At 44.6% G+C, this 72,089-nt stretch overlaps 1 protein-coding gene across 1 annotated transcript; it reads left to right on the plus strand.

The window, feature by feature from the left end:
* Positions 1 to 29,315: 29,315 nt before the first annotated feature.
* On the plus strand, positions 29,316 to 46,906 carry HAS1 (hyaluronan synthase 1). The gene is made up of 5 exons (XM_026684584.2): positions 29,316 to 29,367; positions 37,860 to 38,557; positions 41,084 to 41,309; positions 42,261 to 42,393; positions 45,156 to 46,906. Exons 2-5 carry the CDS (start codon positions 37,862 to 37,864, stop codon positions 45,829 to 45,831), a joined length of 1,731 nt encoding a protein of 576 aa, XP_026540369.1. The 5' UTR covers positions 29,316 to 29,367; positions 37,860 to 37,861; the 3' UTR covers positions 45,832 to 46,906.
* Positions 46,907 to 72,089: the final 25,183 nt, after the last annotated feature.

Genomic DNA, 72,089 nt, shown 5'->3' on the forward strand with positions numbered 1-72,089 from the left:
AGTCTCTGAGAATGTTGTGCAACTTCCTCAAACAGCAAGATGCGAAGATGTCATCCAGGGCTGGTAGCTGGAGCCCAGTGATATTCTGGGCAGTTTTAATGATTCTCTGTAGAGCGTTTTGTCTACTACAGAACTGCTCCCATACCATGCAAGAATGCCGTATGTCAGGACATTCTCAATGATGCTGTGGTAGCAGGATAGAAGTAGATGCTGAGATTGATGTATCTTCCTGAGCATTGTCAGGAAGTACAGCCTCTTCTGTGCCTTCTTTACAAGCATGTTAGCATGTTAGATAAGTCACGGTCAAAAAGTTAGTGTCCTCCTAAGTATACTGACGGGCTGATTAGGCGGGAATTAACTTTTTGACCGTGACTTATCTATGATTCCTGGTAAAATATATGGAGAAATCGCATTGGGGAACAATTCCACTTAGGGTTAGCTCTCCATGAATGGAAAATGGACATTGCCAGTTGGATTAGTAGCCCATTTGTATGCTTAGAAGTGGTATCCTTTTGAGCCCACCTTCTCTGTGTGTCCTTCCAGAATACATGGGAAAATGGGAGCGCAATTCCACTTAAGATTAGGGTTAGATCTCCATGAATGTGGACAGCAAAATGGATGTCACTAATGGACTTGTAGCCCATTGGTATTCTTAGGAGGGCAGTAACCTATTTAGGCTACCTTATTTACATTTCCTTGTAAAATACTTGGAAAAATCCTACTGGGTCCCACATCCATTTCCAGTTATGGTTAGATGATCTCCCTGAATTCTTCGAGAAAGAAGGACATCGCCCACAGATTCCTAGAGCGTTGCTATGCTTCGGAAGTCACATTTCGCGTGTGCCTTATCTACTTTTCCTGGTAAAATACCTACTTGTAACTCTACATCAGTTGTTGTTATATAAATAAATTAGTTTTCCTTCATTTGCCATCATAGAATTATTGAACCTGAAAATACAATTCATACCCATATCGTGGTTTCATACAGCATTTAGAAAGTGTCTTTATTGCTACTTATATGACAATCCGTTTTCACTGCAATCAAAATAATAAGAGATTTTTTTCTCATGTTTTAGCAGCCATACTCTGAAGATCCACAAGAAGTATACTAGTAAGATATAGAGTGTTTATTTTGCCAGATTTATAGCTTGGCATGACGTACGAACTGCCAACTGTGGTTTCATTTTTTTCAACCAATGTTTAAATTGTGGCTTAATGTAATATCTGAATTTAAGCTATATATGCCACATGGGGTTAACAAACCTCTCTCCCATTATGTCATCTGAGCTTGTAAACAACCCAAATAGATTTGCTAGGAGTGGTAACTTAAAAAAAAGACAATCCAGTTTTCTTATTGTTATCTTTGTAAAAAGGTAAAGTTGAGCAATCCATCGAAAAGGACATGGGATTAAGGAATTGATGGAAATTCCCGAAACCACGAGAAAAGACAATCCTAATGTTGACTCAGGTGACGCAGTGGCTCAGTGGCTAAGACACTGAGCTTGCCAATCAGAAAGGTCGTCAGGTCGGCAGTTCGAATCCCTAGTGCACCGTAATGGAGTGAGCTCCCATTACTTGTCCCAGCTTCTGCCAACCTAGCAGTTCGAGAGCATGTAAAAAAAATGCAAGTAGAAAAATAGGGACCACTTTGGTGGGAAGGTAACAGTGTTCTGTGCGCCTTCAGCATTTAGTCATGCCAGCCACATGACCATGGAGACGTCTTCAGACAGCATTGGTTCTTTGGCTTTGTAGCGGAGATGAGCATCGCCCCCTAGAGCTGGAAACGACTAGCACGTATGTGCGAGGGGAACCTCTACCTTTACCTAATGCTGACTCACATGGTCTGAATTGCCAAACGCTCAACTTTTATCCCTGTAACCCCCTTCTCTCTTTCTCCAAACTTTACATACTCTTCAGTTTTACAAGGAAGGAGCACCAACACGGTTACACCCAAGGGGATTCCTTTTTCTAGGAACTGGATGCTCAGAGGGTTTCCACTGATGGTGGAAGGGTCTTCTTCTGCATTTACATGCCATCTGGACATTTAACGGGGCAAAATATTCTCCTTTGCTGAGGGGAAATACATCATCGGGTGTATTTGGGATTCAAAACAGGTAGAGAAGTCATATCAGAAAGAGGATGAACATGAAAGCAAACGAAAGTACAACTTCTTAATCAGAAGTGGCATTCAGCCAGTTCAGACTGGTTCTGGCGTACCAGTAGCAGAAATTTTGACCAGTTTGGAGAACTGGCAAATACCACCACTGGCTGGCCCTGCCCACCTGCCCCTGCTCTTTCCCGTCCTTTATTCCATTGACTTTTAGCTCAGCGGATTCGCGTGGCAGAGCGGATTGCCACACCTCAGCTGAGGTAAAAAGAAACAGCTCAACTCACCAAGGGCTATCTTTGAGTGCTTGCACGCTTGCGCGAAGTACATGTTAGGCGTGTGCGTCCTTTGTTCCATTGATTTTTACCTCAGCTGATTCACGCAGCAGAGTGGATTTCCATGCTTCAGCTGAGCTAAAAAAAAAAAACCAGTTCAGGTAATCTTTGAGTGCTGTGCGCGGTAGTGCCCAATTTGGAATCCCACAATCTTAATCTGTGTTTCTCCATCTCAGAAGCTTTCAGAGGTGTGGACTTCAATTGCCAGAATCCTGAAGTCCGAACCTGCTTAACTGGGGGATTCTGGGAGTTGTAGTTCACATTTCTTAAAAGTTGTCGAGATTCAGAAGACCTGCACTACATCCTATAACAGAAGTTAACAGCAATCCCCAAAGCAAGCCAGCATGTTAAGACACAGTTTTGGCTTCACGTGTTCTGTGAGCGCAGGTGTTGTGGTTTACAAACCATGATTTATAACTCAACAACACTGTATGAACACCTCCCCTTGCGAGAAGCCAGCCACGAACATTTTAGGCTGTAATGTCCTCTTTGCTCTTTGTCAGAAATGCTTCCATTCTGAGGCTGAAGGATGCATTCAGGTCACCACTTGACACAAGTATCAATATTTTGGGAATAACGAAATATTCCTGAACCTTAATATCCCAGTCTTTATCTCAGTTCATGATATTTGCTGTAATGTGAACTGGAAGGCAATTAACACCAACTGATTCTTATCCCATGGAAGCGCAATTTTTTTCCTTCCTCTCCCCGAGAAGACCTCTGAGGGGGAAAAAGAGGAATAAATATTTTATTTTAAATTTATTTAAAACAGTCCCTTTTAATAATTTAAACAGTACAGTCAAAAGATGAACAGAGGTAGATGCAAGCATTTCATATTGACTCATCAGTACCTACATTACAAAAATATTATATTATTAATTATTATTATTAACAATAGTAATATTAATATTGTAATGTAGGTACTGATGAGTCAATACAAAATACTTGCATCTACCTATGTCCATCCTTTGACTGTATTGTTTAATTTATTTATCAAATTATCACTATCAAGCGACCTGTTTTGGGAAGGGAAAAACATACACACACTATTACACCCTATTGGTATAAAGTATATACACATTCCAGATTTTAATATGATGGTTGCATCAATTCATAATGAGTCCCAACAGTTTAGCTTAGCATTCCCTCCCTCAAAATATATGCAATAACTCTTAACTCAGAGTCACATTTTACCTATCGTTTAATTCTAGAAGTTACTTCCCAGAACATATTCTGACAGAATGATGGAACTTTTTTACACACACACACACACACACACACACACACACACACACACACACACAAAACCTAAGCTTCTGTTTGCATATCCAAGCTTCGTATTGCTAGATATATACATTGTTTGCACTGGGCTTAAAAGCCATCTACATTTTATCTTCAACTTCAGTTCTCGCATAGAGAATGATAAACATCTCTCTGCTTTACAGAACAAATTATATTCTTATTCTTAGTTGCCAAATCTATACTACCAAGTCAACAATGGAAATTTTTAGACAACAATTGAGAAACAGCATTCAAAAATACGGTCCAAACCTACAACTTGAAAAAAGCTGAAGATAAAATTCAAATCTTAAATGCACTCTTAAATTCCTCAGCCAGCAGGAATTCTGGGAGTTGAAGTCCACACCTCTCAAAGTTGCCAAGGTTAGAGATCCCTGCTCCAGACGAACCCAGAGACTGATTTGCAAATGGGTATGCATTTAAACCACCAGGATTAGCAACAAGCTCCCCCTCCCCACCCACCCACCCACCCAAAAAAACAAAACCATTGGAGGTCTGCCTCCAGATCCTTTTCAAAGATTGCAAAGTTTTCAAGTGACCCGAAAGAAAAGTTATCAAGTAACGGAAGAATTGCACTCACTCCATTTAATTCATTTGAACAAATATTAAACGGAAGTTAAAATGAATGTTGGTTTTCCTACGGGTCTGACCACTTCTTTATCCTAGCCTCTGTTTATTTTTGAGTGGGTGGTCCTATTCAAAAACGGTTTAACTGCATCTGATAAGACAATCAATTAACTACCTCCCCACCAAAAACCAAAAGAAAAAAATGATTATGTTCTTTCCCAGAAAAAAAAAAAATAGCGTGCCTGATCTTATCTTGAGAGGGTGAAGTCAGAGATATATTTTTTCTATGCCTCCAGTAGATAAACCGGAATGTGTGAAGTTAAAATTTCCCACCCAACCTATTGCAAGAGCGCACAACAGCTCAGCCACCACAAATTCAAACAGGATGTTGGGTTGGGATTGGATCCAGAGAGGAAGAGTTTCAAAGGGGATTAAGAGGGATGAAGCACGGAGGAAGATTAAAGGAGAAATCTGATGCAGGCTATTGACGGCTTAAGGGATCTCCAGGACAATGAAACAATGGCTGATCTGGTCCATGAAAGAAGCAGCTAGACAGAGCAGCAGTTATTTCCAAGCAGGAGGAAAGTTGATTTAGATAAAAGGTTATTCAGCCATGAAGCAAAGCAAGCTGGAGAAGAATCTGGGAAATACTCCTAAAGAAAAGGTTTTGCACTAAGAGAGTAAAAAAAAAATTAGTGCTAGGATTTAGGGAGAGGTTTTTAATCTGAGAATCAACATTAGGAGGATGGATCTGTGATTGGGAACAGAGCAAATCGTTATTCAGAGGAATAGAATAGAAAGCATGGCAAGGCTAGCATGGCCAATTACACAGGAGAAAGAAACGCCTTATTTGTTGTTGTTTTTGTTTTAAAAAAGGATTAAAGAGCAGACCAGATTTGCACAGGTGAATTTGCCTAACACAAAAATGCAACTTTAGAAATGGTTCTAGGTTAATAGGACAACTTTAGAAAACATTTTCTTTTTTTATTAGGCATTTTTAATGTAAGAAAATACGCAAAAGAAACAAGGACAATGGTTCAAAAAAAAAAAGACAGAAGGAAGAGGAAATAAATTTTTAAAAGTGTACAATGGTGCCTTCCGCCCTTCTAATTGTCATCTTAAACTTTTCCCCAAATACTTTGTCTAATTTTTAATCCCTAAATTCTGTAATTGTCAACTCATTTTTTTTCATTCTTTCAGCAAAAAGTCCATATAAAGTTTCCAAACTTTAAAAAAAAGTCTTTTATCATTTTTTTTCCTCTGACCAAACTGTTCAGCTTTACCATTTCTACAGGTTCAATTAATGTTATGATCCAATTTTCCACAAACATTTCATTGCTTTCCTTCCTTTTGGCAGACATAGTCCTCGAGTTACAACTGTTCTTTTGCTGACCATTCAAATGGCATTACAACATCACTGAAAAAAGTGACTTATGACCGTTTTGCACAATTACGACCGTTGTAGAGTCCCTGGGATCATGTGATCAAAATTCGGATGCTTGGCAACTGACTCAGTGGTGGGATTCAAATTTTTTTTACTACCAATTCCGTGGGCATGGCTTGGTGGGCATGGCAAGGGAAAGATACTGTAAAATCCCCATTCCCTCCCCACCTCACTAACCTGCTTTCCAGCTCCATTCTCCTGTGCAGGGCAACCAATGAAGACCCAGCCAATCAGCTGGGACTCGGGAGGCAGAGAATAGATGGGGGCAGGGCCAGTCAGAGGTGGTATTTGCCGGTTTTCCAAACTACTCAAAATTTCCGCTACCGGTTCTCCAGAACTGGTCAGAACCTGCTGAATACAACTTCTGAACTAACTCATATTTATGACAGCTGCAGTGTCCCAGTGTCCCCTTTTGAGACCGTCTGATGAGTAAAGTCAACAGGGAAGCCAGATTCACTTAATAACTGTGTCACTAACTTAACAATTACAATGATTCATTTAACAACTGGGGCAAGAAATAGCAAAATAGGACAACATTCATTTAACAAATGTCCCACTTAAGAACAGAAATTTTTGACTCAGTTGTGATCGTAAGTCAAGGACTACCAATATAATCTTTCTACAGTTATCATACTAATTTCCAATATTTCTTTTCCAATTCCTCGTCCATAAAGCCAGTAAAAATAATTCTCATTTCATTTTATTAGTTCCTAATATCTTTCGCATCATTGCACGATTTCGTACCCCTTTATTTTTGGCTTTTTCAGAAGTTCACTGTATATGATAAAAAGTCTCCTCTTCTTTTTCACACTTCGGAAACTGAGTTGATATTCATTTAAATATTTTAGCAACAATTTCCAAAGTAAATTCATTTGGATGTCTTTAACCCGAAGACCATCTTCAAAAACTTTTCGAAGAGAGGAAATGATTGTTTCATGTCTATGGAGATTCTCATTCATCCAGGTCATGGTTGTCCCAAAGGTGCTTTTTCCAAAAGGCAACTGGACTTCGTTTCGCCTTGAAGATGTTTTGCTTCTCATCCAAGATTAATAGAGTTAAAGGGACCTTGGAGGTCTTCTAGTCCATCCCTCTGCTCAGGAAGGAAACCCTATACCAGGGGTCCCCAACCACCGGTCCGCGGAACAAGTCCTACTGGGCCGCTGGCTTGCTGGGCGCCGCCATCTTTTTTTGATGAAAAAGTGCTTCCGGTGAGCTTTTCCGGGTAGAAAGCTCACCGGAAGCACGTTTCATCAAAAAGATGGCGGCGCCAGCGCTTCGTGAGCTTTTCCGGTAGAAAGCTCACCGGAAGCACGTTTTCATCAAAAAGATGGCGGCGCCAGCGCTTCGGTGAGCTTTTCCGGGTAGAAAGCCATTTCTACCGGAAAAGCTCACGAGCACTGGTGCCGCCATCTTGATGAAAGTGCTTCCGGTGAGGTCACCGGAAGCACTTTTTCATCAAAAAGATGGCAGCGCCCAGCTGATGCCAGTACCGGGCGCGGCGCCCAGCTGATGCCGGTACCGGGCCGCGGCGTAAAAAAGGTTGGGGATCACTGCCCTATACCATTTCAGACAAATGACTGTCCAATCTCTTCTTATAAACCTCCTGTGTAGGAGCACCTTCTGGAAGTAAGCAATTCCACTGATTAATAGGAAATTTCTCCTTAGTTACAGGTTGCTTCTGTCCTTTATTAGTTTCCATCCATTGCTTCTTGTCCTGCTTTCAGTCCCAACTGAAGAAGCTTCTCGGATGAGAAGCAAAAGACATTCAATGAAGTCCAGTTGCCTTTGGAAAAAGCACTTTGGGGATTGTTTCACGTAAAGAGTAAAGGGAAGAGATTTGGAGAGGCATATTGTGTTGAAGGCAGCAGAGTGTCTATAAAAGCAAAAGAAGGAAAGAGGAACAGGAAGAAGAGCCATAACCAAACTGACACTCAAATAACAGAAATTTTAAGTCCGGGCCAGAAATGTAATTTGGGAAAACGTCTCAAGGCAGGACTCTCTAATTCTCAAACGAAGGGAGAGTGGGAACCGCATTCAGACAACCACAATTCTGTTCCTATAATCTTATAATCAAAGTAATATTAGCTTATTGGGTCTACCTCAAGGGCTTACAGCACCTTGCTAGAAAAAGGAAAATCTCCCTCTCTTGAGGGAGATGAAACAAGATAGATCTAGTTCAAAAGAAAGACTACAAAAATCCGCTGCCCTTAAATCTTAGCACCGGAGTGCCTGTGAGGATGAGAAAACTATGGTGACAAAAGTGGTGTAATTTGAGAGCATCTGCATAAGTCCCAATAGACTTAAGCTGGGGGCAGGGGGGGATTGCAAAGTCAATTATCTTACATTTCCACCTTTGTTTGATTTTTTTTTAGCCCAGAAGCCTTTGGGGTGGCAGGGGGCGGGGGGGGACGACACAGATCTATCCTGCTAGGTTAAAAATAACACTCTCAGTGGGATGCCAGAATGTGTATCTGGAAATCTACTGCCAATTGGGCTAGGCACTTTTTCAAGGGGGGGGGGAGAGGAGGAAACCTCCTTCAGTGAAGGCTCAAGAAGCTCCTCCTTCTATTCCTGCTTCTGCAGAGCCTTATTTATTTGTTTGTTTGTTTGTTTGCATTTTATCTGCCCCCCCTGTTCCTTCCTTCCATCCAAGCAGATTCCAGGCAAGCCGGTTCTAGCACCCATCAGTCCTGGCCGAAGGGTTTTGAGATGATGCAAAAAAAAAATATCTTTGTTTTGCAAAGTAAAGCTCTCTCTCACACAGGCCTCCCACCGTTCCTAGATGAGCTCTGGGGGGAACCTGGCTTTCTAAACAGCAATGAGAAGGTTGTCATTTTGGCTGCATTAAAACATCCCTCTAGGAAAATAGTTATCAAGCTGGGAAGGGAATACGTATCCGTGAAGGGTGTGTGCCCTTTCTCGTCTTCAATCTCCTGCTGAATCTCAACATTTGCGGTTTCCTTATTCGCGCCGTTTGTTTTGCTTTCCTTTTTTATCTGTTTTTAAAATCTCACCTCATGCACAGACACACGGCAGATGCCATAAAAAGCATGATTTTGAGAGGGGGGGGTGTCCTTGGTGCTGTCATAGCTTGGTGGTTTTCTCCCAGATGTTTCATGACCAAACTAGGTGATGTCATCAGGGCATAGGCGATTTTCTTTGGCTTCCTTTAAACCGGGTTGCCTTTTTTTGCAATGTTCCTTGGAAACAGAACTGGGACGTCTATGGTCTCTTCTCAAGTGCCATCGGACAAGCCAAGGAATCATACTTGGCATATTACATCCCATTCATAAAAAAATATAAGCCACAATATTAAAAAAAAGATGTTGAGACTCTAGAAAGAAAAGCAACAAAGACGATTAGGGGACTGGAGGCTAAAACATTTAGTGAATGGTTGCAGCCCCTCAAATATTGAAGAGGCTAATATTTGGAATAGATTCTCCTGCTCGAGCAGGGGGCTGGACTAGATGACCTCCAAGGTCCTTTCCAACTCTGTTGTTCTATGTTCTAAGGCAGGGGTCCCCAACCACCAGGCCGTGGACCGGTACCGGTCCGTGGAACATTTCGTATCGGGCCGCCGGTTTGCTGGGCGCCGCCATCTTGTTTGACGAGAAAGTGCTTCCGGGTGAGCTTTTCCGGTTGGAAAGCGGCGTTTGGGTCCTGAAGGAATCCTCGCGCCTTAGTTTCATCGAAGGGGGGGTGGCTTCGAACGAAACTAAGGCGCGAGGATTCTTTCAGCACCCAAGGCAAGTCGAGCCGAGCGGCCGTCCCGAAGCCGTCCCAAAGCGAAGCCCATCGACAAAGGTACAAAGGAGGAGTTGAAGGTGGCGGGGAGAAGCGGGGGACGGCTGGCTGGCCGGTCGCTCGGCTCGCCTTGCCTTGTCATGCATGCTGATGCCGGTACCGGGCCGCGGATCATTTTGTGATGCCGGTACCGGGCCGTGGCACAAAAAAGGTTGGGGGCCACTGTTCTAAGGGGATCGTGTCTCCCTTGGTCCTTCTCTTCACTAGATTAGCCATGCCCAGTTCCTGTAACCAGGGGTGGGATTCAGCCGGTTTGGGCAAACTGGATGTTAAATTTATACCTGGTTCGCTGAACCGGTAGTTGAACCAACCGGCTGGCCCCACCCACCCCACCCCGCCCCTCCCAAGAGTCTCTACATGTCCCATTTTGGATGCAGGTAAGTGCAGGGGCTGCGCGGAGGCTCTGGGAGGGTGAAAAATTGCCCTCCCGGAAGTTCCGGAAGTCTGGAAATGCGTCTGTTTCCGGCTTCCAGGGGGCCTCCAGAGCCTGGAGAAGGCAGTTTTCGCCTTCCCAGAGGCCCGAGGGCAGCCTCCGGACTCTGGGGAAGGTGAAAAACGGCCCTCCTTGAAGTTCTGGAAGGCCACGCCCACCCAGCAACTGGGCAGAAAACTGGTTGTTGGGATTTTTGAATCCCATCCCTGCCTGTAACCGTTCTTCATATGTTTTAGCCTCCAGCCCCCTAATCATCCTAGTTGCTCTTCTCTGCACCCTTTCTAGAGTCTCGACATCTTTTTTATAATGTGGTGACCAAAATTGGATACAGTACTCTAGGTGTGGTCTTACTAAGGCTTTATAGAGTGGTGTTAGTACTTCCCTTGGTCTTGACTGTATCCCTCTGTTAATACAATTTAGGATTGCATTAGCTTTTTTGGCTGCTGCTGCACACGGCTGGCTCCTATTTAGCTGATTGTGCACTAAAACTCCAAGATCCCTCTCACAGTTACTGCTCTTAAGCCTGGTTTCACCCAATCTATATGTGTCCTTTTGGTTTTTCTTGCCTAAGTGTAAGACTTCACTTTTCTCAACATTGAATTTCATTTTGTTAGATAGGGCCTAGTATTCAAGCCAGAGGTGGTATTCAGCAGGCTCTGACCAGTTCTAGCGGAAATTTTGAGTAGTTCAGAGCACCCACAAATCCCACCTCTGACTGGAGATTTTACAGTATCCTTCCCCTACCACGGCCACCAAGCCACGTCCACAGAACCGGGTAGGTAAAAAAAAATTGAATCCCACCACTGATTCAAGTTGTTTTGCAAGGCTGTGAAGATTTGATTCTGGGGCCCTGAGCGTGTTGAGGGCCCCATTTGCTGGTGGTATCAACGTCCACAGTAAGTTTTATCTGGTGCCATATTCATTTATTTCATACCATTCGGTTTCAATATTTAAAATTGCTTTATGTATTATGTTGTATGCCAGAGTTACCCAGAAACTTCAAATCAAATCCATCAATCCATCATTTGGCTGCAAAATGTCACCAGGGTAATGCGTGGGTTGGGGACAATAAAATCTACAGAAATCTTGGGCTTAGGACCTTCTGAATTTTTGGCCAAAATATCCCAAGGACCTCTGAAAGTTACAACCTCCCGTCCTTCTCCCAGGAGAGCTACCCACATTTCCCTCCCAAACTGAAAAAAACTTTCTAAATTATTCCCAGATCCGAAAGCTGCAGGCTAAAAAAATATAAAGTTTAAGCCAATGGATTGTCTGAGGCACTTCAGAAATTTTATGGCAAAGGCACAATTCCAGCCAAAAATATTCTGATGTTTAGTTTCAGTCGTGAGAAAAAGAGTGGGGGGAAATCTGTCCGTAACTGTCCATTTACTAATATGCGCTGTTTGAGACGCCAACAAAAAGCAGGCTACAGCAAAAGAAATATACAAAGTACAATTTTAGCCATGTATAATGGGAGGTGTGCGGTCATTCTTTTCACAAAGACTAGGTAGAGATATGCTATTTTCACCGAGAAAAAGGTTGGAAGGCACGTTCCAGCTTCAATTGACAGTCAGGATCTTTTGTTGACTTGCTTGCCAGTCTCATGCCTCAGAATTTGGACTTGTATCAGCTAATACAGGTAATTCTCGACTTACAACCATTTAGTGGCCATGCGAAGTTACAACGGCACTGAAAAAAGTGACTTATGACCATTGCAGCATGCCCATGTGAACAAAATTCAGATAACAATAGCACTAGCACTTAGATTTATATACCACTTCACAGTGCTTTGTAGCCCTCTCTAAGCGGTTTACAGAGTCACCGTCTTGCCCCCAACAATCTGGGTCCCCATTTTACTGACCTCGGAAGGACGGTAGGCTGAGTCAACCTTGAGCCGGTCAGGATCAAACTCCCGGCAGAAGGCATAATTACCCCGCAATACCGCATTCTAACCACTGCGCCACCACGGCTCTTATAATAGCAATAGTGCTTAGACTTATATATCGCTTCACAACATTTTATGTCCCTCTCTAAGCAGTTTAACGGAGTCAGCCTGTTGCCCCCAACAATCTGGGTCCTCATTTTATCGACCTTGGAAGGATGGAAGGCCGAGTCAACCTTGAGCCTGGTGAGATTCAATCTACCAAATTGCAGGCAGTCAGCAGAAGTGGCCTGCAGTACTGCACTCCAACCACTGCACCACCGTGGCTCAGTTGCTTGACAAGTGGCATGTAGTTATGACGATTGCAGTATCCTGAGGTCATGCAATCTCCTTTTGCGACTTTCTGACAAGCCTAGTCAATGGAGAAGCCAGATTCACTTAATGACTGTACTACTCACTTAACAACAGCAGTGATTCACTTAACAACTGGGGCAAGAAAAGTCGTAAAATGAGACAAAGCTCACTTAACAACTGTCTAACAGAAATGTGGGGCTCAATTGTAGTTGTAAGTCGATGAGTATTTGTAAAAACCAGGTTAAGAATCATCTCCTCTCTGTCAAGCAACTGAGTTCTTCCCCCCAAAAAAAAACTGGAAAAAAAGAGTTTCCAGGCCACTGGACAATGAAAGGAGAGGCTCTTAATGTCTTGAAGCTGAGTGTATCCTGGAACTCAATGGATGTAATGGAAACTCCCATCATAGACTCAAAAGCTGATGGGCAGCTTGTCGAGGAAGGGCTGGCAACGGAGCAGAAAAGCTGAAAGGAAACGTGTCAAGGAGAGTTTGCACAACGTCTCTCACCAAGAGATAAGAATTATTTGCAAAGCTGGGATGTGTTGCCCTGGCCCCCAGGGGAAAGGAGAGCAGGAAAGCTACCTGTGGCCCAGGAGCAACCTCTGGAAGAGAGCCACTTCCTTGCCGTTGCTCTTTTGACCCTTAGAAAATAAAATAAATAAATCACACCTGACGCCACCTTGATAGCCCTTCGGGTGGCCTCGGAGTCCTGCTATGGCATCCATTCATACAGGCATCTGGGCCACCTTGGTTGGGTGGAGAAAAGCAAGACGTGCATACAGGCATTTTTGTGGTCATGTCAATGTTTGGGAATTCCTGCCAGCCAGCCAGGGAACACCTTGCTTTTCCCCCTCCTTTTGAACCTTCCCCCCCCCCCCGAGAGTTAGAGTGACAGCGGGGAAAATAAGCAAGAGAAATCTGGCTTGGAGCCCAAGTCATCCAGAGCCCCCAAACAATTGCAATCATCCGTCAAATGTGCTGCGTTCCGCCAAATCTCCTTACAGATCAGAATTTGGCCAAGGGTACCTGGGCATTCACTGCTTGTGTGACTTTCCTTCTGTGGACCCCTCCCGGTTCAACTCACCCCCACCCACCCCCGCCTCTTTCCAGGAGGCCGCTCCCAGAACTAGGGGAATGCTTTTACAGTCTTGCCTTCCGATTTCTGCCTTTCATCATTGACCTGCCCAATGATGGATTGGGTTTAGACAGCATACGTGAAATGAAAACCAGAAATAATAAGTTTTAGAAGTAGGAGGTAGATCAGTTGCCCTCAATACCCAATAGCACTTAGACTTATACAGGGGTGGGGCTGCTGAGGGTTCGCGGGGGTTCGGGAGAGCCTCTAGCTAAGATTCTGTGCAGTTTGGAAAACCCCCAAATCCCACTCCTGGCTGGCTCTGCCCACCCCGCCTCGCCCCTCCCAGGAGTCCCCATGTGGCCTGTTTTGGATGGCGGTGTACAGAGGTTCGGGGACGGCGAAAAACGGGCATCCTGGAAGTTCGAGAAGGCCGGAAATGGGCCCATTTCTGGCTTCCAGAAAAGCCTCTGGAGCCTGGGGAGAGCAAAAATGCCACTCCCCACCGGTGCAGGAGGCCAACTAGGCCTCGCCCACCATGGCCACATCCACCCAGCATCCAGGCAGAGAACCCATTGCTCAAATTTTTGAAACGCACCCTTGCTTACATACCACTCCACAATGCTTTTCAGTCCTCTTTAAGCGATTTACAGAGTCCGCCTATTGCCCCCAACAATCAAGAGTCCTCATTTTACCAACCTTGGAAGGATGAAAGGCTGAGTCAACCTTGAGCCCCTGGCAGTCAGCAGAATTAGCCTGCAATGCTGCAACGCTCTAACCACTGCGTCACCATGGCTCTTCAAGTTGGGGTTCCCCGAATTTCTTGGAGCTACAACTCTCCAAAGTCTTTTGTCAATGTAGGCCAAAACTCAACACTCCTAGAAAGACCACAGGTTGAAGAGCGCTTGAGAGTCTCCAGATAAAAGGATGTAATAGTTGGGGGTGGTTTTTTTTAGCATGCGAGTTTTGAGAAGGGAATGGCTTCCTTCCCACCTTTCTTAAGGTATCTTCCAGCCTAAGACAAAGAATAAAATACTCGTTGTGTAGTCCGTGATGGGTGGAATATAAATTTAATCAGCAAATAAATAAACAAGATGGCAGACTTTCCATTTTGTATCTTCTGAGCTGTCAGTGGAACCTTTCCTCAACATTGGCAACAGATCCCTTTTCCTTGGCTCCTGAAATAGGCCACAAGCCAATTTAAAGGTATAAAATAGGCTACCTACTATGTGGCTCTTGTACTCCAACTTTGCTGCTCCTAATCATTACTCACAAATTGTGCTGCCTAAGGAAACCACTTCACTCTGCCTAATGGTAGGGCTGGTCTAATGGTTCTATGAAGCCGCGTCTAAGGCTGATGTGAACCACTAACATTACAAAACCAATTTGGTCTAGTGGTTAAGGTGCTGGCCTAGGAACCAGGAGAGGGTGAGTTCTAGTCCAACCTTCGGCATGAAAACCAGATGGGTGATTTTGGGGCCAATCGCCAGGAGACAATGAGTTCTACTCCCACCTTAGGCATGAAATGCTGAAGGAGGGACTTAGGGCAAAGCACCAGGAGGCTGTGAGTTCTAGTTCCGCCTTAGAGATAAGACCTGGCTGGGTGACTTTGGGACCATCCCTCTCTTTCAATCCAACCCACCTCACAGGATTGTTATGGTGGGCAAAGGAAGGAAAATTTGGTGTCTTCGTAACCTTGAGTTCTTTATAAACAAAAATAAAGGCAGAATAAAAATCAAATAAAGAAATAAAATGAACGAAGAAAATAGCAGGATAGAATTGATTTTTTAAAAAAATTACTCTGTGTGTGTGTGTGTGTGTGTGTGTCCAACAGTGGTGTGATTAAAAAAAATTTCTACCAGTTCTGTGGCTGTGGCTTGGTGGGCGTGGCATGGCGTGGCTTGGTGGGCATGGCAGGGGAAGGATACTGCAAAATCCCATTCCCTCCCTATCCCACTAACCTGCTTTCCAGCTCCGTTCTCCTGTGCAGGACAACAAAACAAGACCCAGCCGATCAGCTGGGACTTGGGAGGCAGCGAATAGGATGGAGGTGAGGCCAATCAGAGGTGATATTTCTCCAAACTACTCAAACTTTCTGCTACCGGTTCTCCAGAACTGGTCAGAACCTGCTGAATACCACCTCTGGTCCCCAATATGCCACGTATGACTCTCACGGGCCAATTTTGGCTAGCTCTTGAATGACAGAGGCTGGTTTACTTATTCTTTTATCGATTGCTAAGGGGCCATCCCATCGAAGGTGCTTGCTTGCCATTCAAGATACCCTGATCTGGAGTCATCCTGTCCACATGTGGTGGTCATCCTCCTGATGGAAAAGACAGAGGCCCCCCCAAAAAAAAATCCCTTGAGGCAGACCACTTAATCCTTGGAGATAACAGGAGAAGCGTAGGCAGTTCAGAAGCTGGCCGTGGCTGACTCCTGGCCTTTTGCTATCACTTGAACAAGATCGGAGCACACCCATTTCAGGGAAATATCCTTTGAACTGGAAGTTGCAGGCTGGCCTGGCCTGAGATGGCAGGGTTGGGGAGTTGGGGGGAGTCGGATGGGGAAGTGGCTGGGAGCTTTTAACCACTTCTGAAGTGAGTAATCCCAGCAGCATCTGGGCGGACATTCCACGTGTCAGTCAGGGAGGAGTGACATAAACCAGAAAAGGCCAGCTTGTGTGAAGGCATCTCAGAGACGTCCAGCAGGAGAAAGGCACAGATGCAATCACTCCTTCGTAATGGACATCCTGGTGTCTGTTTCAAGTCCGCCCCCACCCCCCATTCAAATATCTGGCTTGTTTGGAAACACCAGAGTTGGCTGTTCCTTTTAAGTGAGAGTTTATGAAAGGAAGAAGCACTGGAGAAAAAGTTTGCCCAGGATCCTAAAAGCTCTTTAAAAAAATACCCTGTGCCTATCAACAGATATCAAACAGACTAGACTAGACTAGACTAGACTAGAATAGACTAGACTAGAATAGACTAGACTAGACTAGACTAGACTAGAATAGAATAGAATAGAATAGAATAGAATAGAATAGAATAGAATAGAATAGAATAGAATAGAATAGAATAGAATAGAATAGAATAAAAATAGTATATAGAGCAGAGTACAGTAGAGTAACGTAGAGTAGAGTAGAGTAGAGTAGAGTAGAGTAGAGTAGAATAGAATAGAACAGAATAAAAATAGAACAGAACAGAACAGAATTCTTAATGGGCCAAGTGTGATTGGACACAGAAGGAATTTGTCTTTGGTGCATAGGCGCTCATGTACATAAAAAGAAAAAACTACATTCCTCAAGAATCATAAGATTCAACACTTAGTGATAGTCATAGGTTACTAAATAAGCAATCAAAATCATGCTAGTCAACTAAATAAAACAATATAAATCATAAAGATGCAAGCAACAAGGTTATAATCATAAGTAGAAGAAGACAGGTAATAGGAAGGATGAGAAGAAGAATAGTAATTCAGTCTTACTAAGTAATTTGACAGTGTTGTGGGACTTAATAAGAGTGACCCCGCTGAAACAACCATATACAGCCAGTCCTTGACTTACAGCAATTCATTTAGTGACCGCTTGGAGTTACCACGGCACCGGAAAAAGGGACTCAGGTCCATTTTTTCACACTTAACGACCATTACAGCATCTTTAGAGTCACATGTGATCAAAATTCAAGCTCTTGGCCTCGAGCCCATGTTTACTATGGTTGTGGTGTTCCAAAGTCATGCGATTCCCGCTTCTTTGACCTTCTGATAAGTGGTGTCAACGGGGAAAACCAGATTCACTGCATACCCGGGTAACTAATCTAACAGCTGCAGTGGTTCACTGAACAACGGGGGCACTGAAAGGTCGTACAAATGGGACAAAATTCACTTTACAAACGTCTCACTGAGCCACATAAATTTGGGGCTCAATTGCAGCCGTAAGTCAAGGACTACCTGTATAATTGTAATCGTAACAGCCCAGACTTTTAAAAAAGGCCACTCGACCCATGGATTGGACATGCACAGCAGGGGTGGGATTCTACCGGTTCGGACTGGTTCTATAGAACCGGTTGTTATGATTCTGCACAGTTCAGAAAACCGGCAAATTGTGCCTCTGGCTGGCCTACCCTTCCCCTCCCTGCCCAGTCAGTCCTTATCATGCATGCGCAACATCCCAGGAATGCCCGACATCGCTGACTGCATTGTCCCCCGCCCAGTCACTCCTTAAGGTATTTCTTCCCCCCCTCCTGACGATCAGCTGTTCCGATGATCAGCTGTGCCAGGATCCCCTCGCTGTCTTACTGCTTCACCCAGGAGGTTTCACCCAGGAGGCAAACAGGGGCGCGGAGGGGGTAAGCTGTGCGCCCCTCCTGCGCTCCATTTTTTGCCTTCCTGCCCCCCCGGAGGCTTCCCGAGGCCCAGGAGGCAAAAAAATGGGGGCGGGGGTGCAAAAAAGAAGAAGAAGAAGAAGCCACACCCACCCAGTCACATGGCCATGCCCATCTAGCCACACCCACAGAACCAGTTGTTAAAAAAATTGAATCCCACCCCTGGTGCACAGGATTGGTTGAAAAACATGTGGCCCAATTCAACGGCCATGCTGAGATTTAGGAAGGAATCCTGTCTCAAAACTTTGCCCTCAGTTAAGGCAACGTCCTTCTTCTTTGGTGCAAGCTCTTCCTTCTTTCCCTGTTCTCACGTGCCCACTTCGACCCTGTTCTGTGACTGGGCCCCCCCTTTCCACAAGAAGCCATCTGACTCCCTTAGCCACCCCTTTTCCCCCCCTGGAACTTCTATTTGGGTGTGACAATAACAACAACAATATATTTTATTACGGCCATTGACCAGCTAATGAGTACAATAAATTCCACAGCAAGATCCGGATTTGGAGTAAATCAAATCTGCTTGAGATTGTTAGTGTAATTAGAGCAGCAAACACTGGGCTGTTATCTTAATAGCTGCACAAACACACACACACACAGATACACACACAGAGAGAGACACGCGCGCACACACACACATGCACTTTGCAAACGTTTTAGCTATATTTACATTAGTGTTTGCAAGAACTGTTATGATCCCTGCCCAGGGGTGTCCCTGGAGATGTGGGAGGGAACGATGGGGATAGCATTCTGCCGTTCTGATGCTAGCCTCACCCCTTTGCACGTGTGACATGACATCATCCGTGTTGCAATGGGGCTGAGGCTGCATTGTGACAGTACAGCCCAACTTTCGCCACTTCAACCAAAGTAGGAAGTTGGAAGATGCCACAGATGCAGGCGATGGTTAGAGATACACGATTTCTCTAATGGGGTTCCTGATTTAACCCATTTGCTGCTTTGCAAAACAGACTGACCAGCGAACAAATAAAGTCATCTGGATTCATATAGCATGCTAAATCACCCAACACACAAACACAGTTGTCCCAAATTAACGCCAGCCAAGGTTTAAGTCGCTGTGCATATGGGATGCAACTGACTTCTTGGAACGTGCTGCATGCGCTACAGACAATACCTCTGCAGGACTGAATCTCAAATCACCCAAAACAGATGAGGTTTGAGGTCTCCAGATTTCTCTCTCTCTCTCATCTGTCAGGAGGCTAAGAACAGAGGTCTCCAAACTTGGCAACTTTAAGATTTGTGGACTTCAACTCCCAGAATTATCCAGCCAGCATAGGGGAGAATTCTGGGAGAATTTTGGGAGTTGAAGTCCACAAGTCTCGAAGTTGCCAAGTTTGGGGACCCCTGGGCTAGAAGAAGTAGCGGGAGTGGGATTGTTGATCGTTCTAAGCGGGGGGGGGGGCGGAGTAAGGGACAACCTATGGTCCCAGGCCCAGGGACACCCCCACCCCAGTCATTTTCATGGACGTAGATTGAACCTCCTCTGACTGTTAATTCCCACGTAGTCCTCAACTTACAAATGCCATTGAGCCCCACGTTTCGGTGGCTGAGCGAGACAGTGGTTGTGTTTTGTCTCGTTTTACAACTTTTCTTGCCCCCGTGGTTAAGTGAATCAGTGCAGCCGTTAAGTGAGTAACCAGGTTTGGTGAAGCGAATCTGGCTTGCCTGTTGACTTTGCTTGTCAGAATGCCACAAAAGGGAATCCCGTGAGCCTAGGACACTGCTACTGTCATAAATACTATAGGATCCAGATGCCAAGTGTCCGAATTTTGATCACAGTGATTGTGGGGGTGCTGCAAAAGGTCATAAGGGTGAAAAATGGTCACTTTGTTCAGTGCTGTTGTAAGTTCAAACCATTGCTGAATGAAAAGTCATAAATTTTGGACTGTCTATACCAGTGATGGCTAACCTTTTTGGGCTCCTGTGCCAAAAATTGTGTGCGTGCTTGCACGCTCGCAGTCACGTGCCAGTACCCAGAAGGCAATGCACTCCCCATGCCCCCTATGCATGCACACACAATCCCCACCCACCCCACGCCCCCTTACCTGTACTGCGCCTTACAGCTGATTTTCGGCCGGTTTGAGGCCTTTTTCGGCCTCCCAGAGGCTTGAGTAAGGCTTCTGTAGGCTTTGCAGGCTGAAAACTAGGCCCATTTTGTCACTTCCGGTATTTTCAGAAAAAACAGGAAGTGATAAAAATGGGCCTAGTTTTCGGCCTGTAAAGCCTGCAGAAGCCTTCTTCAAGCCTCTGGGAGGCTGAAAAAGGCCTTAAACCAGCCGAAAATCAGCTGTAAGGCATGCATATGCGCAGTGAGGTAAGTTTGCCTGCAGTTTGTATGCCGGCAGAAGTGGCTCTGTGTGCCACCTGTGGCACGCATGCCATAGGTTTGCCATCACAGGTATAGGTGGTACCTTGCTCAATAGTAGCAACTGTGAGAGGGATCTCAGAGTCCTACTGGACAACTGTTTAAATATGAGCCAGCCGTGTTCAGCACTGCCAAAAAAGCCAATACAGTCCTAGGCTTCATAAACAGAGTGATAGAATCAAGATCACGTGAAGTGGTAATACCACTTTATAATGCCTTGGGAAGGCCACATTTGGAATATGGCATTCAGTTTTGGTCACCATAATGTAAAAAAGATGTTCAGATTCTAGAAAGAGTGCAGAGAAGAGCAATGAAGATGATTAGGGGACTGGAGGCTAAAACATATGAAAAACGGTTGTAGGAAGTGGGCATGGCTAGCATAATGAAAAGAAGGACCAGGGGAGACACGATAGCAGGGTTCCAATATCTCAGGGGCTGCCACAAAGAAGAGGGAGTCAAGCTATTCTCCAAAGCACTTCAAGGCAGAAGAAGAAGCAACAGGTGGAAACTAATCAAGGAGAGAAGCAACTTAAAACTAAGGAGAAATTTCCTGACAGTTAGAACAATTAACCAGTGGAACAACTTGCCTCCAGAAGTTGCGAATGCTCCAACACTGGAAGTTTTTAAAAAGATGTTGGATAACCATTTGTCTGAAGTGGTGTAGGGTTTCCTGACTAAGCAGGGGGTTGGACTAGAAGACCTCCAAGGTCCCTTCCAACTCTGTTATTCTATTCTATTCTAACCCCACTCAAGTAGGAGACCCTGTACCATTTCAGAAATGGCCAAGACCCAAGGAGATGCTGCCAAAAGAATAGTCAGATAAGAGTCAGCATAGCCCACAGATGAATAATGGGCTGGGCAAGAGCCTCCGAAGATATTTTCCTTAGTAACAGAAACAGGGGAAGGGAGAATCATATTTTCAGACTTGCAAGAGTCTGTCAATAAAGATTTACAATAAAGCAGAACTAGCTACGCTGGTTGTGATTCCTATCCAGTCCCCCCCCACCCCACAAGGCCAACGTATTGTAAGTCCCACACAGCCACATGGTAGGAAAACCCCACATTCAAATACCACCCTTTCCAATTAACTTTAAAGCTATTTTTTAAAAAAATTGAATGCAATGACTCAAATAGGAACAATTTGTGGTTATAAAGTTCCTTTGAAACTGATGAGTCATCAAATAAAAATCACCCTCACCCTTAAAACTTGCTTGCCGAGATTGTATGGGGAAGATTGTTTTTTAATAATCATATTGGTACCTATTAGCATCTCTGGTAGCAAAATGATAGGGACAGATTTTGCTTGAAAGTTTATGGGATGGAAAAAGGAGAAGGCATTGAAACACAACTTTCTCGTAATGATCAATGCAACCGTATCTTTCTTGCCTGTTTAATTGGAAACAAAAAAAATACGCAATGCAAGAAATTAAATCTTATGTATGTTCTTTTCCACTAGATTTACTCTTACTGGTACAAAATGACTCCCTTGGCAAAATAATTTTAAAGGGTTTCAGATTTCTCATGAACACAGAGGCTCTCTGCTCTTGGTTAAAGCAGGAATCTCCAAATTGGCCAACTTTTAAGGTTTGTGGACTTCAGCTCCCAGAATTCCCCAGAGTGCATGGTGGACTGAATAATTATGGGAGTGGAAGTCCACAAGTCTAAAAGCTGCCAAGGTTGGAAACCCTAGTATTAAAGCATTCCTTGATTCTTTTTTTCAGATTTCCAGTTGAGAAATGAAAAAAAAGAAGGTGTGGCTGCTTTAAGAGCCCATTCAGATGAACTTTATTTATTTATTTATTTATTTATTTGATTTGCCAATTGTTTACAAGATAATAAGTATAAATGTATACATAGTTGTGAATACATGAAATGGGTACATATAAGAAAAATAAAAGAATAAGAGAAACAATAGGACAGGGACGGTAGGCACGTTGGTGCGCTTATGCACGCCCCCTACTGTTTTTTTTTTTTGCCCCCTATTGAATCAAAGGCTTTACAAAACTTGACATAGGTGAGAAGCATTGTACTAGTAGACAGTCCAAAATCCTTCTTGGATTTTTACTTGGAAACCGCTCCTAGGTTTTGTGCAAAGAAGGAAACTTCTGGCTTTGGGATTTGCTGATGCAATAAGTTTATTGTTACAGGAAAGGCTACACTAAATTAAGAATTCAAAAGGAAAAAGTTGAGGCCAGATGGTTATTACTTTTATTCTACTGAACTTAAAAGCTGAAAGTTAATGCCTTTTTTAAGCCTTTGCCCCATACTTCTCTTTTCTGCTTTTCCCCTTTCCCCACTTTCACACTATCTTTATTTTCACTTATATTTTATATTTTGATAAGTGTAATGTGTGTGTGTAAATAAAACAAAATCTTTCTTCCAAAGGGTAGTAGATAGATAGGTATGTACATTCCAGAGTAGGTAGGTAGGTAGGTAATAGAGATAAGTAGGTGGGTAATAGACAGAGGTAGGTAGGTAGGTAGGTAGATGGATAGATAGGTAGGTAATAGAGATGGATAGGTGGGCAGGTAGGTAGGTAGGTAATAAGAGATAGATAGATAGATAGATAGATAGATAGATAGATAGATAGATAGATAGATAGATAGATAGATAATAGAAATAATTGATAGAGAGATAGAAGATAGAGATAGACAGATAGAGAGATAGATGGAGAGATAGATAGAGAGATTTTATTTTATTTATTTATTTATTTTGATTTGTCAATCGCTTACAAGATAATAGGTATAAGTATATACATAGTTATGAATACATGAAATGGGTACATATAAGAAAAATAAAAGAAACAATAGGACAGGGACGGTAGGCACATTGGTGCGCTTATGCACGCCCCTACAGACCTCTTAGGAAAGGGGTGAGGTCAATAGTAGACAGTCTAAGGTTAAAGTTTTTGGGGTTTGGGGAAGAAACCACAGAGTCAGGTAGAGCAGGGGTCCCCAACCACCGGTCCGTGGACGGTACCAGTCCGGAACAAGTCCTTGGGCCGCATTTTTTGATGAAAAGTGCTTCGTGAGCTTTTCCGGTAGAAACTCACCAGACGTTTCATCAGATGGCGGCAGCTGATGCGACGGCGCGGCGCCCAGCTGATGCCGGTACCGGGCGCGCAAAAGGTTGGGGATCACTGAGGTAGAGTATTCCAGACATTGACCACTCTGTTGCTGAAGTCATATTTCCTGCAATCAAGTTTGGTGCGGTTTACCTTGAGTTTGTATCTATTGTGTGCTCTTGTGCTGTTATGGTTGAAGCTGAAGTATTCATTGACAAGTAGGACATTGCAATCTATGATTTTATATACCATACTTAGATCAAAGATGCCGTAACTCAAAGTTTTCTAGGTCTAGAATTTCAAGTCTGGTGGCATAAGGTATTCTACGAGTAGAGGAGTGGAGAACTCTTTTTGTGAAATATTTCTGGACTTTCTCAACTGTGTTAATATCAGATATGTAACGTGGGTTCCAGACTGATAGATAGATAGATAGATAGATAGATAGATAGATAGATAGATAGATAGATAGATAGATATGATAGACGGATAGAGACAGAGATAGAGATAGAGATAGAGATGGAGCAGTGGTGGGATTAAATTTTTTTACTACCGGTTCTGTGGGCGTGGCTTGGTGGGTGTGGCAGGGGAAGGATACTATAAAATCCCCATTCCCTCCCCACCCCACTAACCCACTTTCCAGCTCCATTCTCCTTTGCAAGGCAACCAAAGGAGACCCCACCAATCAGCTGGGACTTGAGAGGTGGAGAATAGATGGGGACGGGGCCAGTCAGAGGCGGTATTTGCCGGTTCTCTGAACAACTCAAAATTTTCGCTACCGGTTCTCCAGAACTGGTCCGAACCTGCTGAATATCACCTCTCAGATAGAGATAGAGATAGAGATAGAGATAGAGATATAGGGTATATATATATTATATGATAGGTATGGAAATACAGATAGTCCTCAAGGTATGACCACAACTGAGCCCAACATTTATGTTGCTAAGTGAAACATTTGTGGAGTGAGTTTTGCCCCACTGGACAACTTTTCTTGCCACCGTTGTTAAGTGAATCATTGCATTTGCTAAGTTAGCTACACGGTTCTTAAATGAATCTGGATTTCCCCCATTGGACTTTGCTGGTCAGAAGGTTGCAAAAGCGGATCATATGACCCCGGGACACTGCAGCTGTCATAAATACGAGCCAGTTGCCAAGGATCTGAAGTTTGATTTCTTGTGACCATGAAGATGCTGCAACGGTCGTGTGAAAAAACAGTCCTAATTCACTTTTTTTCAGTACCATTGTAATTTTCAGCCATTACTAAATGAACTGTTGTAAGTCAAGGATTAATTGTATAAATATGGGGAGGGGGGAGGAATCATGTTTCTAAGTAACTTTCTAAAGTCTAAACAGCCCAGAAGATGTTATAGGTACCGTAGTCCTCGACTTACAACAGTTACGAAGTTACAGCAGAACTGAAAACCTGTTCTGACCCACGCCCCTTTCCAACAAATCAATCCAAAAGGAACAGAAACCTTGTAATGCTTTTACAAAATAATTAGCTGTGATAAGCACAAGCTTTGCCAAACTGTGCGAGACTTGCCAAAAGATAACAGACAAGAAATAATTTGCAATACAAGAATCTTCAAATACAAACTCAGGATACTGGAATGTCTATGAGGCTGGAGTTTCAAAACGTCTTTGCCTTCTGCAAAGAACATTCATTTCACAGCTGGCTTTTATCCTCTTGAGGGAGGGGCCATTACCTTGCTGCCTAACTCTTGAGTCGCCCGTGCTGCTGCAGCTGCTCTTTCCTGTGAGCAATCCTTTGTGCACGCGCACTTGGCACAGGCTCCTCGGGAACCTCCTCATCACTGCTGCCAGCCCCCACAATCTCTGAAGGCAGCAGTCCACTCCCTAATGGTCCTGGCCCCTCATCTGAGTCCTCCCTCTCCTCAGCCGTCCACACCTGCTGCCAGCTAACCACAACAAAATCGTTCGCAGTTACAGCAGAACTGAAAAGTGGGATTTCTGAACATTTTTCACAGTTACAACCTCTGCAGCAGCCTCATAGTCATGTGATCAAAATTCAGGCACTTGGCAGGGGGTTCGTATTTATGACTGTTGCTGTGTCCCGAGGTTACATGATCCCCTTTTATGACCTTTTCACAAGCAGAGTCAATGGGGGAAAGCCAGATTCATTTAACAACCAGATGACTAACTTACCAACTGCAGGGATTCCCTTAACAACGGTCATTGAAATGGGCTCAAAACTCACTTTTAACAAATGTTTCACTTAACAGCAGACATTTGGGGTCCGGCCTTAGTAAGACCACACCTAGAGTACTGCATCCAGTTTTGGTCACCACACTATAAAAAAGATGTTGAGACTCTAGAAAAAGTGCAGAGAAGAGCAACCAGGATGATCCGGGGACTGGAGACTAAGGCATATGAAGAACGGTTACAGGAACTGGGCCTGGCTAGTCTAGTGAAGAGAAGGACCAGGGGAGACAGGATAGCAGTTTTCCAATATTTGAGGGGCTGCCACAGTGAGGAGGAAGGGATCAAGCTATTTTCTGAAGCACCCGAAGGCCAGACAAAGAATAATGGATGGAAACTGAACAAGGAGAGATTCAACCTGGAAATGAGGAGAAACTTTCTGACAGTGAGAACAATCAACCCATGGAACAGAAGTTGCCCTCGGAAGTTGTGGGAGCGCCATCACTTGAGACTTTCCAGAAGAGATTGGACTTCCATCTGTCAGAAATGGTGTAGGGTCTCCTGCTTGGGCAGGTGGTCGGACTATATGACGTACAAGGTCCCTTCCAACTCTGATTATCTGTTATTGTCTTATTGTGGTCGTAAGTCGAGGATTCCTGCATGAATCCAGGCTGTTTGGCGCATCAGCCATAATGACAAATAAACAAATAATGAAATAAGTCCTAGCCATTCCCCCTCCATTGCTCAATGGAAAAGAGACTCAATTAATGGCCTGAGTCTGAACTGACTAGTTAATCCCCCGGAGCTACATACCTTCTGGTGGGACAAAAAACAGTCTCTCTTTTGTCTTTAGATCCCATAATGGCAGGTAACATTTCACAAGCAAAGTCTGTGTATGGGATGAGATCACTGGCCTTCCTCTCTCATTATTGTGGTCATTGACGGGCCACAGCTTGCCAATGTTTCAGACAGAAGGGCTTTTTTTGTTTTTGTTTTGTTTAGCCTTAACCTGGAAGATGCCAGAATATATTCTTGGAACTGTTTGCACGTAAACCAGGAATCGCATTGGATAAAGGAAACTTCAGAACTGGATGCAGAATCGCAGAGAAGCGTCAGGGTGCAGCAGAGAGTTACTGTTTCTGTGTGTCTCTCTGCCTCCCCCTACTGGTCCTCTAAAGTTGTGCAGCCCAGGTACAGTCTGCCAGGCGCAAACATCTCTTTGAATCAATGTAGAACTTGTTACGTATAGAACTTAATATAACTCCCAGTTGCAATGTTATGGCTGTGAAAGTTGAACCACAAGGAAGCCTGGGTGCCAAAGAATTGAGGCCTTTGAACTCTGGTGCTGGAGGAAAAGACTCCTGCGAGTCCCTTGGACTGCAAGGCGATCCAACGGGTCAGTCCTAGAGGAGATCAACCCTGACTGCTCTTTAGAAGGCCAGATCCTGAAGATGAAACTCAAATACTTTGGCCACCTCTTGAGAAGGAAGGACTCCCTGGAGAAGAGCCTAACGCTGGGAAAGATTGAGGGCAGAAGAAGAAGAAGAAGGGGATGGCAGAGAAGGAGGTGCCTGGATGGAGTCACTGAAGCAGTCCACATGAGCTTAAATTAAAGAATTCTTGAGCTAACATGACTAGAGGAGGAATTTTGGGAGTTGAAAGTCCACAAGTCTTAAAGGTATCAAGTTTGAAGACCCCTGTAGAGACAGATCCACTTCATACTGCAGGAAGCAGGTCACACACCTGTTCTGCCTCTTCCCAGAGCAGAAGATCTTAAAGGTACAGAAAGCCAAATCCTGGTTGAATGCTAGGAAGAACACCCTAAGGCAGGGGTGTCCAACCTTGGCAACTTTAAGACTTGTGGACTTCAACTCCCAGAATTCCTCAGCCAGCTTTGCTGGCTGAGGAATTCTGGGAGTTGAAGTCCACAAGTCTTAAAGTTGCCAAGGTTGGACACCCCAGCCCTAAGGTCAGTTCTCCAACGAACGCCCCCACATCCCTCCACTAATGTGTTAAAGCAGGGTCTCCAACCTTGGCAACTTTAAGCCTGAAGAACTTCAAGTCCTCCAGACTTAAAGTTACCAAGGTTGGAGACCTCTGTGTTAAAGCAGAAGCTGGAAAATTAGCTAAGGGCGTTAATTTAGACTCCTGCTGAGCAAACCCTGGGTTTGATGATCTCAAGGGCCCCTCCCAGGCTTCCTTGGTTCCTCTTTGCTGCTTTATGATTGGGTCACACTATCTCCTTCATTCGACTGGATTATCATTCCTCCCTCCCATTCACCGATGGCCTGGCACTTCAGATACCCTCAACCTACTTCCTTTCTTCTCTCTCTCCCCCCAACCTCTACCCTGTAGCCTTATCCCACGCTTGGATTTCCCCACTCTCAATACTTGTCTGAAGCATGTCCTGATTGCATCATGCTGATCTTCACCCTTGTGTGCTTTCTTCCCCCTCACCCACCCTCCTTTTCCTGGAATCCCAGCAAATGTGAGTTTGCAAAATGGTTTTGCTTTCAACTGGGAGACAGACAGGCAAAGCTTCACCATGCCCTCAGCCACGATTAAACTTGAGTTTAATGTTTCCGATTCAACATGGCTAGGAAGACCCTTGCAAAGGGTGGGGGGGTGTAAAGGATATGGGAGAGGTCTTCCTTATTAGATTTATATTCCACTTTCATCACAGATGCTCGGCAGAGCATGCAAAACATTTCCAGAAGAGACTGTCAAAAATGGAGTAGGGCCTCCTGCTTCGGCGGGGGAGGGGGGGTTGGGCTAGATGACCTACAAGGTCCCTTCCAACTCTGTTATTCAGAAGGAGAAAATCTTGTCCCAATACAGGCTGTGTTGGGAAACATGCTTGGCAAGAGACTTAGCTAGTGGTTTCAGACAATGCACCCAACTGCCATGCGTTTGGCTGGCTTGTGGCCAAACCAGTAACATTCATAACTGGCAATTTATGGTTTAAGTGGGGAAGCGGGGTTTGTCTCCAAATTTGGCGACTTGAAGACTTGGACTCCCAGGATTCCTTAGCCAGCTGTGCTAAGGAATTCTGGGATTTGAAGTCCACAGATCTTCAAAGTTGCCAAGTTTTGGAGACCCCCCCTGGTTTATCCTATCCAGTAAACCTGGCCAATTGGGGCAAGTTTTGTTGCATTTATGTGTACCTGGGGCCAAACTGCTCCCCAAAGCCAGCACTGATTTGAGTTTCCATAAAAGTGCACCAAGCCTTAGCCAACATCTTAACCCAATCCACCTGAGTGTTTCCTGATCGTGTGCAAAGTTCAAGAAAGGTAATTGAAATCTTTTCTTTCTAAAGGAAAAACAGACAGAGAGAGAGAGAGTTAGGAATGGAGCTTGTATGGATTTAGACTGAGCAAGGGCAACTTTAAGACTTGTGGACCTCAACTCCCAGAATTCCTGAGCTAACGTGACTGGAGGAGGAATTCTGGGAGTTGACGTCCACAAGTCTTAAAGCTGTCCCGTTTGAATTAGAGATAGGAGACCACCAGGAGATTCCCCCAGCAGCAGCCAAATCTGCAAAAACACCCACCTCCCGAGAGCCACAGCCTGAGGTCTCCCACAGACACGTCCCCCAAGTGACCAGGTGTGGGTGTCCCGCTGGACGGAGCCTTTTTTAATTTTTTAATTGTATTTATGTCTTTATTTATTTAAACTCCAGGTCCCGTCGATCCAAGGGCCGGCGCGTCCTTTCCTCTGGCGGAGCCATCTCTTTTCCCACGTTCTCAGGGGCCAGGAGACGGGGAGGGCTGGGCGAGGATGGGGCGCTCCAACGCGGGGAAACCGCCCACCAGGCTGACTCAGAGGCGCGGTCCCCCCGGCGGGGCGGCCGGCCGAGGGATTAGGAGGGGGGGGGAAGGCATCCCCACCCACCCAAGACGTCGGACTTAAGCACACACCGCCCAGGAATGGGGGCAGGACATGAAAAGAAGGCAGCCCGGCCCCTCATTGACGCAGGGAAGAGGCCGCCCCTCCCGATTCAAAAGCTTCCCCCGCCAGGCGTGCAACAGCCCCGCTTTCTCAGCCAGCCAGCTCGGGTCCTGCGCGGGCTGCTCTTCGCAAGCCCCGGCGCTGCAGGTAAGAACTGGCCGGCAGGGAGGGAGGGACGGGAGGACCGGTCCGCGGAGCTTGGCTTGCGGGGAGGGGGATGATGGACGGGAGCGGAGCGGGGATTCTAGCTCTACGGAGCCGCTTCGGTAGCGGGGTTGAATTTTTCCAGGCGATCCATGGCTGTAACAATGGCTGGAGGGGGAGGGAGGGAGGTCGGGGAAGGGATGCAAGCCCCCTCCTCCCCTTGCTTTGGCGACGATCCGAGTTTGCACCCGGGGGTCTGCTTTCAGGGGCTACCTAGCCAGAGGATGACTGTGCCTCTGAGAGTGTGCAGAGTGCGCTTTCTCTCTCCCCAGCGCTCCAACCTGGTTCCGGTCCCGGAACATTTCAGGAATTGGGAGCGTGGTTTTAGAAGCGGACCACTCACCAAGGCAAAGCCACCCTCCCACCCCCCCACCCCCATACACAACCCCTGATCATAGAATCATAGGACAACAGAGTTGGAAGGGACCTTGGAGATCATCTAGTCCAACCCCCTGCTTGAGCAGGAGAGTCTGTTCCAAATATTAGTCTCTACCTAGGATCGAACTCGCAGCCCCCTGATTGTGAAGCGAGAGCTCCACCCCTGAATCGCCTCTCTTTAGATAAAATATATATTAAGTCCAAGTTGAAGCTGAAAACACGAAGCGTCTGCATCTAAAATCTTTTTTTCCCCCCCTCCTCCCCCAATCTGCCTAGAGAGGCTTAAGGATGCTTGGGGGGAGGTTATTCAACCGGGATTCATTTACACGTGTGTGTGTGTGTGTGTTTGGGGGGCGGGGGTTCGGTTCCTCCTTCAGTACGGGGAAAGTTCTTGCTTGATGGGTGAGCTGAGCAAAAATGACGGATTGGGTGTCTCTCAACGGCCAGTCTGGATTCCTTAATCCGCGAGCAAAAGAAGAATAGGTGGCTGGGTGATCACTCACTCATGCAAACGTTTCTAGCAGACCCAGACTAGGCAGGTGAAGGTTAGGCACGCTGCTTTTTAACAATGGACCTGGAGCCCAAAAAACCCAAAAAAAAGTTATTCTTGCAAGCCGCTATCGTCAGCCCGAAGAAGAAGAAAAACTCAAACTCTTGGTTGGTACCACAAAGAAAAAGAAAAAAAGGTTGGGGGGATAAGCAGAAATGAATGGGTTGTGTGTGTGTTGTCTGGCCAAGCTTGGCGTTGCTGAAACCACAGGCTCCCAATTCTGATCGGGGTTGGCCAGATGAGCGAAGAGTCCCACGAGATTTAAGGTCACCTTTGCTGGTTCCCACCTGTGAATTTTATATAGATTGCCACATCTTTGGTTTGGATCGTACTTGTGGGCCAAGCCGTTGGGAATGAAACTTGAAGATCGGTTCTCAAGTAGGTTGCAAAAACCGTTTCACAGAGCCCACTGGCCTAGATCTCAGATCGGAAAATTGATTTTATTTTTAATAGGCTCTTCATCCAGGCCTCTGGCAAGGGGGTTGGGTGGGAGAGGGAGTTTGTCCCCTTGATCTCTCACATTTCCCATCTTTATTGCTTATTTTCATTGATTTGGCTTGGGGAGTCTTTTATTCAGAACAGAACAGAATGACCGAGTTGGAAGGGACCTTGCAGGTCATCTAGTCCAACCCTACCCCTGCCCAAGCAGGAGACCCAGATTTCATAATCGTTTCTTTGTTTGATTGCTATGAGCCCCTCCTTCAGAGTTGGGTGCCATACATGTTTATTAATAAATTATTATTTTACTTTTAAATCTTTCTAATCTGAACCGCCCTAGGTTTTCTTCTCCTTAGCTCTCTGCTGGCTGGGACAGGTGGAAGCTGTAATTCAGCCACATCTCAGGAGCTGCAGCTTTGCTATCTTCCTTGCCCCATTTCTGCTACATCAATATTCTTTTAATTTAAGAGTCTTGTTTCTCAACCCTGGCCCCTTGAAAATGCCGGCTGGGGAATTCTGGGAGTTGAAGTTCACACGGTCTTCAACTTGCCAGAGTTGGGAAATAGGGACTTAGAGGATGGCTTATGTTTGGGTAGGAGACTGAGTGTGTGATCCCTCTCCATCTGCTCGGTCATCTGCATATAATCTATTGAACCTGGGAGATATACCAGTCATGAAAGCGGCATATAACTATGGAGGTGGGACAGGGGGTGAGGTTCTGTGTTATCGTAAAACTTCCAGTTGATTTTGATTCCTGGAAATTACCTGAACAAATTCCTGCAGTTTCCTTGCCAATGTTTTTCATTGCCTCCTTCCCAGGGCTGAGAGGAAGGGGCTGGCCCAAAGTCATCCAGCTGGCTTTGTGCCTAAGGTGGGACTTGAAGTCACAGGCCCCTAATTCCTAGCCCTGTGCCTTTAACTACTACAGCCAAACTGGGTCTTATTAAAGCTGTAGAGTGGGGAGGGGGGGTACATCAACAAGAGCATCCAAGGTTGACTCAGCCTGCCATCCTTCTGAGGTGGGTAAATTTGGGGGGGGCGGGCAATAGGCTGACTCTGTAAAACCGCTTAGAGGTTTTAACATAAAGCGGTATATAAGCCTAAGTGCTATTGCTATGATAAGAGCCGTGGTGGCGCAAGTGGTTAGAATGCAGTATCGCTGACTAATTCTGCTGACTGCCAGCAGTTCGATCCTGACCGGTTCAAGGTTGACTCAGCCTTCTGTCCTTCTGAGGTGAGTAAAATGTGGACCGAGATTGTTGGGGGGGGGGGCAGTAGGCTGACTCTGTAAACCGCTTAGAGAGGGCTGTAAAAGCACTGTAAAGTGGTATAGAAATCTTAAGTGCTATTGCTATAAGAGAGGTGAAAAGGGGACCTACAAGCTCAGCTATCTGATAAGTCAACACTCCCGAAAGCAGGATAGCTGATCTCTTATCTTGCAAGTGGGAGAGCGAGAGACTATGGCTCAGACACGGCTACCAGGTTTAGTGTACATCCACTGTTCCTCTTTGGCTCGGTTTACAATTTTGTCCGATTTAGCAACAATGCTGCCCAAGGCATGTTGCCATGGAATTCTCCCATAACAACACAAATTCAGCTCTCTCGTCTCCTCCAGGTATGTGTGTTCACATGACGGCCCAAACACACGCATTTATTTATTGATTGATTGATTGATTTGATTTATTTATTTGATTTATATTGCCGCCTATTCGCCCATGGCGACTCAAGGCGGCTTACACAATGTAAAATCATATTTAAAATAAAAATAAAAACAATAAGAACTAACAAAAAGAATAAAATAAATTAGTAAAATACAATAGAACAAAATTCAGGGTGGGGAACCAACTCCCACCCTCCGCCCCAACGACAGCGGGTCACATTTGATGGGTTCCATCCCTCTCTGGGTTCCCCAGGCCCGCTGGCAAAACCAGGTCTTCAGTGCCTTTCGGAAGAGTATTAGTGAGGGGGCCCTTCTAATCTCTGGGTGGGGGATGATGTTCCAGAGAGATGGAGCCACCACAGAGAAGGCCCTTCTTCTAGGTCCCACTAGGTGTATTTTGCTCAAGGGTGGGACCCACAGCATTCCCTGCCTCCTCGCTCTAATGGGTCAGGTAGATATCACCTGGCAAGAGATGTTTCCTCAGATAACTTGGACCCAAGCCATGAAGGGCTTTAAAGGGGACAACCAGCACCTTGAATTGCACCCGGAAGCAAATTGGCAGCCAAGGCAGCTCCTGCAGGAGAGGTGATACATGTGCACACCGGGGTCTGCACAAAACCATGCGGGCCGCTGCATTTTGCACCAACTGGAGCTTCCGGATGCTCTTCAAGGGCAGCCCCATGTAGAGCGCGTTGCAATAATCAAGGCGGGAAATGACCAGGGCATGAGTGACTGTGAGTAGGGAGCGCTGATCCAGGAAAGGGCGTAATTGGTGCACAGCCCGCAGTTGTGCAAAGGTCCTCCTGGCCACGACCACCACCTGCTCTTTGAACAGGAGTTGTGAGTCCAGGAGAACCCCCAGATTACGCACAGGGTCTGTTTGGGGTAGTGCCACCCCATCCAAGACTAAAGGTGGTAATTTTCTCTGAACCAATGAACCCCAGACCCAGAGCCACTTGGTCTTGCATGGGTTTAGTTTCAACCCGTTGCTCCCCATCCAGCCCCTAACAGCCTCCAGGCATTGCGAGAGGGAGGACACAGCAACACTTAACTCACCATGGGACATACAGCTGAGTATCATCAGCATATTGGTGATACCTCAGTCCATGGTGATGGATGATCTCACCCAGCGGCTTCATATAAATGTTGAACAGGAGCGGAGAGAACCCCGCGGAACCCCGTAAAGCAGTGGGTGAGGGTTGGATCTCTCCCCTCCTATCAACACTGACTGAGAGTGGCCGTAGAGGAAGGAAGTGAACCAAGACACCACAAGGCCTCCCATTCCCATCCCCTGAAGCCGTCCCAGAAGAATCCCATGGTCAGTGGTATCAAAAGCCACCGAGAGGTCAAGTAGAGCAAAGATGGATGCACTTCCCTCATCCCACTCCCGCCAGAGATCATCCAAAAGTGCAACCAATGCTGTTTCTGTCCCAAATCCAGGCCTGAATCCTGACTGGTAGGGGTCGAGATAATCCCTTTCATCCAGAAACTTCTGGAGCTGCTGCGCGACCACCTTCTCAACAACCTTCCCCCCAAAAGGGAAGATTGGAGACAGGTTGGAAATTATCCAACCGGGTGGAGTCCAGCGATGGCTTCTTAAGAAGAGGGCGGACCACAGCCTCCTTAAAGTTCTGGGGCACCGCCCCCTCCTGTAGAGAAGCATCGGTGCACAGTTGGTCATGTGCTTCCCATTAACCCCTGATGATGTTGTAAGTGCTTGTGGTGGTTTGGCAATAGGAGAAGTTGAGCCTTGGGTCAAGAATGTCAAACAAAGAGTGGAACTCTGCCTTCAAGAACCTCATAGAAGGGTTGAGAGCCAGTTTGGTTTAGGGGTTAAGGCATTAGGATACAAAGTGGGAGATGGTGAGTTCTAGTCCCATTTTAGGCGTGAAAGCTGCCTGGGGCATGATCACTGGAGATGGTGAGTTCTAGTTCTGCATTAGGCACAAACGCTGATTGGATGACTGAGCCAACCACCAGGAGACTGTGAGTTCTAGATCCACGTTAGGCATGAAAGCTGATTGGATGACTGGTCCAACCACCAGGAGACTGTGAGTTCTAGATTCATGTTAGGCACGAAAGCTGATTGGATGACTGGGCCAACCACCAGGAGACTGTGAGTTCTAGTCCCGTCTTAGCCATAAAATCTGGCTGGGTGAACCTTGGCTCAGTCATCCTCTCTTAGCCCAACTCACCTCACTGGATGGTTGTTGTGGGGGAAAAACAGTAGGTGGAACGGATATGTCGGCTATCTTGAGTTATTTACAAGAAAGAATAAAAGGCAGGATACAAATTAAGTAAAACAAGATGAAACTCTCCCAGGATCTCAGGGTTTAGTTCTCATGGTGATTCCTACTCTGCTCAGAAGTAAATCCCACAAGATAAGATAGTGTTTTGATGGTCCATGCTGATTGACGTCATTTTTGGATTTCTGCTCCTACCTGGTCGGTCGTCTTCCAAAGACCGTCTCTGTTCCCACTACCTAGCCTAGGAGTGCTGCCATGTTGAAGGCCAGCTCACAACTTTTTGGGGGTCACAGGTGGTCCTTGACTTACAACCATTTGTTTCGTGACTGTTGAAAGTTACAATGGCTCGATCACTTTTCACACACTTGGCAATTGGTTCGTATTTTTGATGGTCCCGGTGTCCCATGGATCATGTGGTCATCTTTTTTTGACCTTCTGAGAAGCCGAGTCAACGGTGAGGCCGGGTTCACTCAGCAACCATGTTACTGACTTACCCCTGCAATGATTCACTTAACGGTGGGAGAAAGGCCATAAAATTGGGACAAAACTTGATAACTCTCTTGCTAAGTAACGGAAAGGTTGGGCTTGTAAGTCACTTGTTTCTAAAGTCATTCTGTCTGTTACTCCTTATGATTCTTGACTCTTGATGAATGTATCTTTCCTTTTGTGTACACTGAGAGCATTTGCACGAAAGACAAATTCCTTGTGTGCCCAATCACACTTGGCCAATAAAGAATTCTACCATTCTACCTGTCTACCTGCTCGAGACTAACCGATTTTGTTTTTAGTTTATTTAGTTTAGTTTAGTTTAGTTTATTGTCATTGCACCTCGTACAACGAAATCAAACACCATCTTCAGTGCACATCATGACCATGAAAATAAACACAAACACACATCCTTCACCCTTCACACACTGAACTGAAAACCTCCGACACCGCACCAATACTGCACCATATACCAGAATTCAACAGAGTTACTGCCCTGGGATAGAAGCTTCTTTTTCAGCCTATTTGTCCTTGCTTTTATTATCCTGTACCATCTGCCAGATGGTAATAGTTTTAAAAAAGGGTTCCCAGGATGAGATGGATCTTTGAGAATGTTTTGAGCTTTCTTAAGGCAGCGGGAGGTATAAAGCTCTTCCAAAGAGGGGAGAGGGCAACCCATGATCCTCTGGGCAATGACGTTCACCCTCTGGAGCGCTGTCCTATCTGCCACTGTGCAATTGGCAAACCATACAGAGGTGCAGTATGTTAAAATGCTCTCTATGGTGCAGTGGTAGAAGGTCACCAGCAGTTTTTCATTCAGTTGTTGTTTCCTAAGAAGTCTCAGGTAGTTTAATCTGTGGTGGGCCCTTTTGACCAGGGCTGCAATGTGAGTACCCCAGGTCAGGTCCTCTTTTAGGGTAACACCCAGAAACTTAAAACTAGCCACTTGCTCCACTCGGTCTCCATTGATAAGCAAGGGCTGGATGTCTGATTTTCCACCAGAGGCAGAAAATCCATCCATCATCTCTGCCCCCAAAAAACCAAGAAACCGTGATAAACTATTTAACCGTGTTTAGTTTGCTTTTTTAGTCTTTGGTACTCAGCTAGGTGCTGCCCAAGACAAGAGTTGTCTGCTAACATGGGGGAAAAGGAGATTTCGATACTGTCTCAGGAAGGGTTAAGTAAGAAAGAACACACACGTGTACATTCAAGTGGTAATAACACAAGTACCATCCCAATAACTTTGCTGTTTATTTATTCAGTGACCCATTGCTGCCAATTTGGAGAAATGCCCTTTTCTTGGCTCTGTAAATATATATATTTTTAACAGCTTTGTTCTGAGACCGTGCCAGGAAATTAGCTTAGAGATGCTTGGGGTGGGCGCAGCCTGGAAAAGGGGAACCCACCCAGCCTGGGAGGGGAGCATCTCAACCCCTTTTTTCCTAATAGAAAATCTCAATGGGCCCCTCTCCTTCTGGGTCAACAGGAAGAATAATTGCAAGTCGCTCGGTAGTTGGATGGTTGAGCTTCAGTTGGCCTAATTCCACCATGTTCTAAATAGCCAGTTCAGTCACGAAGGGTTTTGTACGCATATAAAGTCAGAGCTTCTTCTAATCAGGGTTGAAAGAGGCTAGGGTGGTCTCACGTACAACCATGTTAGAACCATAAATCATGATTTATGTATGGACTAGCTCAATACCCATGCTTCGCTATGGAACTGTGTGGTCGGGCTTAGTTTTTGGGGAGGAAAATAAGGAAAAAGAAATTCTGCCTCTGCCTACCAGCATCTATCAGTATTCATCTGGCTAGCATCCTGTCAGTGTGTGAGAGAGTTGAGGGCTGTTTGGAAACTGAAACAGTATTTGCTGTGTGAGCAAGAAGGAGACAGCAAGGAGTCTGGGCGTGGCCTAGCTCAACTGTTCTGCGCTAAAGGTGCTTGATGCTGTGAAACTGAACTGAAACTGAAAATCCTCTCCTCTGCTTTTGTTTTGCATTTGGAACAGATTTCTTTTCAGGTGGGGAGGGGGAGTAGAACTCCTTAGCATCAGAGCCTGTTAATAATAATATACGAAATACTGATGCTCTGATGGACATTTCGAAAAATCCTTTCTTAGTGAGCACCTAGAAGCCCTAAATTACCCTTTATGAAGTTGGCCATATGTGTTTGTGAGACATGATTTATGATTTAATATTGGGGGTGGGGGGGGGGATGATCCAATGCATAGTTAAATTCAACCACATGGCAAAATATCTCTGTGTCCCTTGGCCAGCAATTTATTAAGATATAAGTTGAGGATTGTATTCTTTCATGTCCTTGTGAGACAGCACCCTGGGTCTGTTCCCATCAATAAATATTACATTCGTATCATTAAAAACTGAGATTACTGAGTGGTGGGGTGGCCTAGAAGTGGAGCTCTCGCCTCACAATCAGGAGGCTGTGACTTCGATCCTAGGTAAAGGCAGATATTTCTCTCTCCCAATGGGCACAATGTGAACATATCAGCTGAAAAAAAAAACTCCGCATTGGTGACAGGAAAGGCATCTGGCCACTAAACACTCTGCTAGCTCCATTCAGTTGCCCACACTCCAACCCACAGGGGATTATGGGGTGATTAAAAGACGATGATTAAAAAAATGTAGATTACTCACCTCCCTTCTTTTTTTCCTTCTTTTCTAGGGATGGATGTTTCCAAAGCCACCAAATTTTTTGTCTCGACGGGACGTCGAGTCATCACCATCGGGTTTGCCTTGCTCATATTATTAGTGCTGGCCTGGGCTTACATTACGGGCATCCAGCTGGTCTCTGACCAATACCACATCATGGCCTTTGGTCTCTACGGAGCCTTCCTCACCTTCCACCTCATCATCCAAAGCTTCTTTGCCTTCCTGGAGCACAAGAGGATGAGGAGGGACTCGCTGTCCTGCAGCTACACCAAGTCTGTGGCCCTCACCATCTCTGCTTATCAGGAGGACCCGGCCTACCTCCGCGAGTGCCTTCAATCGGTCAAGTCAACCCTGTACCCCCCGGAGAAACTCCGGATCATCATGGTGGTGGACGGGAACAGCAACGAGGACAGGTACATGATGGATATGTTCCAAGAAGTCTTTGCTGGAGAAGACGTGGGCACTTTCATCTGGGAGAACAACTACCACCATCAGCCTCAGTTGGATATGGAGATAGGGGAAAGCGGTTACCAGACCGGGGATGAGCCCTCTCACTATACCGAGATTGATATGGAAGATCCCGGCCAGCTGGTGGTGGAAGAACTGATCCGCACCAAGAGGTGCGTCTGCATCATGCAAAAATGGGGTGGGAAGCGAGAAGTCATGTACACGGCTTTCAAGGCCCTCGGGAATTCCGTGGACTATGTTCAGGTACCAGCTTCTTTTTTTTTATTCTTTTATAGGACATGGGGAGGGTGACATGATAGCAGGGTTCCAATATCTCAGGGGCTGCCACAAAGAAGAGGGAGTCAAGCTATTCTCCAAAGCACCTGAAGGCAGGACAAGAAGCAATGGGTGGAAACTCATCAAGGAGAGAAGCAACTTAGAACTAAGGAGACATTTCCTGACAAAGTTAGAACAATTGATCAGTGGGACAACTTGTCTCCAGAAGTTGTGAATGCTCCAACACTGGGGGGTTTTAAGAAGAGATTGGATAACCATTTGAGTGAAATAGAAAAGAGTCTCCTGCCTAAGTAGGGGGTTGGACTAGAAGGCCTCTAAGGTCCCTTCCAAGTCTCTTATTTTGTTAAACAGGAGGTATCCTTTTCTGGGCTGAGATCTCTCTGTGGCTTTTGATACCATAGACCGGGGGTCTCCAAACTTGGCAACTTTAAGACTTGTGGACTTCAACTCTGGGAGAACAATTCTGGGAGCTGAAGTCCACAAGTCTTAAAGTTGCCAAGTTTGGAGACCTCTGCCATAGACGGTGGTAGAGAACTGGAGGCTAAAACATAGGAAGTATGGTTGTAGGAATTGGATATGTCTAATTTAATGAAAAGAAAACGTAGGGGTGACATAATAGCAGTGTTCCAATATCTGAGGGGCTGCCACAAAGAAGAGAGAGTCAAGCTATTCTCCAAAGCACAAGAAGGCAGGACAAGAAGCAGTGGGTGGAAACTACTCAAGGAGAGAACCAACCTAGAACTAAGGAGACATTTCCTGACAATGAGAACCATTAATCAGTGGAACAACTTGTCTCCAGCAGTTGTGGATTCCCCAACACTGGAGGTTTTAAAGAGATTGGACAGCCATTTGTCTGAAATGGTATAGTTTCCTGCCTGAGCAGTGAGTTGGACTAGAAGACCTCCAAGGTCCCTTCCAACTCTATTCCATTCTATTCTATTCTATTCTATTCTATTCTATTCTATTCCACTATGGTATTTATCTCACCTTCCCCTGTGAGGACCTTCCTGGAGTATAATACAGTCTATTCCCAGTCAGTTTTATCTTTTCTGGAAGGTTGACGATGGTGACTCATCCCAAAACATACATTGGCCTTCAGAGCTAAGTAGAGATTTGAATTCCAGATCAACATCTTATCCCAACATTCTTTAACTTAGTCTCTTCCAAATGTCCTGGAAAATTCACCTTTGGCATCTGATCATGTCTGGGCATGTTGGCATTAATAGTTTGGCACATCTGGAAGGTACATGGTTGAGTAAATTGGCCCTAACCATTATTCTTCACCCAAGCAGCTAACCACCTAGTTGTTTATTGGTCTTGAAAATTGCGTATCTTCCCTCTGCTTGTTGTTGGGCTAGGATTTTTTTTAATCATTTCATTGATTACAATGTCTAGGATTCCAGATTCTAGCATGGTAATGATATCAGCTCTGGCAGCCCCGCAATTTGCAACCATGTCCAGCCATTACAGTTGGGCAGCTAAAATGCTCCCAACAAAATTTAGCATGGTAAAACCACACTGACCTTGACTGATCTCCCCCCACCCCAAAAAAATGCTTCATTAATTACTCTCCATAGGGTGTCTTCCTTTTTAATCTCTTCAGCCCCTTTATGGCTAGCCCTGTAATCTTGGTTTTCTAGAAAACAAACCATGCATTTCCTCATCTGCATACGCTTCAGTTCCAAGGTTAGATAGCTTTCATTCCCATTCCACCGAGTGGGCAACTGAGGAAGTAAACTGTTATCTTTTTAAGTCAATCAGTGACTGTTATACATGAGATAGGTTGCATTTAGTTGTTTACTAGACTGGGCGCTTCCATGGCATCGTAGTTGCTGCAAATGAAACTGGTTCTGACAGTCAGCTTGGAAGACAGGAGGAAGACTAGGCATCTCCAAACTTTGCGATTTTAAGACGTGTGGACTTCAACTCCCAGAATTTTCCATCCAACATGGCTGGCAGAGGAATTCTGGGCATTGAAGTCCACAAGTCTTTAAAGCTGCCATGTTTGGACACCCTCCTGGCCAAGGCAACGGTTTGATAAAAGACATCTGAGTCCAAAGCAGAAGTGAGGTTATAGAAAAGATCTCAGAAGGGGTCTAATTCTGTGGAAAGCAAAGACAGGAGATAAGGAAAGACTTGCAAGATTCTGTATCTCACTTTAACAATAAAAGTAGTATTAATACTCTTGGCTTTGACTTCCTATGGAAACCACCCTTTACTTTCCAGAGAACTCCATTGTCTAAGCTATAATTCTTCCTCTTAACTCCCAAGGTTCTTCTCACAGACCAGTACGATCTATGTATTCCTCTGATCTTGTTGTGGCCTTTGGCTTGTCCATGTATGTACATCTGTGTGCCATGTCAGCTGTGCTTGGAAAGAAGAGGTCCAAGGTGGAATTCTTCTGGACCAAGGCTCTAGGTTCCAGCAATTCAGGTCTTCCTGACCAGCTGAAAGGGGTGATCTTTAGACTAAACTCTTGGCTTCTCCCACCAGGTATGTGACTCTGACACCAAGTTGGAACCAGAAGCAACAGTAGAACTGGTGAAGGTGCTGGAGTCCAACGAACGCTACGGGGCCGTTGGTGGCGATGTGAGGATACTCAACCTGTCCGACTCGTACATCAGCTTCATGAGCAGCCTGCGCTACTGGATGGCTTTCAACATTGAGCGGGCCTGCCAGTCCTACTTCAACTGTGTCTCCTGTATCAGTGGTCCTTTAGGTAAGGTTTCCACCATAAACTACGCCTATAAGCATTCGAGATTTGATCAGATTGCGATTTGGCCCTCTGCGCATTTAGGATTTGAATTTTATCTTCAGCTTTTTTTCAAGTTGTAGGTTTGGACCGTATTTTTGAATGCTGTTTCTCAACTGTTAAGTTGTCTCAAAATTTCCATTGTTGACTTGCTAGTATAGATTTGGCAACTAAGAATAAGAATATAATTTGTTCTGTAAAGCACAGGGATGTTTATCACTCTCTATGCGAGAACTGAAGTTGAAGATCAAATGTAGATGGATTTTAACCCCAGTGCAAATAATGGCAAGTACCACCTCTGACTGGCCCCGCCCCCATCTATTCTCTGCTGATTGGCTAGGTCTTCTTTAGTTGCCTTGCACAGGAGAACAGAGCTGGAAAGCAGGTTAGTGGGGTGGGGAGGGAATCTAGCAATTAATAAGAAGCTTGGAGATGTAAACTGAAGCGGAAGTTTCATGGTGTGTGTGTGTGTGTGTGTGTGTGTGTGTGTCAGTGGTAGGATCGAAAAAATTTTACTACCAGTTTTGTGGGTGTGGCTTGGTGGCTGTGGCATGGATAGGTGGGCGTGGCAGGGGAAGGATACTGCAAAATCCCCATTCCCTCCCCACCCCACTAACCTGCTTTCCAGCTCCGTTCTCCTGTGCAGGGCAACCAAAGAAGACCCAGCCAATTAGCTGGGACTCAATGGGAGGCAGAAAATAGATGGGGGCGGGGCCAGTCAGAGGTGGGATTTGCCGGTTCTCCAAACTACTCAAAATTTCCACTACCAGTTCTCCAGAACCGGTCAGAATCTGCTGAATACCACCTGGTCTAAGTCCTTTCTCATGAAACACTCCTGGAAAGATTAATGCATTTCCACGATCCACTGCATTTTTTTCTTTTAAATCTTACCCCTTCTTTTTTAATTGGTTCAATCAGGCCTGTATCGGAATGACCTCCTACAGCAGTTTCTGGAATCCTGGTACAATCAGAAGTTCCTTGGAACACACTGCACCTTTGGGGATGACAGACACCTCACCAATAGGATGTTGAGCATTGGCTACGCCACCAAGTAAGGAGATCTGGGTATCTGATGGAAAAGGAACCATGTGGTGGAAGGAAATGTGAGAAGTCTGTTGAAGTAGTTCTTTTAGGGTGCTATTTTTTATTTTATTTTTTGCAAGTAGGACTTCCCATTTCCACACTTCATTTAGGAAGTCCTCCAGATATGGCTTCTTGACTTAACAGCAGAATTTTTGCAACCTGGACAGTTTAAGAGGAGTGGACTTCAACTCTTAGAATTCCTTACCCAGAAAGGCCCTCTTAAACTTGCCCAGGTTGAGAAATATTGACTTATAGGATTATTGTTTAGCACACAGACAGCTCTTTGGGAGCCCTTAAAGAACCTTAAGGAATCTTGTGATTTTGTTGAAGCTTTGACTTTTTAACTGACGCTGGTAGCAGCCCTTGTAGGTACTGGGGTATCAAGCTACAAGATGAATTCAGGCTCTTCTTACCTTTTCCAGTTTTGGTATGGAGCTGACTTAATAAATCTTTGCCCAAACATTATTCCTATTAAGGTGTTATGTTGGGAAATCAAATTGGTTCAAGCTTGAATTACTTAGATTTCTGCTGTGCACTTAAACACCCACACAATAATTTTTGGTATCCCCAGATTGGTTCATGAATTGCTATGTTCAAACAATATGATCAATTTCGGATAATAAACTTAATTTCTGCTTTTATATAAGATGCTTTGTCCAAATCAAGACACTCTTCTTGTGAATGCGATATGAAAAGGGAGCTATTCAGTTTGCAGAGAGAAAAGCTTGATTTCCATAACATCTTAAACCGCAGATCTTCCAACCCTTTTCCACCTAGTTGAGTATGTTGCATACAAATGCAGACAGAAAATAAGGTTTTCGTGGCCTTTCTCTCGTTTTTTTACAATGATAACCTCATGAGGTAGAACGGGGATCTCCAAACTTGGCAACTTTAAGACTTGTAGACTTCAATTCCCAGTATTCCCCAGCCTGGGTGGGGAATTCTGGAATTGAAGTCCACAAGTCTACTTTGCAGATAGGGAACTGTAGCAATGGGATGGATTTCTTGTACCAAACTTCACCGTGTTGTCCTCCAGTTCCCATAGCAGGTATTTTGGGCGAGGTTTTCATTAGAGACATAGGGCTGGAAGAGACCTTGAAAGTTCTTCTAGTCCAAACCCCCCGCTAAAGACGGGAGACCCTACACCCGTGATGGCAAACCTATGGCATGCGTGCCTAAAGTGGCACGCGAAGCCATGTCGCCTGGCACGTGAGGCCTAGCCTATCTGTCTTCCGGGTTTCTGGTCCGCATGCGCGTGCGATGATCAGCTGTCCTTCGTGCTTGCGGCAATGCTGAAAAACAGCCTGCGCATGTGCGCTGGCCAGCTGATTGTCAGGCGCACATGCACACTAGAACCCAGAAGTTTGGCTTTTCCAGAGTGTGGCCCTGACAAGAGTGTGCACACGTGCAACGTTTCCGCGTGACCTTTTCGGCACTCAGTACCGAAAAGGTTTGCCATCACTGCCCTATACCATCCAGACTAACGGATGTCCAATGTTTTCTTGAAAACCTCCAGGAGAGAAGCATCCCCAAATCTACCTAACTGTTCTCACTGTCCGGAAATTTCTCCCTAGTTCCAGGTTAGATCTCTCTGGAATGAGCTTCCACCCATTATTTCTTGTCCTGTCCTTAGGTGCTTTAGAGTCAACCCTTCTTCTCCATGACTGCCCCTCAAGTACTGGAAGACAGCCTCTCATGTCAACCCAACCCTTCTATTAGTTCCTTACATATCCAGTGTAGCCATGATCAGGAATTGAGTTCCCTACTTATCTAGTGTAGCCATGATCAGGAAAGGTCCGGTGCAGGAAGTACTCAAGACCACAATGAGTCATAATGGAGTCAAAAGTAAACCGCTCCAAACTCGGTTGCAGAAAATAGGACTTCAGCAACAGAGTGGTCAATGCCTGGAACTCACTCCCTGACTCTGTTGTTACATCCTCAAACCTCTAAAACCTTAACCTTAAACTTTATTTTATTTATTTTATTTGGTTTGTCAATTGCTTACAAGATAATAGGTATAAGTAAAAACATAGTTGTGAATACATGGATACATATAAGAAAAATAAAAGAAACAATAGGACAGGGACGGTAGGTACGTTGGTGCGCTTATGCACGCCCCCTACAGACCTCTTAGGAAAGGGGTGAGGTCAATAGTAGACAGTCTAAGGTTAAAGTTTTTGGGGTTTGGGGAAGAAACCACAGAGTCAGGTAGAGTATTCCAGGCATTGACCACTCTGTTGCTGAAGTCGTATTTCCTGCAATCAAGTTTGGTGCGATTAACCTTGAGTTTGTATCTATTGTGTGCTCTTGTATTGTTATGGTTGAAGCTGAAGTATTCATTGATAGGTAGGACATTGCAATATATAATTTTATGTACCATACTTAGATCGGACCGAAGGCGGCATAGTTCTAGGTTTTCTAGGTCTAGAATTTCAAGTCTGGTGGCATAAGGTATTCTGCAACGAGTAGAGGAGTGGAGAACTCTTCTCTGTCCACCGTGTCCATACACCAGCGTGCCTACCATCCATCTCCTACTATTCTCATTTATTCATACTCATTTATTATGCATATACTTATACCAGTTTATACCTATATGTTTATATTATGTTCATGCTTATACTTGTTTTCTCATACATGCTTGACAAACTAAACTAAACTAAATAAAATAAACAAATCAAGTTGTGTCTTCTTCCTTCTGTGTTAAATCTTTGCCTCCTTTCCTTGTGCCAGGTACACAGCTCGTTCCCGCTGCTACTCAGAGACCCCGTCCTTATTCCTACGTTGGCTGGCTCAACAGACCCGTTGGACCAAGTCTTACTTCCGGGAATGGCTCTACAACGCCCTCTGGTGGCACCGGCATCACCTCTGGATGACGTACGAGTCGGTGGTCTCCGGCATCTTCCCTTTCTTCGTCACGGCCACCGTCCTGCGGCTCTTCTACGGGGGGAACCTGTGGGATGTGCTGTGGGTCTTGCTTTGCGTCCAGCTGGTGGCCTGTGTGAAGGCCCTTTACGCTTGCTGGCTGAGAAGCAACCCGGTCATGCTCTTCATGTCCCTTTATGCCGTCCTCTATATGGGAGGTCTACTTCCGGCCAAGTATTTTGCCATCTTGACAATGAACAAGAGCAGCTGGGGCACTTCCGGCCGGAAGAAAATGGTCGGCAACTATATGCCTCTGCTACCTGTTTCCATCTGGGGTCTTCTTCTGTTGGGAGGCCTGATCTACACCATCTACCAAGAGGCCTTGGCTGACTGGACAACGGAAGCCAAACAAGCAGAGATCTTGTACTTGCTCGCTGGCTTGGCCATCTACTTGGGCTATTGGACTTTCATGGTCATGCTTTACTGGGTATGGATCCGGAAGTGTTGCCGGAAGCGAATGGACTTCTACAGCTTGGAGGTATGAGGACGAAAGAGAGCGAAGATCTCCACAATCCTAGATTCCTCATCTAAAGCTGTAGCAGTACGGAGCAACTTAACGGAAGGATCTCCAGCATCAGAACTCAAGAGTTTCTAATTCAAGGGGGACTAAAAGCCAGTTCTTCCCCTCTCTTGAGTTGTTTCAACTCAAGGTGTGTCTTGTTCAGGCTGAAGTTTAGACTCCTTGGTTCTCTTTGCGAATCCAGTGGGGGAGCCAGATGACGGTACAGGAGCTGTGAGGGGTGGGGTGTCTGTGTGTTTGTGTATGTTGTGTGTATGTTTCTCAGGGAGGATATTTATTTCATCCAGCAAAACGTGAGATGGAGAACATGCTTCTGCTCTCTGTTCTCCTGTCCTGAGGAACGTTTTCCGATCTGAAATTTATTTATTTACTGCTAAATCCTCTCATTCCAGGGGTACTTCTGTACCCAGGGTACTTTTTGACTCGCAACCACCTCTCGGATGGAGCCACTGGGTGATGCCACCACACGAGGGTGTGGACTGCACAGGAAACTTGTTAAATTTGCACTGAAATGCTGTGCCACAGCCACCAAAGGTGGAAAATGCTGCATCCATCACTCATCATTGAAGTTCTCCTGATGTTTTGCAGGAGTGAAGATCTTGCTGAGAAAAATGGGGAAGCGGTGAGGGGAAAATCCTCACTTTATTAGAAGCTAAGATCAATATTTTTTTTTGCATCTACGGATGCTATATAATTTTAAAACAATTGTTTGTGGCTTCTTCTTTTTTTGCAAAAAGGAAAATAATAATAATTTGTCTTAGGCTTTGTGAAGACTCAATAACAAAACAAATACAAACATTTACCATTGTGTGACTGAAGATGGAAAATTCTGCCTTCCTTGATTCTTTTTTCTCCTGGAAAGATAGCTGATGGGTGGGTCAAAATTCGCACCCGCTACCTCTATTTTTGTTTTTTGGGCCACAATATTGTCTGGGTGGAATTTGAGGGACATCTTTCTTACAGGAAAAAGAAGGATCTGAAGTTATTTATTTGCCATATTTTAATAATGAAAAGGAGGGCTATTTAATTTTTTTAAAAACGTTGAATGATGATGTAAAAAAAAAGTTTTATAAGCAATGTAAAAATAAAACACTATTTATTTTATAAAATCCCTTTCCTGGTGTTTTATCTTAATATATTCCCTCAGGCCAGGCAAATGTTTTGAACCAGCAGCTGGTTGAATGCGTCTGTTATACTATAAAACGCAGAATATACAGAATATACAATAAAACACAGAATATATTAAGTACCTGTACCTGGACTACTACTAAGTATATACAGGTAGCCCTTGAGTTCCAATAATTCATTTAGTGACTGTTCGTAGTTACAATGGCACTGAAAAATGTGACTTAAGACCATTTTTCACACTTACGACCGTTTCAGCTTCCCCATGGTCATGTGATCAAAATTCAGCCGCTTGGCAACTGACTTGTATTTATGATGGTTGCAGTGTCCCTTTTGCGACCTTCTGACAAGGGAAGTCAAAATGGGGAAGCCAGATTCCCTTAACAACCATTTTACAGGTGTAAGTATTGCAGTGATTCACTTAACAACGGTGGCAAGAAAGGTCGTAAAATGGGTCAAAATTCCCAACCGTCTCATTTAGCCACAAAAATGTTGGGCTCAACCATGGCTGTACGTCAAGGACTACCTACAATTCCAGTTGCTCACTGTGATGACCCGGAGTGTAACACAAAGGTAACAAAATCCAAACCGTAAATAAATGTCCTTTAATGCCTCCAACTTGGCCCCACTGTTCAATAATTCTCAGTTGGAGATAAAACTTACTCAAAAATAGTCTTCAAAAGAAAGCAATACAGTCTGAACTTAATGAGCAGATAGAGGTGAAATGAAAACCTAAAACAAACTACAATGAAGGAATTTCCACAACAGACCGGGATAAGTACCAAATTCAAGGAGATAACAAGGCACAGTCTGATGTATTTACGATGATTGCAGTGACCCTGAGGGGAATCGCATAAGCATCATTTGTGATCTTCCCCACCGGCTTCTAACAAGCAAAGTCAAGGAGGGAAGCCAGATTTGCTTAATGACCGCATGGTTCGCTTAACAACTGCCATGATTCACTTAACATTTGTGGCAAAAACGGTCGTAAAATCAGGCATCACTCGCTGAACAATTGGATGGGAATTCTGGTCCCCGTTCATGGTGGTAAGTTTGGGGACTACTTGTTTTAATGGAACCATGGCCTGAAGTTCTGAGCGAATTCTGATAGCAGCCGAATGTAAATATAACCCTGGGAAATAAATTATCACCCGCCTTAGCAGTGGTGGAAAAATAAGTCCGGAAAGATCATTAGGACACTGTCTTGTGGAAAAATCTACATTCAGTGAGTCTCGTCTCCGAGATCTCTTTACTAGAGCAGTGTTTCTCAAACTTGGCCATTTTTAAGATGTATGGACTTCAACTCCCAGAATTCCCCAGCCAGCATGGCTGGGGAATTCTGGGAGTTGAAGTCCACATATCTTAATGTGAGCAAGACTGAGACATACTGTACTAGATGATAAAGATACCATAGTTGGTGGTAATGGAAGCTGCGAGGTTCTCTTAAGGAAACTAACCAAGCCTTGCTATCAATCTCCATCATAGCCAGCCAGCCAGCCAGCCAGCCAGCCAGAGGGGGTATTCAGCAAGTTCTGACCAGCTCTGGAGAACCGGTTGCAGAAATTTTGAGTAGTTCGGAAAATCGGCAAATACCACCTCTGTCTGGAGATTTTACAGCATCCTTCTGCCACACCCACCAAACCACGCCCACAGAACCGGTAGTAAAAAAAATAAATGAATCCCACCACTGCGTCCATCCATCCATCCATCCTCCATCTATCACATAAAATACAATTGACCAGAACTAGAAAGTACCAAAGCCAAACCAGTAGAGGTCAAATCAAAATAAAACAAGGCAAAACCAGGTACCACAAATTACCCCATTCCCCCAAAACTTGGGAGAACAATCAGGTTTTCAACAGCTTTCTGAATGACGTAAGGATGGGAGCCACCCAATTATCTTGCGGAAGTTCATTTTGGAGGGCAGTAGACACACTTCCTGGGTCCCGCAAGATGACATTATTTTAATTGATTGGACCTGGAGCTTATGTCCACTCAATGAATCAGATGGGCAGAGAGAACTGGATAGTGGTCCCTGGCAATTCGTATAAAAGGTAAAGGTTCCCCTCGCACATACATGCTAGTCGTTTCTGGCTCTAGGGGGCGATGCTCATCTCTGTTACTAAGCCGAAGAGCCAGCGCTGTCCGAAGACGTCTCCGTGGTCATGTGGCCGGCATGACTAAATACCGAAGGCACACAGAATGCTACTACTTTCCCACCATGGTGGTCCCTGTTTTTCTACTTACATTTTTTACAGGCTTTTGAACTTCTAGGTTGGCAGAAGCTGGGACAAGGAACGGGAACTTGCTCCGTTGTGCGGTGCTAGGGATTCGAACCGCCAAACTGCAGACCTTTCTGATCAACAAGCTCAGCATCTTATCCACTGAGCCACCCTACATATAGGCACTTCATATAGGTACTAGCAGATGTCATGGTCTCTACCAAAGCAGCTTTGGTATTTTTTCTTTTACGTACACTGAGAGCATTTGCACCAAGACAAATTCCTTGTGTGTCCAATCACACTTGACCAATAAAGAATTCTATTCTATTCTATCTGTGAATAATGTGTGTGTGTGTTTTTTTTTTAAAACAAGTTTTATTAAAAGTTTCAACAACAAACAAATCATTACATCTTAAATCTTTCCCTGTCTTTCTACAATAATTTCCCCAATATTCTCATAAAACACAAACAAACACAAACAAACATAAAAAAATCTTTTAGTAAAGTACCTTGGCCCCAGTTACCTCTCTTTGCATGGGCTAAAATAATAGCGCATATCACTCTTCACAATTCTATCTTATTTAATCCATCTTAATAAATCATTAAATTTGTATCTTTTGCTCATTCATTATCCCTCTATCTCTTCTTATAATAAAAAGAATTTCTCCTGAAATCACTAATCAGAGTATGATGCCTTTCTATCCTCCCCTAAGTTAGTAAAATTAACATTCAACATAACAAATTACCCAATTTGGTTCTGCTTGGTACATTCTATCCACCAAAAATGGTTAAATACATTGTATCCTCCTTTCCTTCGATATTTTATTACATTTTAAAAAATCAATCATTATTAAAAACTTCAACATTTTAATTTCTTATTAAATCTTAAACCATTCTAATTTACTATTTCAAATATAAATGTTACAATACCATCTTCTGTACCTTAGCAGAATCTTTCTTACAAAAATTTATATTTCATCCTTTGTCTCTAAAAAAATCCCTCTTCTCCCATCCAATTTTAAAGCTTTGAGGCTTTTCTCCACCTTTCCCCTTTCTTTCTTCCCCACCAAATCTTCCTACCCCCCTTCTTCTTCTAACCTCTGCCTTGCTGGGATCCCTTCTCTGTTGTGTTCCCTTTTCTCTTGTTTGCTATCATTATATTTACTTTGCATCATATATTTTCTCTTTCTCAAATATTTTTTTAGATCTTAAGTCCTTCATTTTCCTTGCTCTCTTCCTTCCTTCTTCCTTAGATAAGTTTTGGGATTCAATGAAGATGGCGTCTTCGTCTCTTCCTTGTTGTTCTTCTTCGTTTCCATCTGTTCCATTGTCTGTTGGTAATTGACCAGCGCCATTTCTAGAAATAGAAAAGCTTTTTCCATGCCATCTTTGCAGGCTGCTTTTATTTGCTCATATTCATCCCTCAGGTCTTCAAAAAGGAAAGCCATTATAAATAAATCTTTTCTTTTCTTTATTCCTCTTTCTTCTTACACCAACCAAATATTCCGAGAGAAAGGCAAAACAATCCCAAAATCCACAATCCTCAATAAATCCAAGCAAGCCAAAATTCCCCTTCCTCTTCCAGGGTGGTATCAAACAAAAAAAAAAAAAAGTCCAAATCTATATTTTAAAGCCTTATTAAAATTATATTTCTGTCCTCAAATCTTCAAGGCATCTCCTCCAACAAGATCCAAATTTATATATTTTCTTTATCCTCTCCTTCCGGCTTAATTCCGTCGGGAGGGAGAGTAAACTTTCCTTTCAGCACCTCAAAATAGCCGCTTTTTTTTCTCTTGTGGAAGAAATCATCAAAAACCATCTTTTCCAGGAATTAAATTAGATAAATCTCAAAGCCCTGGGTAAACCGGAAACCCCCAATAATGTGTGTGTGTGTGTGTGTGTGTCTAGGTAGGTACATAGATGGATGGTTAGGTAGGTATGTAGGTGGATAGATGATGGACAGATGATAGATGGATAGATATGGATAGATTAGGTAGGTAGGTAGAATACATATGATTTCCTAGTATGATTTGATTGCTTATTGCACCCTATGACTATTATTAAGTGTTGCACCTGATGATTCTTGATGAATGTATCCTTTCTTTTATGTATACAGAGAGCATTTGCACCAAGGGAAATTCCTTGTGTGTCCAATCACACTTGGCCAATAAAAAAGAATTCTAATTCTAATTCTAATAGAAGCAATGGATGGAAACTAACCAAGGAGAGAACCAACCTAGAACTAAGGTGGAATTTCCTGACAGTGAGAACAATTAACCAGTGGAACAGCTTACCTTCAGAAGTTGTGGGTGCTCCAACACGGGAGGTTTTTAAGAAGAGATTGGACAACCATTGGTCTGGAATGGTCTAGGGCCGTGATGGCGAACCTATGGAGTGCATGCCACAGGTGGGACACAGAGCCATTTGTGCGGGCACGCGAGCCCCAGCCAAAATTACCTGCACTGCGCATGTGCGCGCCTCCCTGATTTTCGGCCCATTTGAGGCCGTTTTCGCCCCCCTGAGGCTCGAAGGAAGCCTCTGCAACCTCGGGAGGCCGAAAAACGGGCCTCCCAGAAATACTTGAAGGGCCGAAACGGGACCGTTTTCAGCCTCTCAAGGCTGCAGAGGGCAAAAATGGCCTCTCCTAGGCTCCAGAAGCCCTCCAGAGGCTGAAAACAGGCACTTCCACTATTTCTGGAAGGCCCATTTTTCAGCCTCCCATGGCTGCAGAGGCTTCCCTTGAGCCTCAGGAGGGCAAAAACGGCCTCAAATGGGCCAAAAATTAGCTGGGAGGCGCTCACCTGTGCAGCGCAGGTAAGGGGGTGGGGTGGGATGGGAGTGTTGCGTGCGCATGTGCAGGGGGGGCGGGATGCATTGCATTGTGGATGCCGGCATACCACAACAAAAAGGTTTGCCATCACTGGTCTAGGGTTTCCTTCCTGTGCAGGGTGTTGGACTAGAGGAAAAGGCACCATTTCAAAGACATGGTTGTCCAATCTCTTCTTTAAAACCTCCAGTTTAATAAATAGACTCAATGAAACCAGCCTCGATGAAGACAGTTCCCTTCTTCGGGAGTCTGCCTTACATTTATCCCCCTACCCTTCTCCTCCTCATTCCCCCCCCAACCCCATTTCCCCATAGGAGGGAGGGGATTATTCAACCCTTGGCATAGATCTGAGACATCGACGCACAGAACGAGTCGGCTCACTCCGTCCTCCTTCTGCAAGACGCAGACAAGGCAAGCAGGATGACGCTGCCGTCTTCCTCCGGTCCACCTAGTTTGGAAACACTTCCTTCAGTTGCTAGAAAACATCTGGCTTGAGTGATCTGGGCAGCCGCTGAGTCAGGGTTTGGAAGCCAAAAGCCACAACTTGTATACGGGAAATTGTCTGTCCTCGAGGACGAACCTTGCAAGGAGAAACAGCCGACTGAAGAAAAAAAGTGTAGATTGTGTCCTTCTGCAGAGGATCACACGATGTGATTTGGACGGGGAGCAAGATGACTCAGGCAGACGAGAGAATTTGGCCTTTAAAAGGGAAAGGGTGTTAGGAGGAGGAGGGGTCCTTGACTTACAGTGGTTCGTTTCATCAGAATAGATGGAACAGAAGAAGCCAGGAGTGGGAATTGGGGGCTTCTCTGAACTGCACAGAATCTTAGGGGCTCTCACGAACCCCTGTGAACCCAGACCTGCATCTAGTCCAGAGTTCCCCAAACGTTCCAGCTTTGCAGACCGGCAGTTGTTAAGTGGATTTCGGCCCTTTTTTTAATTTATTTTTTGTCCTTTCTTGCCACAGCAAACCACTGCAGTTGTCAAGTTAGTAACACAGTTATTAAGGGAATCTTTGCTTGTCAGAACGTTATTAAAAGGGGGATGTCACACCCCCGGGACACTACGACTCTCATCAATACGAGTCAAGCTGGCAAGCGTCTTGATTTTGATCGCACGACCAAGGGGAGGTGGCCACGATCATAAGTGTGAAAAACAGTCCTAAGTCCCTTTTTCCATGCCGTTGTAACTTCAAACGGTCAGGAAACAAACTGTTGTAAGTCAAGAACGACCTGCATGAAATCTAAAATCTAAAATATTATATGTCTAACATACGTGAACATATTTACAGACCCCTCACATCCCGGACATAAACTGTTTCAACTCCTATCCTCAAAATGATGCTATAGAGCCCTGCACTCCAGAACAATTAGACACAAGGACAGTTTTTTCCTGAATGCCATCACTCTGCTAAACAACTAATTCCCTCAACACTGTCCAACTATTTACAAAGTCTGCACTGCTATTACTATTAATCTTCTCATCACTCCTTATCGCCCATCCCCTCCCACTTGTGGCTGTATGACTGTAACTTTGTTGCTTGTATCGTTACAATCTATATTGACTGTTTCTTAGTATGATTTGATTGCTTATTGTACCCTGTGACTATTATTAAGTGTTGTACCTTATGATTCTTGACTCTTGATGAATGTATCTTTTCTTTTATGTACACTGAGAGCATTTGTACCAAGACAAATTCCTTGTGTGTCCAATCACACTTGGCCAATAAAGAATTCTCTTCTCTTCTATATTCTATTATATTCTAATTTCTATTCTATTCTATTCTATTCTATTCTATTCTATTCTATTCTATTCTATTCTCTATTCTATTCTAATCTAATCTAATTTCTATTCTATTCTCTATTCTATTCTATTCTCTACTCTATTCTATTTTCTATTCTATTCTATTTTCTATTCTATTCTATTCTCTATTCTATTCCATTTTATTCTATATATTTTATTCTATTCTGTCCATGTCTAAACATGCGGCAGAGATAATTCTAATTTTAATAACAACCAAATGGGAAGTTTAGGAAAGTGGGAACTTAGGGCATGGCACTCGTCCATCAACACTCAGCATGACAGAAAGCAGTGAGCTGAAGAAGGATTACTCCCATAGCCACAAAACCTCAATATCCACCACCACCACCCGAGCTATAGGGTGTGTGCACACAGCTGGGCCTTAGCTATTAATAGCTGCCATAATCGGTGACCAAGTCACTCCGGGCACAGCCCAAAGGAGGCCTTTGAGGGTGATCAGCAGCCAGTCTCCAGCTTCTGATGCTGCCACGACTGGAGCAGACACGTGGCCTGCCTTGCAAGAGGAAGCTGAGGGAATGGAAACCATCCCGCTGAGGCCAATGAAGCGACACCCAAAGGCAGACAGGACCCACCCAGCTGAGCTCAGCACCAGACTGGAGCAGTGGATGAAGCAGAGAAAATGGAAACCCACCCTCTGAGACAAACTCTCTCACCCCTTCTGACCGTGTTTCCCAATCCTGGTGACGTTTAAGATGCGTGGACTTCAACTCCCAGAATTCCCCAGCCCCACGTTTTCTGAAGCAAGTTGTACCACTGGTTAATTGTTCTCACCGTTAGGAAATTTCTCCTTAGTGCTAGCTTACTTCTCTCCTGGATTAGTTTCCACCCATTTCTTGTCCAGCCCTCAGGTGCTTTGGAGCAGGGGGTCACCAACCTTGGCAACTTTAAGACTTGTGGATTTCAATTCCCAAAATTCCAGCTTTGCTGGCTGAGGAATTCTGGGAGCTGAAGTCCAGAAGTTTTAAAGTTGCCAAGGTTGAAGTTCCCTGCTTCGGAGAATAGCTGGACTCCCTCTTCTTTGGGGCAGCCCCTCAAATATTGGAACACTGCTATCATGTCTCCCCTAGTCCTTCTTTTCACTAAACTAGATATACCCAGTTCCTGCAACCCTTCTTCATATGTTTTAGTCTCCAGCCCCCTAATAATCTTTGTTGCTCTTCTCTGCACTCTTTCTAGAGTCTCAACCTATTTTTATAATATGGTGACCAAAACTGGATACAGCATTCTAAGTGTGGTCTTACTAAGGCTTTATAAAGAGATCCAGTGGGTTCTCTTGCAAGAACCCAACCAAGAATCCCATTGTATCTTAAAGACACCTTAAAAGCAAAGTTTCTCAACCTTGGCCATTTTTAAGATGTGTGGACTTCAACTCCCAGAATTCCCCAGCCAGCCCTGAAGACCACTTCTTCTTTAGGACAGCCCCTTGGAGCACTGTCTGTCATGTCACCCTAGTTCTTCTTTTTACTAGATTAGACGGAATCCCCAATTCTGGGAGTTGAAGTCCACCCATCTTAATGTGGCCAAGATAGAGAAGCTTGGCTCTGCTTACTGTCGGGAACCTAACAGGTGTGCGTCTTGGCAGAAAACCAACAATTTCCAACCTAGACATTAAGAGACATTTCCTGGTGGTGAGAACAATTCGTCAGTGGAACAACTTGCCTCCAGAGAGGTTGTGTGTGCTCCATCCCTGGAGGTTTTTAAGAAAAGACTGTACAGCCATTTGTCTGGAATGGGATAGGCCAGGTCTCCCGCCGGAGTAGGGGGTTGGACTAGAAGACCTCCAAAGGTCCCTTCCAACTCTATTATTCCATTATTCAGTTAGAATCTTAGAAGCCAATTGGCAAATGTCTTGCAGCTTCAGGCTATAGGCTGGGCAGTCTGTGGATAATAGAATAACAAAATTGGAAGGGACTTTGGAGGTCTTCTAGTCTAACCCCATCTGCTCAAGCAGGAAACGCTATGCAACTTCAGACGAAATGGCTGTCCAATCTCTTCTTCAAAACTTTCGGCGTTGCAGAACCCACAGCTTCCGGAGGCAAATCGTTTCACTGAATAATTGTTCTAGAACAGAACAGAATTCTTTATTGGCCAAGTGTGGTTGGACACACAAGGAATTTCCCTTGGGGCAAAAGCTCTCAGTGTACATAAAAGAAAAGATACATTCATCAAGAGTCAAGAATCATCAGGTACAACACTTAACGATAGTCATAGGGTACAATAAGCAATCAAATCCTACTAGGAAACAATATGTATTCTATCTACCAACCTACCTAATCTATCTATATCTATCCATCTATCATCTGTCCATCATCTATCCACCTACATACCTACCTATCTATCCATCCGTCTATGTACCTACCTATACACACACACACATTATTCACAAATAGAATAGAATAGAATAGAATAGAATAGAATAGAATAGAATAGAATAGAATAGAATAGAATAGAATAGAATAGAATAGAATATTCTTTATTGGCCAAGTGTGATTGGACACACAGGAATTTGTCTTGGTGCATATGCTCTCAGTGTACATAAAAGAAAAGATACATTCATCAAGAGTCAAGAAGCATCAGGTACAACACTTAATAATAGTCATAGGATACAATAAGCAATCAAATCCTACTAGGAAACAGTCAATATAAGTCGTAAGGATACAAGCGACAAAGTTACAGTCAGAATTGGGAGGGGATGGGTGATAAGGAGTGATGAGAAGATGAATAGTAATAGTAGTGCAGACTTTGTAAATAGTTGGACAGTGTTGAGGTAATTATTTGTTTAGCAGAGTGATGGCATTCGGAAAAAACTGTCCTTGTGTCTAGTTGTTCTGGTGTGCAGTGCTCTATAGTGTCGTTTTGAGGGTAGGAGTTGAAACGGTTTATGTCCGGGATGTGTGGGGTCTGTAGATATTTTCACAGCCCTCTTTTTGACTCGTGCAGTATACAGGTCCTCAATGGAAGGCAGGTTGGTAGCAATTGTTTTTTTCTGCAGTCCTAATTATCCTCTTTTTGCGACCTTCTGATGAGCAAAGTCAACGGAGAAGCCAGATTCACTTAATATCCGGGTACTCACTTAACAATGGTGGCAAGAAAGATCGTAAAATGGGGCAAAGCTCACTTAACAAACGTTTTGCTTAGCGGCATGGCTTTGGGGCTTGATTGTGGCCGTAAGTCGAGGACTACCTGAACAGGGTCAAGAAGACTGAATATAGATCTGACTTAGCCCAGGATCTACCTGAAAAGCAGACAACCCTAGTATGGAAGTCCTGAGCTTCGCTTTCTGATTGGTTTTGGTGCCATCTGCTGGTTAAAAATGTACATCCATGCTCTTCACCTGAACACCTTCCTTAGCCAAGATTTGAAGTCTGTTTTGAAATCCTGGCTGTGCAATGTATATGGGTAGTTAAAGCAGATGAAAGAGACAGCGGTGGGATCCAAAACTTTTTACTACCGGTTCTGTGGGTGTGGCTTGGTGGGCGTGGCAAGGGAAGGTTACTGCAAAATCCCCACTTCCTCCCCAAAGAAGACCCAGCCAATCAACTTGGACTTGGGAGGCAGAGAATAGATGGGGGCGGGGCCAGTCAGAGGTGGTATTTGCTGGTTCTCCAAACTACTCAATATTTCCGCTACTGGTTCTCCAGAACTGGTCAGAACCTGCTGAATAGCCACCTCTGGAAAAAGAGACAGGGAGAGAGCAGCCTTCTACAGCCTTTTTCACATTTCCAAGTTATGATGAACCCTAAGATTGAAAATCAGGCTTCTCAAAGGCTATATCTTGCTCTATGGAGTAGAGGGTTGGTCTCTGGACTGAAAGCCACTTGAAGAGACTAGAAGCATTGGAAATGTGAATTTATAGGTATCTGTGACGTAGACGTTGGGTTGACAAAATCAGAAAGGAGGAGGTGATAAGCTGGCTGGGAAAGCCAAGGGGAATCAACAGAACCATAAAAAAAGCAAGAGTTAGAATATTTCAGACGTGGGATGCAACACCCAGAAAAATACAGCCTACTTCACTTAATCCTCCAGGGAAAGATGGAAGGAAAACGAGGTCCAGACAGAAGAAGAACATTGTGGCTTCAAAAACGAAGGGGCTGGTTTGGACAAAACTCAGCAGCACTTTTTCGTGTGGCTAAATTGATAAAAATAGGATTGCCAACATGATCGTCAACATCCGATGGTGGATATGGCACAACAAGAAGAAGAAGTTATGTTCAATCCGTTGCGAACATTAAACATATATTGGTCTGTGCAGACTTTTCTTTAAAATTTCCAGTGATGAAGCATCCACATTTTCTGAAGGCAAGCCGTTCCACTGGTTAATTATTCTCACTGTTAGGAAATTTCTCCTTAGTTCTAAGTTGCTTCTCTTCTGGATTAGTTTCCATCCATTGTTTCGTTTCTATCAAACTAGACATCCCCAAATCCAGCAACCCTTGTTCATATGTTTTAGTCTCCAGCCCCCTAATAATCTTTGTTGCTCTTCTCTGCACTCTTTCTAGAGTCTCAACAGTTTTGGTGACCAAAACTGGATACAGTATTCTAAGTGTGGACTTACTAAGGCTTTATAAAGAGATCCAGTGGGTTCTCTTGCAAGGACCTAACCAAGAATCCCATTGTATCTTAAAGACACCTTAAAGCAGACTTTCTCAACCGTGGCAATTTTTAAGATGTGCAATTTTTAAGATGCATGGCTGGCTGGGGAATTCTGGGAATTGAAATCCACACATCTTAAAATAATTCATTTCTATTTATCCAACATTGTTGAATTATACTTTTGGCTGCTGTACTGGGTTTAATTTTGTGGGGTTCCACCAGCTTTCAACATCTCCTGGGGGGAAAAAAACAAATAAACAAGATATTTGAAAGGCAGCACATGCTTTTTCAAAATGTAAAAATGAATCAAGACGTGCTAATTTTATCACTCCTACTCATGTCTGCCTCTTTCTCTCTTTTGTTCACTGTCATCTTCCCATGCGGATTGCTAGATGGCAAACTCCACGGGGCACAGAAAGCTGCCAACTGCCACTCCGTCAAAAGACATAGTATGGAATATGGATGGATGCCAAAAAGTATTTAAAAGGGAGGAAGATGTCAGGGGAAATAAAATAAAATAAAAATAAAATCCTCAGCAGGGAAAGGAGCAAAAGAGGAGCAAGACAAGAATCCACGCATTTGAAAATGCATGCTCTGTGGGTAGCCGAATTCTCTGGGTGATGAAAAGCCATATTGTACCATTGAAATTCCAGCTGTGCTGCTTTTGGGTGACATGCAGAGGTGGGATTCAGCAGGTTCTGACCAGTTCTGGAGAAGCGGTAGTGGAAATTTTGAGTAGTTAGGACAACCGGCAAATACCGCCTCTGACTGGCCCCGCCAACCCCATCTATTCTCTTCCTCCTGAGTCCCAGCTGATTGGCTGGGTCTTCTTTGGTTGCCCTGCACAGGAGAACGGAGCTGGAAAGCAGGTTAGTGGGGTGGGGAGGGAATGGGGATTTTACAGTATCCTTCCCCTGCCATGCCCACCACGCCACACCACACCCACCAAGCCACGCCCACAGGTAGTAAAAAAAAAATTAATCCCACCACTGGTGGCATGAAATATTAAGGGAGGAGGTAGAGACAGAAAGATGAGAGAGTGGAGAAGAAAATTCGTGATTCTCATAATAACCCTGGAAGTTGTCAATGGAGGTTCTCAAGTCCTCCAGGCCATGGTTGTCCCCAAAGTGCTTTTTTTCAAGAGGCAACTGGACTTCCTGGTTTTTCTTTGAAGACGTTTCACTTCTCATCCAAGGAGCTTCTTTCGCTTCAGTTCCCTTGGCAAGATGTTTCAGAAGTGGTTTGTCATTGCTTCCTTCCAGGACACAGAGAGGGAGGAACTGGCCCAAGATTTCCCGGCTGGCTTTATGCATAAGACTGGGCTAGAACTCACAGCCTTCTGGTTTCCAGCCTGACGCCTTTAATCACTAGATCAAACTGGCTGTCTGAAGAATAACAGAGTTGGAAGGGACCTTGGAGGTCTTCTAGTCCAACCCCCCCCTCCCCCGCTCAAGCAGGAAATCCTATATCATTTCAGACAAAGGGTTGTTGAATCTCTTCTTTAAAAAAAACCTCACAAGGACTGCTTGTAAGTCACTTTTTCCAGTTCCATTGTTACTCCACAAACAATCTCTAAACAACTGGTTGTAAAGTCAAAAATTATCTGTGTTTTTTAGAAAATAAGACCGAGTCTTATATTAATTTGTGCTCCAAAAGACATAGTACAGCTTATTTTCCAGTTAGGTCTTATTTTCGGGGAAATAAAGTGCTAAAATGTGTCCGTCTGGCTGACGATCTTAACTAGGGCTTATTTTGGGGGAGGGGTAGGGCTTATATTACATGCATCCTGAAAAAAGTCATGCTAGAGCTTATCTTCCGGTTGGATCTTATTTTCAAGGAAACAGAAAATACTCGGATGTTTTTCAAAGGGTATGTTTTCTGGCAGCCTCTTCACCAATTAGTGCTCTCCAAGAGTTGCATTTTGGAGTCGGGTTAAATAGCCTTAAAGCAAATTTGACTCCAGATGCCCAACTCACGTCCATGTGTTACCAACATCGGACAGCAGAGGGAGCAAAACTCCCGTGACACTAAGGTACTACAGTACTTTAACAGGAGTCCCTTGGAGTGCCTGTTCTGAACACACAGATCCAGGCCACCGTAGGTGTACAAATAGTCCTGTTGGCTCCTGTCCTCCGCCTGGATCCACAAGTTCTTCTGGCCCTTACCCAGTTCTCATCCTCCTTTTGTAACTGGTGGGATTAAAGCTGACACCACTCACACCGTCCCACCTAAGGAAGCACCAGAGGGCAGGACAAGAAATTATGGGTGGAAACTAAGCCAGGAGGGAAGCAACTTGGAATTAAGAAGCAACTTCTTAACAGTGAGGACAATTAACCAGTGGAATGGCTTGCCTTCAAAAGCTGTGGGTGTTTCATCACTGGAAGTTTTTAAGAAGAGATTGGACAGCCGCTTGTCTGAAAGAATATAGGAACTCCTGCTTGAGCAGGGGTTGGACTAGAAGACCTCCAAGGCCCCTTCCAGCTCTATTCTGATTGAGGCTTTGCAATCTTTTCACCTTCCCTTTGCTGTTGGTTCGGTGGAAGCGTGGAAAGCCCACAACGGCTTAACCTGTTCCAGGCAGGCACAAGGGTCAGCCTCTCTGATCCCCTTTGACCTGGTGACCTCTGGCCTCTGCCTTCATGGCTGGCTGCTGGTGAAAAACTAGCGAGCAGCTGGGGCGTTTCATCCTGGAAGGTTTGAAAACACCCTCCTGTCCTTTGCAGCTTTTGGCACTTGGAGACACACAGGCACACACACTCACACACCTGCTGCGCTCCTGGGGGAATACGTGGTACAGCCATGAGGCCAACCTAAACCCCGCCCACCCACCCCAAGTATTTTTAGTGGAGCAGACTTGCTACAAATCTACTTTTTCTAACAAAACAATGAAGATTTCCTGAAATGAGCCATGTAATCAGGGGTGATATCTGTAGGAGGTGTAGATCAGTGTTCCTCAATCGTGGCTGCTAGTAGATGTGTTGGACTTCAACTCCCAGAATTCCCCAACCAGCTTTGCAATCATGTACAGCTGGGGGGGGGGAGAGAAAAGCAATAACTGCTCCCCACCCCAAACAACATAAAAGTATCCAGTGTACAGTCCGTTCAACCAAGTTTATATTGTTGTTAATATGGTTAAATATATATATACTTTTTAACTTACGGGGAGTTTTAAACTATATTTAAAAACTCCCCGTAAGTTAAAACGTGGGAACAATAAAGAAAAGAAGAAAAAAGGTAGGCTAAAGTCCCTTCTGGGCCATACCATCTGTCTATCCAGAGGGTACGTACAAAACCTTCAACCATACAATTCTCCCACTTGCAAGTCTGAAATGGTCCATCCTAGGAATTCTGTAGCACGTGATGCTCCCAGTAATAGGCAGACACTAAGCAAAGATTGTCTTGCGACTCTGTTCTCCCTCTGCTGGAGGGAATGTAAACTGCAGGGTCAGCTTCCTATTAGCCCTGCTCACTCCGATTGCTTCAGTGACTCCATCCAGCCCCCTCCTTCTCTGCCATCCCCTTCTTCTATTGCCCTCCATCGTTCCCAGTGTTAGGTTCTTCTCCAGGGAGTCCTTCCTTCTCCTGAGGTGGCCAAAGTGTTTGAGTTTCATCTTCGGGATCTGGCCTTCTAAAGAGCAGTCAGGGTTGACCTCCTCTAGGACTGACCGGTTGGATGGCCTTGCAGTCCAAGGGACTCACAGGAGTCAGTTCCAGCACCAGACTTCAAGGGCCTCCATTCTTTGGCGCTTAGCCTTCCTTATGGTCCCACTTTCACAGCCATAGATTGCAACTGGGAAAACCAGAGCCTTGGGCTATACGCACTAAAATGGACTCCAAAAGATGGTAGAGGACAGGAAGGCCTGGAGGAATGTTATCCATGGGGTCACGAAGGGTCTGACACAACTTCTCAACTAACAACGAGCTAAGGCTATGCCTGACTTTACAATAGTACCCTCATAAAATCATAAAGAGATTGGCTTGAGATGCTCACGTTGTATGAACCAATCAATCAATCAGAATAGAACTGGAAGGGACCTTGGAGGTCTTCTAGTCCAGCCCCCTGCTCAAACAGGAGATCCTATACCATTTGAGACAGGTGACTGTCCAGTCTTTTCTTAAAAACCTCCAGTGATGGAGCACCCACAACTCCTGGTGGCAAGCAGTTCCACTGGTTAATTGTCCTCACTGTTAGGAAGTTTCTCCTTAATTACTTCTCTCCTCGTTTGGTTCCATCCATTGTTTCTTGTCCTGCCCTCTGGTGCTTTGGGAAAAAAAGTTGACTCCCCACTTCTTTGTGGCAGCCTCTCAAATACTGGAATCCTGCGATCATGTCACCCCCTAGTCCTTCTTTTCTCTAGACTAGCCAAACCCAAATCCTGCAACCATTCTTCATATGTTTTAGTCTCCAGGCCTTTAATCATCTTAGTTGCTCTTCTTTGCACTTTTTCCAAAGTGCAAACGAGGTCTGTTTCGATTGAATTAACAAACCACGAGGGATGAAACCCTAGCTTGGCAAAACATATGAACTCAGCCATGAGTCCTGTCTTCCAAAATCCCTTCTTCTGTAACTATGGTATGTCTATGTTTCTCAACCTTAGCAACTTTAAAACAGATGGACTTCAACTCCCAGAATTCCCCACCAGCCAGCATGGCTAGCTGGGCAATTCTGGAAATTGAAGTCCATACATCTTAAATCTTGCAAAGGTTGAGGAATACTGGTCTATATGTTTATGAATCTGTGTGTCAAGTTCTATATTTTTACACCTGTGAAGATATGATTTTTGTCTAATGTCCATGCCAGCATTCCTGATCTGTAAACATGCACACAGATATAGCTGATTTTCACTCTTCAATAGCCACAACTCTGTGATTGCGGATGTGCCGCGAGCTAATTCCCACCCCAGACCTGGTAAATGTTATGACTCTAAGTGAGATCTAAAATTTCAAAAAGAAGAAACTCCCCTCATCTGAGCCATCACAAGGTCAGATAAGCTCCTTGCAAATTCATCACAAACACATACCTAAGCCTAATCACAGACTAATTCCCAGCATGCTCTCTGGTTTGTCTAATCCGGTTTTCTCTGGTCTAGGAAACGCTCCTAGGAAGCTCACGGCTCTGCACCAGCCACCATACTCTGCCTTTGCACCCACATGGATTTGTAACATATTAGAACCTCTGGATCACACAGATACTCAACCAGCTGTAGAAACCCATCACTGGCTACACCTGTTCGGATTAAGATGCGCTCTTGGATTCTGTCTTCCATGGCTAGAAGAAGAACATGGTTTGCTCCGGGGCTTTGTAGGATGGTTCTCCTTGATTTGACTTCATTTCCCTTCTACCCCCAACCCGCTTAGAAGAAGCTGATGCCAGTTTTGTGCGGGGGTGTCAGCTGCAAACTACAGCATTAGTGTCCTTGGTTGAGCTACTATACCGACAGCAAAGTCATCAGAAGTTTATGTTCCGGGTGAGAAGACAGGGAGAAAAGCGATGTTTTCTGTCTTTATATACATATATATATACATATACATAAATGCATACATATATATATATATAAACTGAGATCACATTTGGTAAATCAAGGCAAGGGAAGGAAGCTGGGAGATCCCTTTTAAGTATAACCCCCCAATTTCAGGGCATCCTTCTTTGTTAAGTCACCTAGTCTTCCAGTCCTAGAAGAAGTCCTCAACTTATGACTATCATTGGGGCCAGAATTTCCATTGCTAATTGAGTTGTGCCCCATTTCACAACTTTTCTGGCCACAGTTGTTAAGCGAGTCGCCGCAGTTCTGCGAATCGTAAAGTCGACTCGGGAGTAAAGCTTGAGAAGATTGGCCCCTCCCATATGACATAAAGGAGGAGCAAAGGGACGGGAATCTTTGCAGGAAGCAACTTCGTTCACTCGGTTTGGATTAAGCCTTGAAGGTCTGTGTGGATTCTGTATTCCGTTTGGCTTTTTACAGTTAATTTGGGACTTTAGTTGTTGGCAGCAATTCAAAGAAGAGAAAGGTGGGTGCTTATCTCAGGGAATTGTTTGGGACTCATTACGGGCCGGGAATGCACATAATTCCCAGCCGTTGAACTAAAGAGAGAGTTGTTTGGACTAAGCGTGTGATTAATTACGGTCTCAGGAAGCCTTGGTCAGAACAGTTAGGGGAAGAGGGTCCTGGGATTAGGGTCATTGACAGTCAACACCATCTTGATGGCACATAATCAGTCAAAGCACCATGAGTCTCACCAGCCTGAATCACTGTACAGGTAGTCCTCGACTTATGACCACAACCGAGCCCAACATGTTTGCTACTAAGCAAGACATTGGTTCAGTGAGTTTTGCCCCCATTTCACAACCTTTCTTGCCTCGCTGCCGTTGTTAAGTCAGTCACACAGTTGTTCAGTGAATCTGGCTTCCCCACTTTGTTCATCGGAAGGTCGCAAAAGGGGGAATCGCATGACCCCGGGGCTCTGCAACCGTCGTAAATATGAGTCAGTTGCCAAGTGTCCGAATGTTTATCTCATGACCGTGGGATGCCCTAATCGTCCTATGTGTGAAAAGAGGTCCTAAGTCACTTTTTCCAGTGTCGTCGTAACTTCAAGCGGTCACTAAACAAACTGTTGTAAGTCGAGGACTGCCTGTATTATCTTTTTCTTTTTTTCAGATAGGAATGCAAGCTCTCCAGTGGAAGAGCATCATTCTTAATTCTCCCTCTCTGTCTCTCTCTCTCTCTCTCTCTGGCTCTTTCTCTCTCTCTCTCTGTCTCTCTCTCTTTCCCTGTCTCTTTGTCTGTCTGTCTCTCTTTTTCTCTCTCTCTCTCTCTTTCTCTGTCTTCTCTCTTTCTCTTTCTCTCTCTCTGTCTCTCTGTCTGTCTCTGTCTGTCTCTCTCTTTCTCTGTCTTCTCTCTTTTCTCTTACTCTCTCTCTGTCTCTCTGTCTGTCTCTGTCTGTCTCTCTCTTTCTCTGTCTTCTCTCTTTTCTCTTACTCTCTCTCTGTCTCTCTGTCTGTCTCTGTCTGTCTCTCTCTTTCTCTGTCTCTTTCTCTGTCTTCTCTTTTCTCTTACTCTCTGTCTCTCTGTCTGTCTCTGTCTGTCTCTCTCTTTCTCTGTCTCTTTCTCTGTCTTCTCTCTTTTCTCTTACTCTCTCTCTGTCTCTGTCTGTCTGTTTCTTTTTCTTTCTCTCTGTCTCTCTTTCTCTTTCTCTTTCTCTCTCTCTCTTTCTCTTTCTCTCTCTCTCTCTCTCTCTCTCTCTCTCTCTCTCTCTCTGTCTCTGTCTCTCTGTCTCTCTCTCTTTCTCTCTTTCTCTTTCTCTGTCTCTATCTCTTTTCTCTCTCTGTGTGTGTGTGTCTCTCTCTCTCTCTCTTTCTCTGTCTCTGTCTCTCTTCTCTTTCTCTCTCTCTCTGTCTCTGTCAGTCTGTCTGTCTCTCTCTCTGTGTGTGTGTGTGTGTGCGTGCATTTGCTAGATTTAAAAGCACAAAAAAAATAAGATAGGAAGCCATATCCAATTGCAGACAGTGTGAGGAAGTCATCGCCTAATCTTTCCACCCTGAGCCCCCCCCCCTCGCCTAACACTTCTCTGTCCCTGGGGAAGATAACAATATCTTCTCCCTTCTTTTCCGATATGCCACCTTGGAATCATTTTTAACACCCATCAGTAACCAGCTCCCTTACAGGGAGAAATCGACAGCTTTTTCTCCTCCACTTCAGCTCTGCTCATTTATTCCTGACTGTTCCCCCCCTCCACAATCCCCCTTACCACTCCTGCCTGCTTTTCCCGGGGAGACTGGCGAGGGGGGGGGGGAATGAAGCTTTCCCAGTTTGCTTAGGGGAGAGGGAAAAAGTACGGTGCTTCAGGGAAAGACATTTCCAAAACAGGATTATTATTTTGGGGGGTGCAAGGTATCATACAAACACAGAATGGTGGCGTTAGAACAGAGTCTGTCTCCACTCCAACCCACCCCGGGATCATCTAGTCCAGTGTTTCTCAAATTTGGTCCCTTTTAAAATGGGTGGACTTCAATTCCCAGAATTCCCCTGCCAGCCAAGCTTGAGAAACCAGGGACTTAATCTAGGGGTGTGTACAAATTGGGCAACTTGAAGACTTGTGCATTTCAACTCCCAGAATTCCCCAGACAGCATTCGGGGAGTTGAGTTGAGTTTACTTTATTGTCATTGCACCTCGTACAGCGAAATCAAACAGCATCTTCAGTGCACATCATGACCATGAAAATAAACACAAACACACATCCTTCACACTCCACACATTGAATTGAAAACCCCCAACACTGCACTATACAGCAGAATCCAAAAGAGCTATTTGCCCTGGAATAGAAGCTGATTTTCAGCCTAAGTTGAAGTGCGTAAGTCTTCAAGTTGCCAAGATTGGTGAGCCCTGGATTGAAATCACTGGTTTCTCAAGCTTGGCTGGCAGGGGAATTCTGGGAGTTGAAGTCCGCAAGTCTTAAAGTTGCTGAGTTTGGAGATCCCTGATCTAGTCCAATCCTCTGAGGAAAACTAATTAAACTTTCCCTGAGAGGTGGCTGACCAGCCTCTTGAAGTGGAGCAGGGTTTCCTGCCTAAGCAGGAGGTTGGACTAGAAGACCTCCAAGGTCCCTTCCAACTCAGTTATTCTATTGTTCTATTCTACTCTGTTCTATTCTATTCTGTTCTGTTCCGTTCCGTTCCGTTCCGTTCCATTCCATTCCATTCCATTCCATTCTATTCATTCTAATATCTATTCTATTCTATTCTATTCTATTCTATTCTATTCTATTCTATTCTATTCCATTCCATTCCATTCCATTCTAATTCTAATTCTAATTCTAATTCTAATTCTAATTCTAATTCTAATTCTAATTCTAATTCTAATTCTATTCCATTCCTTCAACAGGAGATGAAGAAAACCTCACAATATCCACAGGATTGCCTAATTCGGCTCCTGCCCCTTTTTATATCTCATCTCTCTCTCCCTATGGCACCTCCAGGGTTTACAATCTGACCCCTTCCCACCTCTCAACCATAAGAGACCACCATTTAAATTTTCCTCCATGAGCCCTGGCGTAGCATCCTGGCAGGGCCCTACGGTATTCCAAAATATTCCCAGCGGATTGATTGGCTGGGTCTTCTTTGGTTGCCCTGCACAGAAGAACGGAGCTGGAAAGCAGGTTAGTGGGGTGGGGAGGGAATGGGGATTTTGCAGTATCCTTCCCCTGCCACGCCCACCAAGCCACGCCCACAGAACCGGTAGTAAAAACATTTGAATCCCACCATGGACACACACCCTGGATTTCATTGTTGACAGGACAGTGGTGTGACATTAACAGAAGCCCTATTAAATATTATACCCTTACAGAAGATATGGTGATTTAAAAAAAGTGCTTGAATGTGCAGAGATGGATAAATTAACGATGGAGCTCAAAGACAAGGAGGAAACAGAATATTATAAGATTTGGGACATATAGTATGAGTGGCCAGAGGAGAAAGGTCAAGAACATGTATAAAAATTACTTAGGGGTTGGAGGAAATGCATATATAAGTCATTATAAAGAGGTAATAAAAAGGTACATGTAAGAATATTAGAGAAATATATCAGGAATTGAAAATGAAAAAGTATTACGATGTAAATAGGAAAGAAGGCGACTCTGAAGCACTGTCAAAGAGGGAAATGTGGTGTAAATGTTTGAAAAACGTGTAATAAAGATTAATTTTAAAAAAAGACCTATTAAAGATTAAATAGCAATTAACGACGTCTCCTCTGCTGGGGGTACCCAAATATGGGGTAGCTCATTTTCCTCCGAAGAAACACCCGATTGTCATCATATTGAACAAGGGCTAAGAAAGAGTCTATGGAAATTCTCAAGTCATCCAGTCGTGGGTTGTCCCAAAAGTGCTTTTTTTTTTTTTTTTTAAAGAAGCAACTGGACTTTCTGGTTTTGCTTTGAAGACGATTTGCTTCTTATCCAAGAAGCTTCTTCGGCTCTGATTTGGATGGTGGGGAATGGAAAGAAAAGGCAAGGCTTCGGCCGTCCTGGAGAGAATCCTATCTTCACTGTTAAAAAAGAAAAGAGATCATTGGTGTTTTACACACACACACACACACACACACACACACTCCCCTAGTGATCAAGGATACTTGCATTCTTGGGCAGTTCTTTGAAGACTCAAACCAACCAATTGGATTGGTGCTTTTCAAACGTGGACAGGACCCAGGCTGTCTGGTTTGGTGTCCTTGGCTCACCCCTCCCCTGAGCTGGGCTGAGCAGCAGCAGAGGGAGGCTCAGGACCCAGAAATTCCTGAGAAGCTTCCAGATGCAACTAGGCAGAAATGTAGAGGGGGGAGGGGGAGGGGGAGGAAAAGAGGAGGAGGAGGAGGAAAAGAAGAGGAGGGGAGAAAAGGAGGAGGAGGAGGAGCAGGGGATGGGAAAGAGGAGGAGAAGAAAGAAGAGGAGGAGGAGGAGGAGGAGGAGGAGGAGGAGGAGGAGGAGGAGGAGATGATGATGATGATGACGGCTGGGTGGTTGGCAATACCTAGATATTACCTATCTGGCAATAAGGATGCTCGGAAAAATCTATCCATCCTTCCTCCCTCCGGCACACCTTTAACTTAAGAAATGGGGTCCCCGTTTTGAGAAAATCAATTGCATCCTTTAGCATTTCTGGGTACGTTCTGTTCCCTTGCAAATTGCAATGGGGTTTTTTGCTTTCCAGAGCAGAGAAAGTTGGGGCGTCTTAAGACAATATCAGGGCCGTGAAGATGAGCCTTATTAATTGAGCCTGGCCAAGGTCATCTTGGTGGGATTATCCTCGTTTGGGAATAGGTTGCAATGCTTGTCAGGTTCTCCAATCTGTGCAAGCCTCTGCAAAGGGTGGATGTGGCTGGCTGGCTGGCTGGCTGGCCGGGCTTGCTAAGTCATCTGCTGCTTCCTTACACAGAGAAACCATTTTCAAGAGGTGCACAGGCGGCAGCTGAGTCTTTAAAGGACCTGATGGAAACAAGCAGCCACACCGGTTGCAATTGTGGGATCCCTCCGATGCAAAAAATAAAAAAATAAAAATAGATGTGTGGAGCTTTGGGGTTGTTTTTTTCTCCCTTGGCATAATAACGGAATAACAGAGTTGGAAGGGACCTTGGAGGTCTTCTAGTCCACCCCTGCTCAGGCAGGAAAACCTGCTCATTCAGACAAACGGTTGACCAATCTCTTCTTCAAAACCTCCACAACGTCTGAAGGCCAGCGTGCATCTGTGCATCTCGGATTGGTCCAGGGAGAACATATTCTGGAACGTAGAGTAATAGGATTGGAAGGGGCCTTGGAGGTCCTCTAGTCTGACCCCTTACTCGAGCAGAAGACCCTATGCTATTTCAGGAGGAAAAAAAAAGATTGTCCAGTCCAGTCTCTGTATTTTTGAAAGCCTCCAGTGATAGGAGCACCCACAACTTCTGAAGGCAAGTGGTTCCATGGGTTGATTGCTCTCGCCATTAGGAAATTTCTCCTTAGTTCCAGGTTGCACTGAGCCACGGTGGTGCAGTGGTTAGAGTGCAGTACTGCAGGCTACTTCTGCTGACTGCCGGCTGCCAACAATTGGGCAAATCAAATTCCACCAGGCTCAAGGTTGACTCAGCCTTCTATCCTTCCAAGGTGGGTAAAACGAGGACCCAAATTGTTTGGGGGAAATGGGCTGACTCTGTAAACCGCTTAGAGAGGGCTGTAAAACACTGCGAAGCAATATATAAGTCCTATCGCAGAGGTCTCCAAACGTGGCAGCTGTAAGACTTGTGGACTTCAACTCTCAGAATTCTGGAAGTTAAAGTCCACAAGTCTTAAAGTTGCCAAGTTTGGGGGCCCCTGTACTATTGCTTCTCTCCTTGATGAGTTTCCATCCATTGCTTCTTGTCCTGCCTTGAGATGCTTTGGAGAATAGGTTGAGGCGGCCACTCAAATATTGAAACACAGCTATCATATCACCCCTAGTCCTTCTTTTCTCTAGACTGGAGATACCCAGTTCCTGCAACCGTTCTTCATATGTTTCAGCCTCCAGTTCCTCCATCGTCTCCGTTGCTCTTCTCTGCACTCTTTCTAGAGTCTCAACATCAGAAACATATGGCAGCTTCCTTTCTTTCCATCACACTCTCTTATTCACACATGCAAGGTGTGATTGATTTATCTATTTTTTGTTGTTGTTGTTGTTGTTGCTGGGGGATGTAAAAACGCAGGTGCCCTGCTTCTTATCCAGAGGATCAAATTCAACATGACACTGTAAGGAATATTAAAGGAAGGTACACCTTTGAAGTCTTCTCTTTTAGCTTTCTGGCTAGTGAGCGTTGGGCTAAAATAGGGCCAAGGCAGTTCATAACACCATGGTGGGAATTATGATGCTTCTTTGAATGGTGTTAGGATGAGGTTGGGGTTTATTTTTGGGTTTTTTTTGTAAATTTTTTATTTTATTTTTAGTACAAACAATCCATCATCCATTAAACAGTTTGTCGTCTGGGTACAAAAATCTTGTGCAATAACAAAGTTTACAGCCATATTCATTACGTTAGTATTAATTCTCTATCCTTAACTTAGTAATGATATACATAATATATGTGATGACCCGGGGCATGGCACAAAAGTAACAAAGTAGATAAATTCCCTTTAATGCCTCCGATTTGGCCCCTAATGTCCAGTTATCCATGGCTGGAGATCAAACTCTTCCAAAAAAACAGTCTACAAAGGGAAGAAATGCAGACCGAACCCAAAGTAAAGATAATTAGAAATAAAAAAAAACCACAAACACAAACCATGCTGAAGTAATTAACACGACAGGACAGGATGATAAATTGCAGACTTCCCAAAAATAACGTAGCACCCATAGTTGGGAGGACGCGCTTTGCTTCCAGCAACTTTGCCATGCGCAGTTTGCCCTTTTAAACAGTCTTCCCAGCTGCAGACCATGAGGGGGATCAGGGCCCTTTCCTCTCCCGTAAGCCATTTTGCTCCCTTCTCCATTCCTTCCTGCGTGCCCTCTAGGATGAAGAGGGGGTGGGCCTGGATCTTCCTTTGACTGCCCAGCCGAACTGTGCCCTTCCCCCGTTTCTTCCACAGCCACTGGATCCACACACCCACTCCCTGTCAGCTCTTCAATCTCCCCCTCAGAATCAGACTCCAACAAGGGCATGACAATATATCTGATTATTACAACAATCCTCCTCTTAACTTATTTGATTCTATTAACATATTTTCTATATTTCACTAGCCTTTTTTTATTTCTGACTTTCATATTTATTCTCTAACCATCGATAAAATGTTTCCCTTATCATATAATATTCCGTTTATTCCTCCTCTTTAATTGCAAGTGTTAACCTGTTCATCTCTGCACATTCTAATATTTTCTTGATCACGTTCTTTCAGTAGGGATCTCTTCACTTGTCCAGTTTTGTGCAAATACAATTCTAGCTGCGGTTAATACATGAATAATCAAATCTACATTTTCTTTACTATAAATTTCAGGTAAAATCGGTGTTAGGATGGGTTTGTTGCTATTTTGTGAACTTAACTAGAATTACAGGAAGTCCTCGACCTGGCCACGATTGAGCCCAACATTTTTGTTGCTAAGTGAGACAGAATTTTGCCCCATTTTAACGACTTCTCTCGCTACAGTTGT

The sequence above is a fragment of the Notechis scutatus genome, chromosome 8, assembly GCF_049901735.1.
Source record: "Notechis scutatus isolate UNSWTSFEM ecotype Mainland chromosome 8, rNotScu1.2, whole genome shotgun sequence".
In the NCBI taxonomy this organism is placed as follows: Eukaryota; Metazoa; Chordata; class Lepidosauria; order Squamata; family Elapidae; genus Notechis; species Notechis scutatus.

What these genes read in the sequence shown, in the direction of transcription:
- HAS1 (XM_026684584.2), top strand. Translation starts at nt 37,862, where the DNA reads ATGGATGTTTCCAAAGCCACCAAATTTTTTGTCTCGACGGGACGTCGA. An exon ending in ATTCCGTGGACTATGTTCAG is followed by an intron (nt 38,558 to 41,083) that starts GTACCAGCTTCT and finishes TTCTCCCACCAG; the next exon opens with GTATGTGACTCTGACACCAA. An exon ending in CTGTATCAGTGGTCCTTTAG is followed by an intron (nt 41,310 to 42,260) that starts GTAAGGTTTCCA and finishes TGGTTCAATCAG; the next exon opens with GCCTGTATCGGAATGACCTC.